The 63,628-nt window shown below is 39.8% G+C and overlaps 2 protein-coding genes and 1 non-coding gene across 4 annotated transcripts; 2 read left to right on the forward strand and 1 right to left on the reverse strand.

The window, feature by feature from the left end:
- Positions 1 to 7,218: 7,218 nt before the first annotated feature.
- On the reverse strand, positions 7,219 to 40,014 carry LOC141949066 (transmembrane 9 superfamily member 2-like). Its single transcript, XM_074882242.1, has 17 exons — positions 39,769 to 40,014; positions 39,169 to 39,236; positions 37,769 to 37,862; positions 35,931 to 36,058; positions 35,580 to 35,709; positions 33,168 to 33,295; positions 30,300 to 30,411; positions 27,808 to 27,887; positions 26,769 to 26,877; positions 22,341 to 22,473; positions 20,687 to 20,806; positions 20,455 to 20,512; positions 17,765 to 17,924; positions 17,028 to 17,179; positions 15,442 to 15,553; positions 14,852 to 15,023; positions 7,219 to 7,838 (listed from the first exon to the last, which is right to left on the reverse strand). Exons 1-17 carry the CDS (start codon positions 39,883 to 39,885, stop codon positions 7,771 to 7,773), a joined length of 1,941 nt encoding a protein of 646 aa, XP_074738343.1. The 5' UTR covers positions 39,886 to 40,014; the 3' UTR covers positions 7,219 to 7,770.
- A 6,741-nt stretch (positions 40,015 to 46,755) lies between these two features.
- On the forward strand, positions 46,756 to 57,551 carry RBMX (RNA binding motif protein X-linked). 2 transcript variants are annotated; one of them, XM_074882693.1, is made up of 9 exons: positions 46,756 to 46,972; positions 48,419 to 48,545; positions 48,736 to 48,842; positions 54,225 to 54,396; positions 55,491 to 55,607; positions 55,967 to 56,081; positions 56,192 to 56,317; positions 56,394 to 56,497; positions 56,996 to 57,551. In XM_074882693.1, the coding sequence occupies exons 2-9, from the start codon at positions 48,437 to 48,439 to the stop codon at positions 57,301 to 57,303; spliced, it is 1,158 nt and encodes a 385-aa protein (XP_074738794.1). In that variant the 5' UTR covers positions 46,756 to 46,972; positions 48,419 to 48,436; the 3' UTR covers positions 57,304 to 57,551. The 2 variants fall into 2 exon arrangements, with proteins under 2 accessions (XP_074738794.1, XP_074738795.1); XM_074882694.1 differs by having other exon boundaries at positions 56,409 to 56,497.
- On the forward strand, positions 48,593 to 48,665 carry LOC141949515 (small nucleolar RNA SNORD61). Its single transcript, XR_012630796.1, has one exon. It is a non-coding gene; the product is annotated as a small nucleolar RNA SNORD61 (small nucleolar RNA).
- Positions 57,552 to 63,628: the final 6,077 nt, after the last annotated feature.

The following is a 63,628-nucleotide window of genomic DNA, read 5'->3' on the forward strand; positions in this document are numbered from 1 at the left end:
GACAGGAGCTAAGCATAACACATGCAGACACATGAGGACCTCTCCTTTCCAACGCAAGGCTGATGCCATGTGCAATATCTAGCCACCCACAGAAGGGATATGCCTGTCCTGCCACCACTGAGGGCCAAGAACCTTCTCCCATTGCCACTGCAAGACAAGTATTATCCTTCTGGTTTTACACCCCTAGGCACAGAAACACCCCAGCTAACAGACCAAGCTCACAGGCTTTCATTCCCTGCTTTAAGTTTCCCAATTTGGACACTTTACCATGAAGCCATTCAGTCTCAGTTAAGCCCAGGACAATACTTTCCTCCATCTCAAGGTCCTGCAGCACCAGGGTCCTGTTGCTTTCCAGAAAGCACGTTTGCCAGCTCCTGGGGAGGTACACAGTCTGGGGGCCCCCAAGCTTGCTGTGACAGTGACATCAGCCTGGGTACACCCTGCTGGGACATACCATGGCACAACCACCCTTCTGCTTGGAAACACTCCCTGCTCCAAGGGAGCCTCAGAAACCAGCTCTCACCTCCCAGATGACCACACAGCCCACCTCTGCCCAGGAAACCCCCATACCAAGGCAACATCATCATAATTACAACCACAAACACCCCTTTTCCCCCCACCCCCTGCAGAGAGGGAAAGTTCAACAACTGTGGTTTAACTCACATCTCATCCTGTTGCTTGGAGTACAGGACCAGCAGAAGCTTTAGCCAACAAACCAACACTCACATTCTTCCCAGCTCCCCTCCTCACCACACCTGAAATCCCTAACAACTTCAGAAACTCACAGGGTCTTATGAGCTTTGCTAACTAACCACCCTCAGCTGCACAATTAATGTCAGTTGACTGCTTTCCTTCTTTGATGCTGGAGCTAGCTCAGCTCCACCAGCCTGCCCTGCATGAAGCTGTTCACACAACCCCCCCAAGACACACACTAAACATTTTGCCTGCTTTTCTTCTACCTCTGCTCCGGCTTCCCTAATTCCCATGGCACCTCTTCCTGCAGCATAAGCTCACCCTGCAATGCGTGAAGGATGATGGGCAGTTGTTTCAGCTAAAGTATCTGCCTTTTTTTTTTCCTCCCTCTTAACCAAAGCTTCCCTGCTGATGCAACCTCCAAAGGAGGTGTTTGGAGAGGAGAGACAGGAGAAAGCTGGAAGCCAGCTGAGCCTGTGTAGAGCCTGAGGGCTTGCAGCCCTGCTTCCCCCAATCCGGCTGGGAGCTCCCTGCTGCCACCCCATCCACACCCCTCCCAGAGGGATGCCTGGCTGGGGGCAGCTGTTTCAACCTGCTTGAACAGCATGGGACCCACCAGATGCTAACAACATTTCTCCTGCTCACAAACCAACACCGCTGAGAAACCTGGAGGGTCTCTCCTGCTGCTGCTTGGGAGCATCAGAGAACATCTCCTCAATGGACCCCATGCAGCCATGGCAAAGAGAAGACCAGCCAACAAAGACCAAAAGCTGAGTAGCTATAGCAGACAGGATGGGGATCATCTTCAGATGCCCAGTGCCAGCATCAGTAGGAAATTTGTTGGAAAAAGTGCCCCATGCTAACCCACAGGGGAACCTACACCTTGGCCCCTGCCAATCTGATGGATTCTCTCTTAATCCTGATTAAGTTTAACCCCAAGCACATGTGCAGGCTGTACAAAGCAAGGACCCAGGAATGTAAAGGCGTGAGCAGCATCTGCCGGCAGAGCCGAGCCAAACGCTGCTTGGTCAAAGCACCTCCAAGGTGACAGGGTTTCCCTGCAAGCCCTCCTAAAACACCCAGACACTACTCACATCAGTACTGCAGAAACCCCCCTAAGGAAGAGGCAGGGCTGTTGCAGCCACACTGATCTCAGGACAGCAGTGGGAGAAGCTCTCCAGGCAGAGTGCCTTGTTAAGCCAGTACAGCCAGGACAGCCGGCCACAGGCTGCCCTCACCAGCCCTGCTCCACCGGCCGGGCTGCCGCAGGGCCCGGCCCTCTGCCCAGAATGTAGCGTTACCGTGTCGCTTTTGGCCTGCAGCTGTCATCGTGGGGATGAGCGTTCCCAAGGTGATGACATCGCATTGGTAGCTCCAGTGCAGTCCAGGAGCAGCATCTCTTGATCCACCCAACCGCACTACTGGGATTTGCTATATTGCCCTTCTGCGGGAGAAGTTACGGCCTCATTGAGTGCTCGGTTGCTTATGTCACTTTTTTGTACTAATGGTAACTCAAGAGGGAGATAAACATCCTCTGGATGTACAAATATAATCCTCATCCTGTAGAGTCCAAAAGACTTTTGCCAGGGCTCCCACACCTTTTCATCTACCACAGAGCCTGTCAAGGAGCAGCACAGGAGGGAAACGAAACCAGAAAATATGGGAGACACATGTGCACATCTGATTAACCCGATTTTTTATGATAAACAAAGCAGCTCAAGAGCCCTGTTCTCTCTGCCTCTGTAATAAATCTCCCAGTTTTACTGTTTTATGATGTCAAACATCTAAGAGTTCTCCTCGAGTTGCAAATAGAACATAAATTACCTTGGGTAAACTCTGCAGACGCTAATGTTATCTATAAAAATTCTGGCGCTAATAACTTCACAGAAAGTCTAAGGGCTTCCCAGTTTGTATGAGCAGAGATAATTAGTGTGTGCAGCCTGTAACTAAGAGGCATCTAGATTAGGAAGATAAAGTACCATGCTGTGAACTTCATAACTGTAGTTACTTTCGATATCAAAATAGATGGTGACCCTGACCTGAAGTTTTGGGTACGGGCTTGCAGCATCTCCACAGAACATGAAAGACACCCATCCTGCTTTTATCCCAGCAAAGCCAAAGACATCCCACCTGGGTGCAAAGAAACCGTACTAAGAAGGATGCACCATGTCTCCAGGAGATCACTGGTTATTATCCTATCCTAAGGGAAAGCCTGGGCTGTTGTGAAGCCCTTTCCCACCCACTCTTTGCCATAAGAGAGTCTGTTCTCCACAAGCGAATCACACTGCGGTCAAGTCATGACTTTGGCCTTAACGAAGAAGCTAAAACAGTTTGGTCCTGTACACGGGCCCTCAGGCGCCTGCTGCGAGGGCTGTGCCCTCCAGGACCCCCTCCTGCTCTCCGTCACTTGCAGGAGTGCACTGGGAAGCCCTGGGAAATAGAGTCAGACCCTCCTTTTTGCACTTCTCTGACAGGAGGAGTTCAGCTCAGGGCAAAATGGAGTCCCCAGGCATGAAAAAGAAAGGGAAAAATCAAGGCCACGTAAGCCAAAGTCACCCACACGGCTCTGTGCGCCTTTTCTAAAAATAATGGTTAGTGCACATAGTTCATATTTAATAAAAATAGGAATATTGAAGTAACTCAGGTCCATGACAAGAGTTTAGCAGACACTGCTTTTAAGACAGATACAAGTTTAGTTGAATTAAACAAGTCAGAGTTGCAGGTGAAGAGCACAGCAGCCTCATCTTCCTATTAAGCCTGGAAACACCAGCAGCTGTTCAGTTGAAACGCAGTGATTTCATTCCTGCTTGCAAGTGAAAATGCAAAGTACCATGAGTGGTCAGAGAAACAGTGCCACCTGTGCTGAACTTCATTACTTTATTTCCATTAGCTTTGGTGATACAGCTCATGGGAATGGAACTGGACACCTGAGGTGAAGCTATGGAGGACAGCTCTCCATCAGGAAATCATATGTCTTAAGAACCCTCCTTTCCTTACAGTTTCTGACCAGCATGACCTAAGCTTCTTCCATCCACTTCAGCAGCCATTTGCCTTAGCCCTAATTCTTATGATGAAAAACACCCAATATTCTTTCTTTTATGTGTGATTTTCACAGCTGGATCTTCATGTGGTGATTGCTGTTAAAGATCTCACCCACAGGTTCCAGAAGAGATCCCATGTACACATTAGCAGGCAGAGTTTGGTTTATATTTTCTCTCCCCCAGACCTTTGCAACGGATCTCTGTAACACTCGAGCTACTGGCAGAGCAAACTTTAAGACAAACTTTAAATGTGAACTTAGGAATGTGTTATCAAACACAAAAACACAACTGGTATAAGGAACATTAAGCAAGCCACTGAAGACAAGTTTATTGCTGTTCATTAAACATCCTTCCTGAATACTCCATGTGTTGCCAGCTCCCCCCCAGAAGCACCATTTATAGTCCTCAAGGAGTTTTACACAGGTATCGGCATAAATCCCATAAATACACTGCACCCAGCTCCCACCCTTGCTGTACATCAGCATGGCCTTGTTCTTGGCATTTACATCCAGGAATGAAGATGAGGCTGTATCTGTTCAACACTGTTCAAGCAAGTGGAATGAAATGTAAAACACCAGCACTGAAATCCCTCCTTCCTTTGAGGTTCTGTTGTAACTTGTCAAGTTTTACTTAAAATATGACAAATATGACATTCTACAAAGTCTGCTGGATTGGGGTGGTTATTACAAGAGTCTTACACAGGACATGCTTTACTTTGTCTGCTGCATGTCCATTATTGGGAACATCACCAAAATGCAATGTAGATGCCTTACACGCACTTCAGAAAAGCTAAAACTTAGCCTAATGTTTTTCTTTTTTAAAGAGGGCAGGAAGGCTTGAGTATCTGCAACAGGATAGGGAGTGCTTTATTAAGCCCATTGTTCTAATGATAGTAGATGAGTAACAGTTATTTCCACATGACAGCTATTATTCATAAATGAATATAAAATGGATTAGAGATCAGACACCAGTTACTGGTAATCTAAGTACTTAAAACATCCATGTCCCCATACTGACCGTTTCATCTTCAAAACCTATGTCTGATTGAACACAGAGTGGACAAGATCTTCACCCATCATTTAAAAACTGCCAAAGAGCACTGAGAGTCACTGGAAAACCACATTATTACAGCCCATTCTGCACTCAATAAAATTAAAACTAAGAAGTTTGTCTACTTCCTGGCTAGGGCTTACACCACCTTTAAATTGATACATGCTTATAACTATTTGTATTTAACTTACAGCCTGGTGGCTTTCTCTAGAACTGCAAAGTCAAAAGACAACTTGCAGCTTTTCCTTGGTCAAAAAAAAAGACGCCAGAATATTCTGAGGGTTTATATCCAGATTATCTGCAAACAGCACAAATAGATTTGGGGCCAGAAAAACTATTTAGATGTAGAGGACTTCAAGAGACAACAGGGGTAGTTGTCTCTGACAGGGGGAACGCAGCAACAAATCTCACAAGTGTCCACAGATGGGAAAATAACAGTGGACAAACTATTTGAAAACACACCACCACTCAGCTATTAGTCAGACAGGATAGTGCCTGCCCCAGCTCATCCCTGTAGCTTGTAAATAGAGAGCATCCTTAAAATTCACTTTAATTATACTCAAATGTACAGCCCATGACAGACCATTACAGCAGAATAATTGTCTTTGCCAAGACTGTATCCATCTATTTTGAAGAAACGAGACCAAAACTCGTCATTTTCTGATTGTTTTAGATACACCCTATTGCTCCACAACATTTTGTCTCTGTCACAAAGACTGTCGAATTATGAATTATGCCAGATTTGCAGAATGGGGCCTATTACAAAAATAAACCAAGTTCTCTGATGATAACTGCATGAGAAAAACCAATTTTACTTTTATGGCTTCAGCTCTAGACTACCAGCAAGCTTCAGAAACTTGCTTAACCCAGTTTCTACTTTTTAGCTCAGTAGTAGTCACACTAAAAGCAAAGGCGGCTCCATAAATACAATTTTACAACTCATTTTACTTTGCCTCTTGTGAAATGCATATTTATTAATCTGGCAAATTTTCCTGCTGGGATTTTATGCCAATTGTAGCTCCAAATTCTCTCATGAATTTATTTCCCTTTGAACATATAAAATTCAAAAGCAGCTTCAGCCAACAATTTTTTTTTTTTTTTTTTTTAAAGTATCCAGTAACACTCCCCTCCCCAACTTTAAATATAAGATTTAATAGGAAGGACCTTTTTAAACAGAGCAGCATCAATTTCAAGAGCATGAAATTTTTAATAGAGTGAATGGTGCTCTTGAACCAGCAGATAACAGCAAGCTGATTTCTCCAATGGCAGCTCTGCAGTTTTCCACCTCTGGAAGGAAACAGAAGGGGAACAGGGATTTTGGTGGAAGGAGGGAAAACATTTGGAAGGCTGAGTTGCCATCAAGAGCATACCTGAACCTCACTTGAAACAATCTTTACTGTAGCCAGCTCCTCCTGGTACACTAATGCTTGGCTCTTTTTATTAAGATGTCTAAAGCCTCATTTTTATGCAATAGGCACTGTTCAAAAGATGTAGCCTGGTACTCATCCCAGCTTAGCCTGGTGATCTGTCCTACACTTCAGTAACCTGGAAGGAACAACTACACATAGAGGTGAGCGTTGAAATCCTCATACAAAAGATTACACTTTGGAAAGGATATTAAACATTAACTACAATTACCTGGTATTTGTATGACTTATGAAAAGATAGGGAGTCATTTTGGGTCTTGTTAAATTGCCAGCTTAGACATTGAAAAGCAGTTTCTAGCAATGAATGTTTCCATATGCCAGTTAATAAGCTTTGAGTATTTCACCCATTAATCTGAGTGAACATCCCCTTACTCATCTCCAACAGGGTCAGTAACACAGCCATTTTAATTACATGTCTGCAGTGACTCTCTGCTCAGCTTCAAGTGCAATTCAAGATTTTGGGGAGCCTCTTTAAAGTCTTGACATTCCTGAGAGACGAATGTCTGCAATCTTGTAACTGAAGAGGCTATTAAGATACTCATCTCATGTAATCCAGCATTTAAGCACAAGCTCTGCAGGACAGGAAGAAAGGCTTCACCTTTAAGAATCACCCATTCCCAAGCCCACTAGATTCACAGCTAAACTTCCCAACAAGCTGCACACAGTCTTCACAAAACGAAGTGTTTCGGAGAGCTAAAAGAAGGAAAAGGTCTTCACCCTTTGGTAGAAAATAATGGTTTGCCCAGCAAAAAATATCTTGTGGAAGGTTAGAATAAGTGAGACTGAGGCACAGGTAATAGCAGCAGCAGCTTCAGAAGCCCCTGCCCATCCTAGAGCCATGGATTCAAGTGACCTACCAGTCCTGCTTGCACGGACAAGCTGCAGCCAAAGTCACAGCCAAACTGCTTATAAACAACATAAAACTCAAAAGCTGTCAACTGGTCAAACTAATGTGATCTGTGTCCAAGTAGCAAAAGCCTAATTAACAAGAAAGGAAACAAGTCAGCTAGAGTTGTGCAGTTTTATTTGAACAAAAACCAGTGTCGATCTTTTTAATAAAGTCTACATTACACTAAATGCATGTACATTTGTAAGAAGGTATCTAGTTGTAAAGAAGGTGCAGGGTAATATGTACAATCATAGTTAAGTTAAAAAAATTCACATTTTACATAGATTTACTTGACAGTTCTATGTTTTCATGGTATATAAATGGTAACCAAGAGGTAAACAAAAAAAAAAAAAAAATCACAAGGAATTTCAGCTGGAGGACTGTTTAATGCACTCATTTTCCAGATAAAGTAGTTCACAGAATTTTTATTTGTCCTAAATCAAATTCTGGATATACTTTTTAGAATTATTAGAATTAACATATTCAATGAGTACACTGATGTAACCTTTTTTCCAATGGTGCCATTTCCTTCCATAAAAATCTGTATTTTATGTTGTAGTCTGCTCTTCAGCTTTTACAAATTAGAGTAATTACACAGGATGTTTTTCAGTACATGGTAAAAATTATCAAACAGCAAGGGAGATATGTTCAAAAGACACTTTGAAGCTTTTCAGTCCACTTTCACAACACTGTAAATCTTACTTACAAACCAGAAGCAGGCAAAAAATCCAATAGTCCCTAAAATGAGAAAGTGAAAATGGTTAGTTTATCTTCCAGTTTGCTCTGAGAGAAAAATCTAACAAGTACTTCCCAGCAGGACAGAATATAACATTGTAATCCAGCTAACTATCCAGAATAACAGCACTTGTTAAATTTAACAACACACATTCATCCCTAGGCTAAATTATTGATTTATATCAAAGGTGGCTTTTAGGTCCAGGCTGTTTGACGTACATTTAAACGACTGAAGGTGATGCTACTATCACCACTAGCAGGCACACAGCACCATTTAAGAAAGTGACTTTTACACACACACAAGGTCAACACCTACCTGGGTTTTTTAGGTCTACAGTAGTTCACAGTCACCTATGAATTATGACACAAAACAAGGCCTTGGGAAAAATCACCTGGCCCGGTTCTCTGTTCATTGTGCTCTATTTATACTCAAGAACAGGGAACTTCTTACTCTGTATATCCTGTTACTTCCTTTTGCTAAAGCAATGCTCTGAGGTCTATAGCAGTTGGGAGCAAGCATCAAACGGAACAAGCAGTGACATAAACCAAAATACATAGTTTTGTGCAACACGTATTCAAGCCACGGATTTTCTTGTCACAGGTCAGTATCGATAATAAAACCATACACTAGTCCGGGCGACCAAACAAGTTCATGAACAATGAAATCCAAAGGCTATTAATTACAGAGACACCATTTCAAATGCTAAAAAAAAAAAAAAGCCCTTGAGCCACAGCTGATGGGAGACCAGAAGAAAGTACCAGTATAAGCTTGTCCTGTTCTCACACCCCTTCCCGGGAGTACTGCTGTTAGGGTGCTCGGGTAGCAGACCTATGGTCCGGTTTGGTACAGCCTTCCTTGATTTCCGGTTCTTTAGTGATCCAACCCAACAGTAGGAGAAAAAAACCCCACAACTACCTCCTGGAGAGACTTTGGGCCACGTGTCAAGTTCTGTGGCTCGAGTTCGCACAGTGCAGAGTAAGGTGATGGAAAGAGGAGATGACACTGAATGAGATTAGTCTATAACAATTTTCTGGTTTTAAGCTGAAGAACAAGTCTGTAATTTGCACCGCACAGTCACTATTATGGGGCAACTGCAAAGACACTGTCCATCACATTTATTTTTAAATTACTTTAAGAACTTAATATGCAAGGAGACATTAAGTCTTAAGCCTCTAAGGGAAGCGACGCATTGTTCCTCATGTTTTTACCCAGGGGTAAACTGCCACACAGATGTTAAGCCTAAAAAAAGGGAAGGTCTCCGTATCAGCTGAATTCGCTCTCAAAGACACAGCTACCTGCAGCCCTGTGACAGCCCTTACCTGCTACCCTACGGGGACTTGCAAGATCATGCACTCAGCTCCTCCAGTTTTACATTCATCCTTTTCTGTTTGTACAGCCCGTGTTTAACATCAGCTCCAATTTCAATATTTCAGTGTGACTGGTTTACTAATGAGGAGGTTCTTTATTAAGCACTTGTCTTTTCCACATTCGTTACATTTCTGTCTTTCAGACCACATCTACGCATTTGCTAAGTGAGGAACCTGTCTTTGGATGCTTATTATCTATATGCCAATTCTTGTATTCTTTGTGCTACCATGTATATTTGCAGTTAAAGGCTTTTTTGACAGCCTACCATTATATGCCACAGATTACCCCTTCCCTCCAAGTTTGCAGTTATCATCCTCTGAAACAGTAGGAGACAGCAGATTTACTGCTGTTGATAGGAGATCAGACACCAACCACAGAAGGAATTTAATTCCTTTGTAGGCTGTGACATCACTAAGTCTTTGCAGTTTATGGTCAATTCTCACCCCTTCCTACTGTGTCCAATACTCCAATATCAGCATCGTTACTCTAAGCCTTACTCTCATGGTTTTTTCCTAATAATGGTTCTCAGCATATGCTTTCTAGTTGTTTTTATAATATAGCCCACTTTAAGCCTTTTATGGCTTTGAAAGCAATGTTTCTTCCAAATGTTTAACAGATGAGATACCTTAAAAATCTATCTGCTGTTCTAGAACAAAATTGTAACATCATAACAAAAATGTGTAACTAACACAAGAATGAGATTTTTCACACAGTTTTCTGAGCATGCCATAACTTAATATGAGAACACACTCTAAATCCATAGTATTTTCCTCCAATCCTTGTCACTCTGAATCTTTCTGATACACCAGCTTTCTATAAAACACAGCTTCATTTGTAGCAGAATCTGAAGACTTCATTCTGTGAACAAGAATTTCATCTATAAACAGACTTTCACAGGTTTCGGCAACATTGATTTTCAACTTCACTCCAAAAAAAAAGTCTGTTTAGCAACTCAAAGACCAAGTAACCCCTGCTCCATTTTTAAACTTTTATCAGAAATTTTGCCAGTGTAGTGGAACTAGAGTAAGACTATGTTTCCTAACATGAGCAGTAAGTGGTAATGTTTGTCAGACACCAGATCTGAACCATAAAATCAGTATTAATAGACAGAAATTAAAGTAAGTTAAGGAAACATTACTTATAAGCTGCTTTAAGCTGTACAGCTGCTTTACCGACAGTACTGCTTATGGTAGTGCAGCAAAAAGCTTAACTTTTTTTTGAAGAACATAAGCAGTACAGTACCTGGTTCCACTGAAACTCAGTGGTTTTTCCACCTCAGACCTGAGGGGGTGCTTGTGATTCCACCAACCACTAAGAGGTCCACAAAAGGTGATTCAGTCAAAAAGCTTCCAATTTTCTATACAGGAGTAAATATCCCAATCAGAAAAAGGGATCTGCAAATGAATAATGACTGGGGAAGAAAATAACTCTGAACTAGTTTGGCTTGTTTGAAAATTCTAGCTAGAATACATTTTCTACATTTTAGCCCATTTCACAAGTTTGCCACTTGTTCCAAATTTTAGCACTTTATAGAAAAGTATCAACATACTGGATCTTTAGGCCAATGCTGACTAGTGTAACAGGTTCTCAGATTCCCCTTTTAACTACTCTGATTAAGGCCAATCTTAAAATACAGATAAGTGCATGATTGGTTTCCCACAACTGTAGCTCTACCCAGTAAAATTGCCATTATTTCTTGCACTAGTTAAAATACAACCTTGCTATCTCAAGTAGCATGGCTTGAAAAGTATTTTCTTGAAATGCATACTCAGCTCTTAAATCTTCAGCATTTTTCTAAGCACATCTTGCACCAAAATTAGAATCATCCCCTACTTAAAATGTGCCTCTCATTAGAAGAGTAGGACTATTTAGGTAAGCTTTAGATAAGACCACCCCAGGATCTTTGCTTGTATTTGTTTATTTCAAAACACATTCAAACTGAAAATAAAGTTTTGAAGCACTATCAACAAGGAGCATACCTCTAGAGCTTACTGCTTCACTGACAGACATCAATGAACACTACATGACAGAATACAGATACCCAAAGGGGTTTTTTTTTAAGCCGTTAAAAAAAATTCTAACAGTAAGTACTTAAAAAAAAGAACAAACAAACAAACAAGCCACCCCCCAAACCTCCACACAAATAGACAAAAAAACCCACCAGTTGAAAGAGTTGAGACCTCTCACATTATTTTCTGATTGGTCTAAACTCCTTTCCATTGTAAGGTTTTTACAGCTTTAATATGCACATCTCTGTCAAAGTCACAGCACAGAGATACCAAGCCTGACACCAATTCCTCCACTGCAGCCTGCTGTATACATCACTGATTATCCTAGGGAGGTACAGCTAAAAGATAATTTTTGCAGGAGCTATTTAAAATTCAAAAACCCACTTGTGAAGATGTCTCAAGTCATTTCTCTCGCCAAGAAGAGAGTTCTGTCCAATACATCCATTTATACTTACTAGGGAAACACTGACACCTCGGTAGTTTTTGATCTTTTTGTCCTCTGGTTTATATACTGTTGAATACTCTGGTCTGCAATATACATACTACCACTACAGCAACAGCTTTCTTACACACAGAAAGATCTCATCCACAGAAAGCTAGCATCTAACTGGGTAAGGGAAAGTTATTAGTAAACTAGTTTAAATTCAAAATTAGAAACAAGGACTATTGCACAGAGTAATGCCAAAATACATTAAGCAGACTGTTCTGCTCTATTCTTCTTCTAGCTTTATTGTTTAATGAAGAAAAAAGAATTCAAAGCACGAACAGATTGTAAGAAAGCAAATAGAAAAGCACTCTGCACTTGGCTGATACTTCTTATGTACCTTAAAAGCTCTCTGTATCATACTGGTTTCAATCACTGCTCAGTGGTGGGTGCTTCAGAATCTCGGATTCTAAACACAATCTACCCAGAAGATCAAAACTCAATTTTGAAAATGGCATTAACTCACAAGTGAAAATGATGTTCAAAAATAGAGGTCACTGTAAAGCAACATGCTTTGACTATGTTCAGCATTTTTTCGCCTTCTAGCATAAAATGCATGTAATCATGTAGCTATCCCCATTCAACCACACTTATTTCTTGAAAGATTAGCCACACTTTGTACATTAAAATAAAATTGTCTTGTTTGGGTGTGCACATTAATTGTTAGATTTCACCAGTCAGCTTATATTATTGTTGTTGCCATCCAAACATTCAGTTCCTATTTACTTATTCGTTATGATCTCTTTTGTAACATCCACAGTAGCACAACACACCGCCAAGCAGGAGGTATTAACACTACCCTTTGTATTTCTGTCACAGTTCCTGAGGCCTAATAGGCAAGAATAGAGAAAACCAAAATACCTAGTGCTAACTTAAGTGGAACAGATCAAGGTCCCATTTTGGGAACATACACACAGGAAGAACGCTATTAATGCAAACTGTGTGTAAAGCTACATTAGCAAACTCCCTCACCTCCATAATCTCATGAAGGACTGAACCCGTATTTTCCAAAGCAAGTGCTATTAAGGAATATTTTACAAAACAAAGCAAAGTTAGGTATCTTCTGCTTGAGTCACCTGTCTAGAATAGCTTACATATCAGGCCAAAAATCAATCATCAAAACGTGGGAAGGAAATTTATCACAGCATTTTACATTAGCAAGGTTTTATTACACACTCCATATACCTATTATACCCATTACCTTTCTAGTGACTAGCTATTCTGTGTAAAAAAATAAAAAGAGGGACCGTGTAGTAGCTGTCCTCTTGACCTATAAATGTAGCCTAGCCATCACCACTGTGGTTCTATTTAAAAAAAACAAACAAAAAACCACTGCAAAAGTGACAGCAGCACAATTTATTATTGTACTTTTGGGGCCTCACTGGCCTCCACATTATGAACTCCAGGATCAGCACATCTGAAGCTTTTAATACCATTTCAGCAGCTGCCATGACAGTTTCAATTATCATTTTATGTATGAAAGGGATATTTTTAATTCTACCAATTTGCATCTTGTAAGTGAAATTAAAACGGGCAGGATAGCAACTAACCTATGCTAAAATCCAAACACATACTAACATATTGCTTTAGTTTAAAAGTAATTAAAACATTTTAGACTATAGCTTGGGGTTTTTTAAAATATAGATAGATAGATATTATAGAGGACATCTGGACCTGGTCTGTTTCACCAGGATTTAAGCTGGCGTTTAACTGGCAATATGCCAACCTCTATGTTTGCCTTTTAATTCTTCTAATTTTTAATTATTAGATCATTTTTTTTTCCTCCCTACTTTTTAATATTTTTTTTTTACTTTCTTTTGAAGAGACACAGGTCTAAATAACAAACAACAATAAAAATCTAGCAGTAAGTGCCAGTTAATGTTATTAAATTTCTACAGAGTAATTGCTTTGTTCAGAGTGATTTTCTTCAGTGTTTTATTATGAACGATGCTTTTTTTGCCTCATATCAATCAGTATTAGAGGCAATAAAGATGAAAGAGGTCCTCACTGCTGAACTGACAAACTTGAAGTCTGATGCTAAGACTTACTTTCATTACTTGTTTTAGCCATTTTTTTTTAACTGCATCAAGGGAGTTAAGTGATGCATTTCATAAAGCCAACACAAAGTAATTACAGCAGGTTTCAATAATCGGGCGGAAAATATTAAGTAGTAACAATCCGAACCATCATGCCATCCACAGAGAGATCCTCTATTACAAATCTTAAGAATGAATGTAAAGGTTGGTTTTATGAACAACCCATTATATATGAACTAGCATTTTGTCTAGATCTACCACTGCAGTACTTCATGATGCTAAGCACAGTGATACATAAAAGATCTGACTTCATGTGTTAGAACTACACACACACAAACAGCAGCAGTATGATGAACACCAATATAAAATGCTCTTGGCTATTTTTAAGGGCCAGTACCCTTCAAAGAGCTTCTAATTTCATCTAGCACATGCTAAATCTGGCACAGATTTCACATCAAATCAACCTTGAAATTATAGTTCGAGCCAAGTGATTATGAACATTAGAGTAATTCTGTAGAAGACATTTAGTCTGCATGAGTAACATCAGAAAAGCTGGACTAATAAAAACGGAGAGCCATATTCCAAATAGGTTCCTCCAATTAAGGTACAATCCTGTCATTAAGAAGTGGTGCTTAATAAGCAGGTAAGACCACCTCTAACAGTACCAGAACTATCAATTGTCAACATTCACTTTTTTCCCAGCACCAACCTGCTTCATTTGCTAATAGTGAAAGCAGAAAACATCTTCTATTTTCCATTTGCAGAGTGCAATATCTCTAACCATAGAGCTTCTAGAACCAATTATGAAATCCAGAATCAAGTTAAACACCCCTGATATCAAAGTGAACAAGAACAGCACTTTGAAAATATAATGGTTCAAACTCACTGCTAATATGCAATAAAGGAAAATTAATTATACTATAATATAATTTCAAGTCAGAAAAAAAGACTTAAAGAATATCATCCTGTGATGTGTGGTGTCATAAACCATAGAAGTAACACTTCCAAAAGAGTCATTAATTGTATTTAATGTTTTGGATAGTCTAGATTTCACCTAATGTTTCTCATTTCAAAAATGGAAACCCCTGCATTCATTTTAGTTTGAACTATGTACTTACCTGTGAAAAGGAAAAAAATCAAGACCATGATCATTGTGTAACCGAAGTATAAAATGGTGCTAGCAGTTCCTGTTATCTGGAGTTTAGAGAAGAAGTAATGAACTGCATAGATAAAAAGATAAACTGCTGTAAAGCTGCTTGTCAAGAATGATCGCCACCACCAATGATAATCCTGAAAGAAACAATAAACCGTTCAGTAAGAGATATCACATAGAAGACACAATATAAGCAAGCTGGTTAAAAAATAACATTGTCTTATGAAATACATCTAATTCTTCAAAATTCATCTCAAAAAAAGAAAAATTCCAACATAGCATGTAGCTACTTTTTTCTTTCTCAAAGTCCCCTGTATTGCTTCCACTACAAACATGAAATTACTCTGAGATCAAGGCTGTTCATTTTTGCTTATCTGCTACAAACGGTGGATTTTGAAGCAAAAGGCACGTTTCAGAAGAGTGGCTAAGATAGGCACGTCAAGGGCTGACAATACAATCCATTCACAGCATCCAACACATCACAGGACACGTGAAAACCTCAACTCTAACATCTTCCAGCTACAAGTGGTATCTACATCAAAACTGTACTTTTACCTCTGCACACAGATGGAAGTAACACAGCAAAACTGTAGCCTCAGAACACGTAATTAGAAGAATTATGAAAACTAGGAACAGGAAGCCAAACATGTAGTACATCTGATGAGACCTAAAATAACAAATAAAAACAAGAGTCTAATTTTTGGTTGAAGTTCTCCAAGTTAATTTACAGTGTTACCTGGCCAGATGCTAAGCTAATAAAAAGAAAAAAAAGTATCCACTGGCATAACTTTGTCTATACCACTATTGGCTGATTCATAAAAAGTTTTTTCTCTCTATTTGAATGTACTCTGTAAATAAAACTACTGCTTTACAGAGCTCAAAGACCTCAATTATACTTCCCTTGAAATGAGCTTCAATCAGTTTTCACAGAGAACAGTTATGGGCGGTTTCCAGAAATGTTTATCACTTCAGGTCTCCTTTAGCTTCCCTAACACTTGCATCACCTGTACTCTTCCCCAGTTACAAAACCCACTTCCTTCCTACTACTGCAGCTAAGTGTTCCAAGTGCCTCTGCATCTCCTCACCACATCCAATCAGATGCTCCTCCACTTCCAGTCTATCCCCAGACTAAGTCTGACTCCAATACAAAGGCTAACCAAACACCAAAACACTCAAACTCAAGGGAACTATGCTTGTTTACTTTCAATCTGGTGTCTTCCAGATAAGGGAAGTAACCAAATCAACTTTACTGAGTGATGGTGACAATTACTGCAGTGCAAGATTTGACAGAGGGAGTGGAAGTTGCCCGTTCCCTCCATGCTTCCCTTCTGTAGGATAAATAATGAGAAACAATTTGGGAATTCAGTAATTTCAACTACAAAAGCCCAGAGTGTACCTGTTTGTCAGCTGATCACATTTTCTAGCATAGCTATATTACACAGTTTCTACTTTTGTTGAGGACTAAAGTGAAAGGCTAGCATATCTAATATATTTGCATTTAAGAACTGATTTAGAAAACTGTTCAGTAAGAAATCTCAACGTAAACAGATGACACCTTAAAAACTTGGCACCTTCAGGTTAATATTTTCCATTGAACAATAATATATTAAACATTTCATATTTACATTGTGAAAGTTATGAAAGATTGCATTGGTTTAATTTTCCATGCACCTGCTTGACTAGGTTTTGACAAGATTTAGGAGTGATGTGGATGTTTCACAGGGCATGGAGTCTGTTTTGCAGAACATGCAATCCCAAATTCTTCACCTGATTCTAATATGATCTAGCAGTCTCTGCTGTTAAATCAGTTTCATAAATCATAATATAGTTACACAACAGATTAGGCTCCACCTAACCACAACAGCATGAAACCATGTTTGTGCTGTGCGGAGCCAGAAAGATAAAACAAAGAAACAGTACTCAAATTTCAAACTTTGCAGTTGTCAATAAGAATAACTAGTTTTATAATTTCTAAGCACAGCAATAAATATGCAGATTCTGGAAATTCCACAAAAATCTGCAAGAAGATCAAAAATTTTAAGAATTGTTATATTACTCATACTCATTTGCTTGGGATGTTCAAACTCAACTGTATGTTTATTATCAAAGTAGCGTAACTAGAAAAAAAAAGTGATACTCACCAAATGCTATTCAGAATGAAAAAAAGTTGAATAAAAATGCAGCCAAAGGGCAAGATACCACCCATTATGATACCAGGCAATGGCTTTGTGAAAAAAGACTGTTCTGGAATTTGGCGAGGAATCTGGTTTGTACGGACTGGATGTTCAATAGGCTTCAAAAGAAATAAAGATAAATTGTTACATCATAAATAAGATTGCTTCTCCCTAATACTAGGGATCTAAAGATTTAATAAACATAACTTAACTTTATTTTCATCCATAAGCCACCACAAGTTATTAAACCAAGAAAACTACAAACTTGATATCCATCATTAGGAAAACACATACGCTTTAGATATTCCAACTATTGGTTAGTAAGCAAGTTGTAACAAAAGGAAAGAAATCTGTTTGGTCCTTAATAAAAAACCCGTTTTCTTAATTGTCTGGCATTATCTCTAACTAGTGAAGTACTTCTGAAATACTACAAAAATGAAACTGCTGAGGTATTACTGAAGTACAAAAGGCAAGCAAGACCTCCAAGAGCACTATTAAAAGTGGATTCTAATGAATGGACAGAAAAAAAGTTTAGCATGACATTACAAGCATATACTGTTTCAAAATCATGACAACATGAAACATCATGTTACAGTTGTAGGGCCATAGATGTTTCAATCCAATCAGATCTTGTATGCTTAGGGATTCAATGGCTCAACTGCAGAAGACAGGTATATTTCAAAACTGTATTCAAAGAGCTCTACCTTCTCTTTGAAGCCAAAATATGCACCAACAAAGGTCAGTGGGACTGAAATTCCAAACCACATAGCTAGGATAGCAACCAAAGTGCCAAAAGGGATGGCAGCTGAGGATCCTTTCACCCACAGAATGAGATTCATAATGAAGAAATCAGCAAAGACAATCCTGAAAAAAGATCAGAAAAAATATTAAAATATTCAGTAAAGAATAAATATCAGTTAATATTAAAAAACATAAACCAGTTAAGTCTTCTTCATCAGAAAAATGTAGTTTCTTGCAATCTTTCACTCCCTAACAGTTCTAGTTACTTTCAGCAATAGTGCGGTTAATGTAAAAATGCTTGCAACACCCAATGCCTATAATGCAGGTATCTGTGATAAAGCCACTATTTAAATAAAGACTCTGCACATAAACCCAAAAAGTAACAGAAAGATTCAACTGTGAAAATCTATACAAGGAATGCTAAAGGATAAATAAAACCCCTCCTGAGTCACCTTTCCTATTATTGCCAGTCATTTAATTCCTTTATTTAGGTCCTTTCTAACCAGTAAATTCCCTCTGAAAAAAAACAGTGATAGCAAAACCTCTTATTTAGGAAGCCACACGTCACTCTCACAACAAATGTGTACCCTGCTGCAGCATGTATCACAGCAACGTGCTGGCAGAAGGGTGGATTAAAGAGGGCTCCTCCCTACAAGAATCTTTGTACTAACACCTCTTGCCGTTACAGCTAAGTAACCTGCACCTTTTGAGAAATAATTAAAGACTGTATCAGTCATGACATCTCTCCAGACCTGTTCTTCCCTCCCCAGTTAAGTGCGTTTGCTTCATTTTCCAAACATCCTGGGAAAACACTAGAAAACAAGACATATGATGAAGATTTCAAACCCATCCCATTCTGAAAGCAAAGCAAAATGTACTGCAAGGGAACCCCACATAGAAGCCTGCTTGAATTTCCATTATTCATGGATTCAAAGATGTATCACAGAAAATTCACCCCAGGAAGGGCCCCTTCGAAGTGCACCATTGTCTGGGTTTTGTTAAAAAAGTGTTCCTGAGGCAGAATTTAAACTGCCCTGAAGTGAATATGCAGCCTCCACCGTATTTAATTTAAAAAGGAAGGAAGGAGGAATAGAGCAATAGGCAGGCTTCTTTTTTCCTAGGAGAGGCCTTACGCTTGCCAAAACTGTTTGGGGAAATGGACTTGTTAAATAAGCACACCCAAGCAACCCCTGGTGTAAGCATTTGTTGAACAAAAAATAAAAAATCAAATCCATTTTAGAAGTCTTGCTAATCTTTATTATCAGCCCAAGCTCATAGCACAGGTGCCACTTACCCCCTTCCAAAGTTAGAAAAAAATACTGCAAATATGAACTCACATCAGTGTACTGAGACTGTAATGGCCTTAGGCTGTTTATGATATTATGCAAATTTACTGAACTAGCATAGCATAATCAAGACATCTGTTCATATTCTACCATCCCCAATCATTTTACTTCCTCTGTGAAACTTAATTTATTTGGGAGTTTAAACGATCAGCACAGTATTTCTTCCACTGATAAATATTTTCTTCTCTCTCAAGATAATATCTAAATGACAGCAGGGAGACTGAAGCACATTTTGTTTAGAAATAAATTTCCTCATAGAAATACTACACTCAGTTGTTATTGAATGCATTACATTTCATTTGATGAAATTCTACTATACTCAAAACCAAATCATGTTTTATTCATTCTAGGCTTTTTTGGGGGAGAGATACCTTAAGAAATTATTCATAACCTTTTCCTCAACTTTTGCCAAGGACATTTGTCAAAGGGTAGTTTCATGTACCCAAAGTTGCAACCAAGAAATACTTTCTTCACTGACCTATTTCTCACAGAAGGCCTTGAGAGCTATGAGAAAACAAAAGGTAGGAGAGCCATCACCCTTCCCAAGCATGACAGCATTGGCCATAGTATGATACACACTACAGTCATATCCAAAACTGGACACTACCTACACTTATATAAAAAATTATAACCCATTTAAGAGAATCTCTGCATCGTTCTCACCTGGACGCATAGTAAACATCTACTGTTTAGTATAGCAGTATATAGCTATTTACTTAAAAAAATAAACCTAAATTATGTATCCTGGGTCTTTTCCAATAACATGGTTACAAGAAAACACTGATACTGTATCTAAGGTAACAAGAGTTTCTGCCTAAAGGGCTGTCCCTATTTAAAGAAGAGCACTACAGACACTCCAAAGTTACCACAAAACCTCGTACTTCCTAACAAAGTGACCATATCTATGTCCATATCCATAAGTGACCATATCCAGTTAAGGCAGGATTAGCTGGAACACACCAAGTGCTGTGGTATCAAGTTGGAATTACCTCCCCACTATGCCTAATGCTCTGGTGCACTGATTCTCCAAGGCTGTGACCTTGCAAGAGAGTCATCCTACCCCCACGGCTGATTACAAAACAAGATGCTAAGCTGCTGTCTTCTAAAGTACTAGGCTCCAGCTCCTCAGAATTCACTTTTCTTTATGTTCACAGATAGGCAATATGCAAGAGGAACAGCAACTTGGAAAACAACAAAGAAAATTATCACACAAACAAACATCACAATTTACTTTTTTCCCGTCCTTCCCACCTCAGATTCAGTTATTCTTAAGAATAAAGGAAAGAATGAGAGGAAACAATACTAACCCAGGGCAAAGCAGAGCTGTAAGCAAAACATTTGTCTTCCACTTCTCGCCTCTAAATGCTGAGGGAAAAAGTAAAAACAATTTCAAGTTCAGAACTTTTCCCAACTGTTTTGCAGTATGACAGCAAGAAGCAGATTTGTTGTCTGAGACACCAGGTCCAGTCTGCGGTTTATGTTAAGCTGAGCAATTCCAAATTTAGCCTGTTGTTTCATATTAAACAAACACGTACTTACTCTTGTACATTCTAGCAGACACGTAACCAGCTGGAGTTCCCAGTAAGACCCACAATACAACTGCACAGGTCATCAAAGCACCGCGGTTGGCAGGAGACAGAAAACCAAGGCAAGCTAGGACTAAAGAGACAAAATTCCCCTGTAACACATATCACTGTACAGGTTTATCCTTTTCACTACCAGATATTTAAATGAAGGCTATGTGCATAACCTCTCCTATATCCGCATCACAGTGACATTAGGGGTGTGGTCATGTTTTGTTCATAATAAAGCATTATTTCCACCTCATCTTTTAAATAGAAAATTTGTTGTAGCCAAAAGACTGAAAAATAAAATGCCACACAGAGATGATCAATGAACCTGAACCAAACTCCAGCTTGAAAAAGTCTGCTTCCAAAATCCTACAGTCCTCCTGTAAATATCCATGATCAATACTTACGCACGCTAAGTAACAAGAAAAGTTCAATATGTGGCATGAAGAGCATCTGAGAACAGTAGGTCTGGAGAAGCCAAAAACTTCAACAGAGCTAAGGGGTTTTTTTGTTGGGAGGGGAAGTTATTGGGCTTTTTTTAGGTTTTAGTTTGGTTTGTTTTTTGTTTTGCTTTTTTAAGGTAAAAATAAGTATGAAGACAGAAGATCTCAGAGGTATGGAGTCACTTGCTTGAAATCCCACAAAAGACTCTCAGCCACCATGACGGACAACACTTTACTCAAGAATGCACTATCTTGAAAATAAACCTCTCTACTAAAAGAAGGCTGCCTGTGTCTGAACTAATTGTAGAGGCCAGCCCAGAAATATTCTCAGAAAAGGAGTTTGTCAGTGATCTCTAGTGGGAAGTTTTGTTTTAAACAGAAAAAGGATTCCCCCCCACAATTTCTTTCTATACTATACAGGTTGCACAGTAAACTATCACAGTTAAGTTAAAGAGTTGTGTTCAACACCAAAAGACAAGCCCATCAAGAAAATTCTATTAATCTTATAGCATCATGTAATGAATAGAAAAAAAAAGCAGCTCCTCTATGAAAGGCCAAAAAATCTAATTAAAACCTGGAGAGCAGAATTTGAAAAATTCTTTTGTAATAAATACCAGTATACTTCCCAATTCTACTGTGCAGTAATAAAAGGAATGGTCATATGTTGATAACATACAATAAAACAACTTGTGACAGGTTACATCATCACATGTATATATGACTATTTATGGTAGGCTCTCATATTATCTCAATGCTGTCTCTGCATTATTCCATTGGCGTGCATTTGTGCTCTTATTTCTGCATGGCTGCAGGCTGTTGTGTCAAATGTATTAGACAAAGTGTTCCAAGAACATTAAAGCTTTGATTACATGTCTTTGAACTTGCATTACTGGATCCTTGGATAATTTACACCGCGACAAACTGTTTTTGTTTTCTAAAAAGAAACTTGTAACAAGGAATCTTCATTTCTGCAATCATGAAGAATCTGAATTAGCCCAGATATCACAACATTTTGAATGACACCACTTAAAACAGTGTTACTGAAGTCGTCTAGATTATTGTTATGAAACAGCATTAATATTTTACTAAAGGAAAGACTTTATTTCCAAAAGAAGGCTTCTATCAATTGTTTCTTACACTATTACACTAAAAACACATCGCCTTAATAAAGTTACTTACATAAAGTAATAAATGTCATAATGAAAATTTGCGTTCCTTGGCCCAAAAAGACAGACAGTAACATTCCCTTTCTTGGGGGTCTAAACACATCTCCGTGAACCAGCTTCCATCCAAATTCCTCTTGGGCATCTTCCTGTATAAAATCAACAATATCTTTAGCAAAGATACATAATGCAGTAGTGAATTAATACAAACAAGATGCAAAATACATATTTAAAGTTGGATCTAAACTGCAAGTTCATCAAAAGACAGACTAATTGCATGTGATTCATCACTCATTGATTTTATAACCCTCTAATGGTTCAGTGAAAGAAAAAGGCAGGATTTATCAAGAAAATACTCACCTCTTAAAGCAAGAAGAAACAAAATGTAATTAGCCAAACCATATAACATCATTCTAAATTTAAAACTAAACCAAAGCATTCCATTTAATTTAACTTAGATTATAACATTCCAATCTAGTTCAAGCATTTATCTTTTTTTGCTTTCATTACAAAACACTCGGTCTCAATGACAATACTGGAAAAGAATGAAGTGGTCCCAGTACTCCAGAAGAAAGTTTGCTCCCTAGAATCACTAGGGGCAAGTACTCTTTGTCCCACTGCCAGAGGTGAACGGATGGATGGCACAAGAGGGATGCTCAGTCCAGTGGCTCTAAGGAACCACTGCTGAAGAATAAAACTTTTCAGTGAAGTCACTTAAAACAAACACCTCCCCTCACAAAAAAGCCCAAACCCACAGGACCACAAATAACCAACATCTCAAGAGACCACTCTCTTCCTCACAAAATGAAAAGCTACAGGTTTCATTCAACCTACGAGTACTGAGTTTAGTTCAAGGGACTGTTTACCACCAGCACACAAAAAAACAGGGTAGAAAGAATACAGACCAAACTGGCAAATGATATAGAGCATCTTAACTTGCAACAGATTATGTCTTTTTTTTTTTTTTTTACCCTGGAAGATTATCTTTGCCTTCCCCATACTGATACCTCTGCTTGTGTTTGTTGGATAGAAATGACTCTCAGAAATGTGGAATACAAAAATTGAAAGCTATTAAACACAAGATAACTCTTTATAAAAAAACCAAACAACTACACCTGCAAATAAAATGATACAAGGTATCTAGAATTCCAACACATCAGTAAAGAAAGGTTTGTTTGGTTAAAGAAGCATAAAGACCATGCTTTCCTGTAAGTCTGAACTTGAACTAATTGTGATGATGATGATGAGAAAGTTGAGGTAAGACAGAAGAAAGACTTCTCCCAAGTAGTTGTAAGGAATGAAAGAACTTAAGAGGTTAGCATCTGAAGGAAATCTTTATCTGTTTTCAGAATGGTGAACACTAAGCAGAAATAAATGTTTAGTACTTTAGTTCCTGACAGAACAAGGAAAATGTATATCTTTGCAATGGCTGGTATTAGATTTCTTATCGACACCTGATCTGGCCAATGCACTCAAAAGACACCCTCTGGTTCAATTATGAACTTTACAACACATAGCTACATGGTAAGTACCTTGGTTTAAGAAAAATAAAGAGAAATCAAGCTTGGCAGATTGAAACCCCTGAGTGATCTTGTATGGGCCTATAGGCCAGAATGTGCATCTCAAAGCTGGATTTTTAATAAAATTCTTTCATTACAGGCCAATTAGCTATGAGTCAGCATTTTCCACACTTTTCTTTAAAGAATTCAGCACTATTTTATATTGCTAACCTTTACCGTTCAAAGATGAGGATAAGAATTGTACAACTAATCCAAGAAGAAAGCTACACTTCATAGTTACAAATAAATTTTTGAGGCACATCTAAAAAGATAGTTTTGAATCTTGGCCAATATGCTAAAAATTACACTAAATTAAAAATTTGCAGCATTCCTCATGTTATCCATTAATTTAGCTTAGTTCTCAGAATATTCTAACAAAGATTTAAGTCTCCTACACTCAAGTAGTCACGATCAAAGAGGACAACAGTTACCTCTCACTGTTGAAAAGATATTGACATGAATTCTCTTAAATTCAGTTCAGGAATCTATTTCTAAACACTTCATTAATGTATGTCTCACTAAATCTACATCACACTAAAAACCAGTTGGTATTAGCTGAATGTTAAATGTGCATACTAAGACCACAATCAGTGGCTTGTGCATCGATCTCTTTTCAAGTAGAACCACCAATATTCCCTAAGCATGAGATACTAATTTGCTTCACTGCAGCTTCCTCAGGTCCTCTTTTGCACAATCATTTCACACCTTTTTAAATCAGTTCCTTGAAATTTAACAGATCTTTAAGTCTCTTACAACTGGCAAGAAAATAAAAAAGTGTGGGTTTTTGAAAGTCACACCTATCCCTGCTGTTATCCATAAAAACTAATCAAGCTTCTACAAGCCTTGCTCTATCACATTAAGAACAACCAACTAATAAAGACAACACTGTATAAGATATTGAACATAATTTAATTGAGAGATCAAACAAGAGCTTCACAAAAACTATCAGTTAAAGGATGTGGAAAATTCTTCCACTTTAATTACTGTCTGGATTTGCATTAACAAAAGATATTAAATATCAAAACCACAAAGAAGAATAAAAGTACTTTCAGATGTTTTAGTTCCAATATGAAACATTTTTGTGCATTTTAAAGTATTTCTTTATCCAGATACACAGCAGTAACAGTGAAAATTCAAACCTTTGTAGTATCTGACATTATTTCTCACCTTTGGCTTGCAGATACCACTTTTACCAATGAGAAAGAGTAATTTTTACTCAGCCTTTCACTCACCATCAGTTATATTCTCTTCCATCATGGTAGCAAGCCACTACAGGGACCTGCCCCTTTCCCTTTTTAAGGAGTACATATTTCAAAAGAACTCGCAACGGGTTCAGTTGGATGGCAATAAGCTTCAGTCGTTATATTAAGTCAGATAAACCAGCTTTACTTTGACACAGTGATCACCAGGAGAATTGTATTTAAACAACAAAAAATCATTTATATACACACCAAGTAGTTCTAGCAGTTAGAAATCAGAAGTCGTGTTGCACATGAATGGCAGTATTACGATCTCCTAACTGGAGACAGAGTACGTGATTCCACCACACTTTCTAGCCACAGACAAAAGGCACCATCAATTTGTATTAGTCTATGTAGATCAGAATCTCTTCCATAACATTTAGCAAGACAACTACTGAATCTCACACTAATTTCACTCCATTATTAGCTGTTGATTTAATTTTTGACCATTTCTGCAATAGTTACCTGATACAGGTTGTGTTTGTGGGTTTTTTTTTTTTTAAATACATCACTTTATGAAGTTGTATAGCATCATACTTCTCATGAAATTTAGAACACAAACTTTCCAAATTTCACAAGTCACATGCTAGCAGGCTTGCTTACTATAAAGAAATACCATGTTGGAAATGGGAAAATTACAGCAGCCGAGCTTCCTAATGCAGCTTCATTACAAATGGGGACAATAGCTCACTGCAGTAGTTTTATCCCTGATGTCCTGAAGAGGGGGAAAAGAGTCATCAATAAAAATAACTGTTCTCTTCACAAGTTTGGTTGTTCAGACTATAAAACACATTTTTAGGTAGAAAATATGCTAACGTGGGTAGCAAAGTCTTTGCTTCTGTGCTACAAATGTCTCTGCAACAGATACAAGCACAGGTCCTGTGCTAAGGCCACATAACGTGACTCAAAACAGGGCTGCATTGACGCAGAATCTTACATACAAATCCAGGTTGCCAGAGTCACAGAATCACTCAACAGCTGATGCAGGAAGGGACCTCTGGAGGTCGTCTTGTCCAACCTCCCTGCTCAAGCAGGGCCACCTAAAGCAGGTTACCCAGAACCATGTCCAGATGGCTTGAGTATCTCCAAGGATGGAGATTTCATAAATAACACACTGACTGCTTAGGTCAGTGTCATACCACCAGCTACATGTCCAGACTGACTCCATAATGCAACAACAGGACTCAGGAGCAATGGCCACATCTTGATGGTGAACCAACATCAGAACACTTTTCAATGTCTGCACTATGTCTTGTGGCTGTTGGTATACTGTGGAAGTACTTATTAAAAAAATAAAAGAGGTTTTCCTTGGAATAAAGCAACTTATATTTCAAATACGAGTTTCTTCACTACCAAAAAGTTTCTGTGATTCATTCCACATACTTCTAAAACCTGAAGTTTGTCCTTACATACTGCAAGTTCACTGCAATGACACTAGAAAAGCAAAACTCTCACATCTGTCCACGTATTGCTGCTGTTAGAAAAGATGAAACAGCAATGAAGCTATTTTTAACTCCCAGATATATTAGTACATATCAAATTCTTGGTAGTTATATATCTCTTTAGATTGTATTCAAAACTAATCGATAGAAACGACTATCACCAGAAAAATGTGCTCACGTAAAAGCTGTAAATCTTACTCACAGAAGAGTCAATCTGGTTGTATCTTGCAATGTCTTTATGAAGAGTCCTCAGAATGATCATAGCCACCATGCCAGATAAGAAGAGAACAATTACCAGGGAATTCATTATACTGTAGATAAAGAAAAAGTCAAACTTTCAATCCACTTACTCAGGTTTCAGGACATGCACTCCAATTCATACCACATGTACAGCTCAAGTCTGAGGAACAGCCTTAGATATTCCAACTTTAAGTCATTCAGACCTTTTAGTATTTTCCCACCCAGAGAAGATAAACTGTTTTAAATTGTGTACCCTTATGATTTCTTAGGGGACAGAAGTGAGAATAGTATTTTATGATATATGCTTAATTCTCAAGATAGTTACATATTGCTTTTATTTTCCTCCTCATATAGCTCAGAAGTTATTTCCCTAGTGAAACACCTACAGCTCTTAAAGCAGACTTTGTCAAGGTTTTATATCTATCAACCAATGAAACCTGCATCATGCCATTTAATATTTTGTAGATAAGCCTTTTCAAACACTTTATATTGCAAAACGCTAACATTTCAACATAAATTATATACTTCACATCATTTGCGTGGTAGAGGGAAATAAGTAAGAGCTTTTCATATACATCTTTTACTCGTTAAAAAAAGCCCTTCTTTTTACTGTAAGCAGCTGCTGAGTACAAAACACGCAGTACACATATGTACCTCTTACTTGGCGTTACAGAAAGCCAGACAGTAACAGTAAGAACACTGCAGAGCAGCAATGTCTCAAAAGTTCTGTAGAAGGGAGATGCTAAAGTAAAACGATGGAAGCTGCTTTCCTTTTGGACACTAATGGTGCATTCCTTTGCTGAAATGCAATACTACAGTTGCTCCCAAGAGATGGAAGACTGATAAAAGTTACTTCACATATAAAACCAAGAAAGTTTCTTGCCTGAAAACTAACAGACTTTGTTCTACCACAGCAGAAGTTATATATCCCTAGAAGCACAAATAAGAAATCTTTGTGCTCCCCTGCAAGGTTAATTCACTGACAAAACACAATTTCTTACCTAAACCACTGGATGTTTGTATGTGGCATGGACTCCAAAATGTAGTCCCATCTGGAAGCCCACTTAATATTATTCTTTTCCTATGAAGAAATTAAATACCAATTAATAGAAACAAGTACAAGTTTGTTGCAGTCTCTGAGAAGGAATAAGCACATCAAATCTCTTCCACAAACCTTCCATTCAGCACTAATATCTAAACTTTGAGCCTCTCAGAGAGTATCTTGTTTATTGAAATCCCCTATCCACATCATCTACCTCCAAGTGAGGCTTCACCAAGCCTCATCTTTCCATGATTCAGTATATAGCTGCTGGCAGCTCCCAAATGCATGCTGAAAAACAACCATGCCATCACTACAACATACTCCCAGCATAGCACACTGATCTTGAAACTTCAACTGTGTTTAACATACTCCACCAGTATGCTTCTAGTTTCCCCTGGATTTTTTCTCTCTTGTCATTTTTTATGTATTTAGCAGAGGCTTCCTCACTCTCTGCCACAATGCTGTCTCATACAGGCTATTTTCCACTCTAATTCCTGACAGACAACTTTCAGTTCCGGATATCCCCATGAAGGATTTAAGAAGAAACCATTCAGCAACTTTCATCTTCGAAAGACACTTTTATTCTCCCTTGTCTCCTACTCTAAACCATGTATTGCTGCAAGAGCTGTACAACTGATGATTCTTTCTGACACCCAAGCCTTGTCCTCCACAGCTTGTCTCATGGACTGTACACCTGCCGTCCTGCTACCAAATTCTATCTCCTGACTGCCATGAAGTTCTGCTGAACTTCTCTGTTTATTCACCAGCTAGTAAGTTTGTAGTTAATTTGCAAAATTTAGACTATGTCTCCAGCCTAGAATTTTTACGTTCTGTTTCTTGCTCTGGATTGAGAACATGTAATAGTGAAGAACTGCACCAACACAACAAGGTGGCTGAAGTTGCCAGAAGTTATTCTTTATCAGCCCAGTGAGTAGTTGATGAGTAATTCACAACTAGTTGGGACAGTTTCAGAAGTGCAGGTCTAAAGTTTGTTACTGGAGTACCAAACTGCTCACATGCTTACATTTTCCTACGCTTGTGTACTAAACATTAGCCACAGGATGCATATCCTTTTCACATACACAGAACTGAATACCTTGCCCATTTCAATGAATTAAAGCAGACACCATTGCTCCCTCAGCAGAAGTCAGCTGCCATGTTAGAAAGGGCCGTAATATATTCAGGCTTACTGAAACGAATGTTCCTCTATTTAAAAATACTTTTCACTGATAAATACTTCCCTTTTAAGTTATTTTGAAACTACTAATAAAAAGTAAAACACATCAGGTATTATTTAAACCAAGGCTAACAGATAATGGAGAAAACAAGCAGTTTTGCAGGGCCCAGCGATTGAGACGTGCCGAGTGCCATCTGCTGGAAGCGCCTAAACCCAGAGCAGCTGAGCCTCGCCTGCTCCACGCCCGAGAAAAGGGGAGTAGGTAGCCCAAATGCCTAACACATAGCGTGAATAACCAGACAAAGCTCATACCGCAATTCTAAATTGCAATTTATCATCAAGATTTAAACATAAATGTTAATAGACAGGAGGCTCATTCATGTGGCAAAATTAGAGAGTCTAAGGAGGATGGCGTGTCTCCAGGGAAAAGTAACAGGATATAGAGCCTTGCACCTCAAGGTCATTGGTTCAAATCAAATTCAATTTGGTGGAATGAAAGCTGTTATCATATGACGGTTGCTTGACTGCCCATACAAAATAAGCTGGTGGTCTCAAGCCAAATCCTGCAAGATTGGTGTCTTACATGAGGAAACAACCATGCTTTTGGGACAGACTGGAACCAGGGTACCAAGGTTAGAAGGAGCTTGAATCAAATTGTTCTCACCCCCACAGGAGGCTCACTTTCCATGCTTGGGTAAAGACTCAGTTGCAAGAAAGCCTAATTTCCTCCTGTCTAAGTCGTAACAGGCTGAATAAAGCATTAGTAAACATGAGAGTATTAACTCTAAAAATAAATGGCCACCTATGCAAAAAAAAGCTATTGAATAAAAGCAATACAAAATGAGACAAAACCTGCAATTTCACCAAAAAAAAAAGAAATCAGCTTTACAATAAGCTAAAAATCAACATTTAACACAAAGTGTCTCCAAATACAATATAAACATTTCTTCAACGTGAGACTCTCAGTATTCTGCCTGAACTCTGAAAACAGAGCACACTCAAGGAAGACAACTCTTGCAGTTTTTCAATCTACTACCTTTCTGTTAGTAATAAAACAGGGAAAGAAAAAAGTCTTTATTAACATTCCAAGTGTCACTTAAACTACAGTAACAGAAAAGTAACAGGTTTTGGGAAAACTGCTTCACAAGAAGACCACAATATCTTATGGTATTTACACTGCTTTAATCCAGTTATGGCTATTAGCAAATTAGCCAGTTGTTTTGATTTCATTCTTTAGGGGAATTACATATTCATGTAACAGATTCAATACTTACTTCAAATGTCACAGAGTAAGTGTAGATCAAATTCAGTTTATTGGTGAATTCTCCAGGAATCTCCATAGGTGGACCTTCACAACTTAAGTTGTTCTCATCTGTATGTTTGTAGCTAAGGGGAAGAAAAAAAGTTAAATAAAAGTGCATATGCTCTACAGGATGATTTTTTACAAATTCTTTTCTAAGGTAATTAAACAAATTTTTATTCAAAAAAACAAAACAAAAACAAAACCAAGGAGAGCTGTGTATATCATTTTGTACCAGCTATTCAACTTCTTTGAGGACTTGCTTTTCTGTTCTTCCACCAACAAAGGTCAAAGACCTTAAAATGTATGTTATTAATACTCATGCCTGTAGCTAGAGATAACATGAGAAAAATAAAATCATGTTTTTAATTAGGTATCATTATTCAGAATTTCTGTAACAGCCTTAAAGGCACACCAGAACTGAGTATTAGTTCTCAGGAGCATTTGCGGTGAGAGCTAAAAACCCCACAGGAAACCCCCTAGGGATTTGGGTCTTGGATCACTATCCTACATTCAGTTAGTATCTGTTCACACTTCAGGCATTGCATTTGAGAACATTACAGGTAAAGCTGTTTGCTAAGCATGTGGGAGATGAGAACTGCAGATCTCTAAAGGTTATGGGATGTCATTTCACCTAGCCACTTTTCTGCTATGATCAGAATGAAGTCCTAGTCCTAAACTAAAACGGTGCTTGGTTAACCAGGCTGCGAAGTCTGGAGATCTTTACCTGCTAAGATGGTAAGTTTTAACACAAAATACCCCTCCTCTGCCTTCATACCTCCCTTCTACATTTTAACAAGACTGCATTAGTGGTGAGGGACTTAACCTCAGTGTGTGCTTGTCAGTAAGGAAAACAGAGAACTTCTTAGCAATCTCCCACAGGTTCTTCACCTGCCCTCAAGTTTCATTGGGGGAAGGGTGTTTATTTTATTTTGGTGGATTTGGGAGGTGGTTTTTTTTTTAATTACTTTTTTTTTTTTTTAAACACTGGGGCAAAAGAAATCCCCCTCTACTCTCATGAGACCTCCCTTGCAGTGCTGTGTCCAGCTCTGCGGCCTCCAACATCAGAAGGACATGGACCCACTTGAGAGGGTCTGGAGGCCATGAAGATGATTGGGGGCTGGAGCACCTCCCCTGTGAGGACAGGCTGAGAGACTTGGGGTTGTTTAGCCTGGAGAAGAGAAGGCTCCAGGGAGACCTTACAGCAGCCTGCCAGTACTTCAGGCAGGCTACAGAAAAGATGGGGAGTAGGGTTGGAACTAGATGGATCTTTAAGGTCCCTTCCAACCCACACCATCCAACGATGATGATGATTCTATTATGAAATGACTGTGGGAACCCTTCCATTCCTATACAAGTTGTCTAATTTCACCTCTCATCAGTCTTGTGTACTCTGAAAAATATAGAACAACTCAGAACACTCTACATTCTAAAATTCAAATACGCATACCCTTCTCTGCAGTACCTTAGAAGTGCTGCAGCTATAGAAGCACAAAGTCCAAGCAAACCTTAAGGTTTCTTTAATTCATTCCTGTGAACCTCCTCCAACACTGGAAAATAGCTTCCCTCTCATACTGTCTTGGGCAACTTGTATTTACCTAATTTAGATAAACAATTCTACCCTACATACATTATTATATGTCAACAACTAAGTGAAGCCACAAGATAATAAAAACTTTCATGAAAGGCCTAGGTTGCTCCAACCACAAATCAGTAGAACTTCAAGGTTGAAGCAAAACACCAAGCAAAACACCAGATCAGAGAGTGACAAAATTAACATTATGCGCAACCGACCTGTGCCCCCTTGTGGTCTGCGCTACTGGTGAAAAGACAAATTCTCATTTTTCAACCATTCAGGATGCAACTTATAAATGGAGAAGGTTGGTAAAAACTTCCTGTTACCACCTCAGAGCACATGTAAATGGAAGGAATAAACTTGCATAGCAAGTATAACTCCCTAAAAACACACTATACCATTGCCACAGAAAAAACAAGTATATCTGAGTCATGCTGCACCATACATGTCTACGACTTGAGAAAATGTGGTAGCGTAATTTAAGAATGTACTTAATCTCTGTAGAAAAGAGGGAAGAGCTTAGCTAAAAAAAAAGCAACCTACTTTGAAATCTTATAAATGGGACTGCAGTTTTCAAATATAGGTAAATACGAATTGTGCATGAACAGACTGACGAGAGGCCAAAGTAGTCGCTTCAGTCTGTTTCTGACCTCTGAACTGTTGCGTCTCCTCTCTGGTCAACACAGAAACTAAGAAGCTACTGTTTAAGAAAATAAGTTAGTCTTCTTAGGAAATCAGTCATCATCTGTTGTTCTGAATACCAGTATTAACTTGATATTTACTTATACCTCCATATCCAAACCAACACAGAAGAAAGTACACCTGCACAAATACTATGTATTCAGACAAAGTATATTTGGGAGGCAATGCAGCACTAATAAGAGAGAAGACATGGGAAACCATCACACAGTTAAAGGATGTTTCTCAGAGTATCTGAAAACATGTCTTTTAAAAGAAAGTAATGCACACCCAGCTGCAAATCAATAAAAACATGAGAAAGTTTCTATTGTTTGTGTCAGGTTCTAGAAGTCTGCATAAGCAGTTTATCCATCAGGAGGGACTTTGGGGAACATTTTGAAAGCAAAGCTAAATGACATTTAGAGTCATGGAACTGCTCTTTGTTCCAGCCATGAACCTGTATACTGAAAGCTTTACCAGAAGTCAGAATAACCAGTTCCTCAGAAATTACTAACACCATTTCTAAGTTTGCAGCTACTGTTAGAGGACTCCCTAGTAGTAGAACTGGCTGCTTTAATGCATAATTACCTTTGCGGTCTCAGTCTCGCCATCACCAGTCTTGCACCAGGCCAGTTTTCATCCTTCCCACTATGGTACATGATTGTTATGTCAACGTGGTTGAAGAGGTAGAAAGTGTTCTTCTTGTTAAACTCTGACTACAAGAGATCATGAAGAGATTGAGAAATTTCTCCAACAGGAGAGGGCGCAAGCAGTCAAGAACTTTAAAATGAGACAACTGTCCAATGAAGGAGCGAGGAAAAAAGGGAAATACTTCAACATTCACCTTTTTTTAATATACCTATACAAAATATTTATTTTCTTCTCTATATTCTATTATACAAATAGAAACCAACTAAAGTATCACATCTGTGTTACTAGTAAAATTTAAATGTATTCGACACCATTTTTGTATTTAGCACAAAAGGCTGCCAAAACAGGTTCAAAGATGTAGTTATTCAAAGTACAAGTAATTCAGATTCACGATTTCCCCCACCACCACAGTCTTCTTGGTAGACGCTCCAGCTACCACAGCTTACAAACCAGGTTCTGCTTCAAAAAACTACCTTTAACCTTCAGTAGTTATTCTGCTTTGTCATCACTATCCTTTCAGACTTTGAAATTATGAGGAATTATATAAAGCTCAGACGATACCAGAGTCAATTAAGTTGACATGGATTTTCTTTTCTCCTCAACATTGTCATTGTTTAAAAAACTTTAAATTTAATTAGTGGACCAGGGTGACAGACTGCTAGTTGAGTTTCCAAGTAAAAAAAAAAAAAAACCGAAAAAAAACCCCAAAAAAACAACCAACCTTTATTTTTTGTATATATTAGCCAATTTCCAATTGCCATACAACTTCCACCCCTTGCCTGCTCCCAGCAAAATATGAAGGTATCTTGCGTTAAACTTATCTGGATTCCTCTTCTTTCACTATGATCAAGATTCCCATCGGGAGAAGACCAGAATCATACCTGTGTCATACTATAAACCCATCTTTAGGTACCTGTTTCCTCCATTCCAAAGCAGCAGTTAAAGTGACAATATAGCTCACCAGTTGCATAAATGCAAGGACAAACTGTAGTTATTCATGATAACAACCCCTTTCCTGCACTCATTTCCAAAGAGGTAATTATGTCTGCTGGAATAGATATTTGGCTATACTTCTAAAAGAGGATGACATTCCTCAGCTCAGCCCAGAGATTACAGTCATATCCACAGTGCTACATCCTTATTTACCCATGTAACAACCATCCCTCCAGCGTTACACTATGCAACATTCTCATCACGATTAGCATTCACAGACTAAAATTGATGCAGGGTATGACAACTATGCTGGCAGAGTACACACCACAGCTAGCACACACGATCTGCACAGCACTTCATGGGTACACAGTACAGGTTCCCTAAACAATCACTAGGAAATTCAATCATCGATGCCTATGTATGAAAGCCTCCTCATAAAAAAAACAACTTTTCATCCAAGTTGCTGACTTTGCTACAACCATTTTCTGTGTACCAGATAGCTTCCAACACAACATACACCAATAAAAACAACGTCACATACAAAGTAATAAAGTTGAACACCTAACTGGGACAGGTTATTCAATTCACAGACCATTCTGAATAGTCTAGGGAGCCTGAGGAGTAACCGAGTTGGAAGGTGACTGTAGACAGAGTAAACTGAACGTGCACAGTAAGTGCATCGCTTCCAAGAAGCATCAGACCTGCTGAATACAAATAAATTGACTGCACTGCATACAAGCAGTATGTCATACGGCAGAGCAGAGTCACAACAGACAGCATCTCAGTGAGGGGAGTGTGGTCCCTCACCCCAGGAGAGATAAAACTGTGTCACTATTATCTGTAACTGTACTAGTTCAACATGAAACTCCCAGGATGACTGACACATTTTAAACTGTTGTCAATATAATTCTTTCCCTATCACAGCTGTGTTTGTTATCTTCCAGCCATCTGGGAAAACCCTGACACATATAACTTGTAAACTGTGCTAGACATAACTTTTGCAACTAGAACACAGTGCTCATTTCTAGGTCTTCACTAGAAAGCTTCTATCTGATATTGATAAATGAAGGTCTTGCACACAAATACAACATGGGTGAAGAATTGATAGGTACAAGGATGGATACACCTGAAGTTTCAGAGCAAAAACTCAATTTTCTAAGGCTTTTAAACACCAATACTGTTGTTTTATAGCTTTATCTATATTGATCAAAAGACATATATGAACTTTTTTTTTGGACAATTGTATCAGTGAGACGCTCCACACAGAAGCAGCATTCTGCTTTGTCAATGCCTACATTCTGAACATTAAACATGTTTACAAGGGTATCTGTTCTTTCTCAGGAAAAGAAAGCTTAAAAATAAAACTGTAAATGAAATTACATCTGCTATACTAACGAAAAAATTTCCACCGCTTACATTTATAACACAAGCATCTTTAACTCTACCATCTGGAGTAACAAAACATCCTATCGGAAATCCTGGATTACAGTATTTTTGTCCATCTTCCACATCATAGCACCACGTCACAGGCATGTTATCGATAATCCTAGACAGAAATCAAAGAATATGTCCTCAGAAAGGGATGCACCTTATTTTACATTGACATTTAACATTCACGTAATGCACATAGTTTTCAGTAGCACCCACAAGATGCACAGTAGAGGACAACTATCACATAGAAAGAAAAAAGCAACCACTTATAACATAGATAACAATGTGAAAAAAGCAGAAAAAAACCCCCAACCTCAAGCACATATCTCAGCTTACCAGTGATGCTGATAATTCAACTGCATTCCTTTCTTCAAAAAAGACAGTTTGGATTTATCAGCACTATTTCCTGGGTCATACGATCTTGTACAAACCTTCTTGCATGTTTCTTGTTTTTTAAAAGTGAACTGTTAAAAAAGCACATAAAAAGAGTAATTTCAGTTTTTCTTCAAAAAAATCTAATTTTAGAGTCTTTTTTTTTTCAGGTACAGCTGACATTTTTGAGATGCTTCGCTTTCTTGCTATAAGAGTTTCTAAAACCAGAATTTCCTGTACAACAGCTTTAACCTAAATGTCAAGATTTATGTATTAGCAGCACCAACAATCCCTTTCACATTGCTAAAAATCTCTTCAGTAGCCCAGATAAGCTACCTCCAGATAAACCCTGAGGACTGAAATCTGAAAATTAGTAGAAAAGGTATTGCTTTTCTCTTTTACCAGTCTGGTTTATTTTGGTAATTTCATCATCTGCTAAAACAGGTTCTTAACTACACCCTTTCTGAATGTTTCATGTTAATTTTAGCTGTGTTTCCCCATGAGGACTAAGTTATTAGACAAGGCTGCCAAAAATGCAACAAGTTGCACAACATAAAAGCTTCAAGTGCAGATACCTCCTAAAACAAATATGCTCACATTTGTGTATCAAACTTCTATTCTGACCCAGTTAGTATTTACCTGTTAGTGAGCTAACACATTCAAAACATGACTGAAAATTCTAACTTTATCAAGGCCTAAGTGCTAACAAATCACAGCATTTTCTAATTACTGTAGCATGCAGCCATTTCAAACAAGTAATTGTTATAATACTTAAATCTATTCAGTGGGTATCCACCCCAAATGACCCATTATGCTACATATTTAAAAGCTTCTTGTGGCCAGAAGTCAGAAGACTTAAAATTACACTAGTTCAGAGTCAAAAGAGACTTCTAGAAGCAGTTTACACGAGGGAGGAGGCATCACCTCCTTAACAGTACTATGAAAAGATGTGACTAGGTCCCTAATGACCGAGCAGCAGCAGACTGGGAAACTCTGCTGCCTCTTTTGCTCACAGGGATTTGGATTATCTAGCAACCTTCACACACAAACATAGTCCAGTTTTCAGTTTCACCAGCAAATCCCATCTGGAAACTGCACTTGAACAGTACACAGCTTTCAAGCATTAAGAGCCAGTGTTTGACCGTATCTCGACTGCTAATAATTTTCCCAAGTTGATTGTACACCTTTTTAGCAATGACCAAATGTAGCATGTCTAACACAGGGCAGGAGACAGAAAAATATTACATACTTAGTCTATAAAATACCTCCATATATTTATTTTACAGAAGGTTTCAAGTGACATGCATCAACAATGAAAAATTTGGTTTTAGACAACAGATGTTAAGTCTGTACAAGCAAGGAAAAGCAGGAAGTGAGCCCCAACTGGACTTCCCCTTCCCACTCTGGAAGTTGCCCAATACTACAAGTATATGAAACAGTTCCTGAACCACCAGTTCCAATACTACATTTAAAAAAATAATGATTTCAGATCACCTAACACACTATACACCCAGCTGCTAAAGAACTGCTTAAGATACAGTTTCTGGACTTGTCTACCACAGAGGAACAGGAAAGAAGAGTGATGACTGGATCAGCTGTCTAACTTTAATTAGCCACCCTAAGATGCCTTTGGGGTGGGAGTGGTTTTGGTTTTAATACATACACACTATAAAGCTTGCATTTAAAAAAATAAATAAAAATAATCACACAATCATCAAATCTTCAGCTACATCTGCGTATTACAGCCATCAGAACAACAGCTATGAAATTTAAACAGGTTCAACTTCAAGGGATAAAATAACCTTATATGGAGATGATGCTATTCTCTCCCCAAACAGCACTTGCCCAAGATTTTCTGATGGTCTTTTCTCCTCCATATCTTGACAGAAGTCAAAACTAGAAAAAAGTGGAAAATATTACCTTTAATTTTTAATTGACATAGAACTGTAAACAAACTGTAAGTTATGTCCTTAATATGACAGTTTTCATATTTCTTTTGGTGGGTCAGTCACTATTAGTAAAAATTTGATTACCTTTGCAAAAAAATCTGACATATATTATATAGAAATATTTCTATTTTGATATCAATTTCAACCAAGATATAGCAAATCTGAAATATCTTTAACAAAATGCACGATGCTTAGTCCAAGAACACTTTTCAAATTTAAAGAAACAATGGAATGTTTCATGTTAAGAAAAAAGAGACTATGCTATGGACTGCCCATTTTTCTTGAAAAAAAAAAAAGTTTCAGAAAAACAACTAGACCCCTTTCTTAAAGGAGTCTTTACAAATAGTATTTAACATGAAACATGTTCCAAAGAAGGGAAGTGCTTTTAATATTAATGTGCCACACTGCCAAATGCCATTCACCAATTCTTTTCAACTACATACAGGCTGAAACAGCTGAATATGGGAGAGAGAACGTAACCATTCTGGATCTTTGTTATTTGAACATGGGTAGCAGTATGTTATGGAGAAAAAAAAAAAATCATTTATCTTCAAAGAATAAGTACTTTTCCTCAATAAGTGATCCTAAATTCAATGGCTTCCATAAAGTTTAATGCAAATAGAGACACCATGAGCTTTTCAAGCTAGTCTCTAGTCTTGCTGCTACTGTTCTACTGCACAGAGTAAGACCTAAAACACCTGCAAGTTTCTCTTTTCTGTATGCCCAACAGCAAGGCTGCAAACCGTAATGTGTACCACTGCTTTGTAGGCCTATAAATATCCGCAAAAGCAGGTAATAATTTTCACAGACTAGAATCAAAGTAAAAAAATGAGAATCAGATACAGAGCTTTGGTGGGAAAAGGAAAAATACCAATGACTTCTTCCAATTTCTTTTAGTTGCCAGGAACAAGGAAGCTCCCGTCTTCCTAGACTTGACTAACAGGAAGAACTTTCAAACGTATCAGTCAATGCTAAATCTAGTACTCAGTTCAAAAAAATGCGCCCCGTTGAAACGCAGCAACCTTCTCTTTAACCATAACAGAGGACGGTCAGGAGGCACAGGTGTGACCTTCATCACTTCCACCTTCTCGTATTTCATTCCTGCCGCTGAGCACTGGATTTATTCTTCCATCCCTACATTCCAAATACTGCTTACAAGAAACACACATACTGTATCAGGAGTTGCAGCGCTGCACTGAGAACAGAAAACAGGCTTTCCAAATGCTTCTGAAAGCCTGTTGCGATGTACTTACGCATCATACTCATACGGCAGAACCGATTCTACTGAGTCCAATCTGTTCACGAAGAGCTCGATTAGTGACTGAAACAGGGAAGGGCAGGAGGAGAAAAAGTATGAAAATACAGACTTGCAAAAACAGATGTGCGGCCAACACGAATCGCATCGCTAGCTGGCAAGAGCTGTTACAAGTTTCGGAGCTCACTATCCCACGGCGGAGTTACCACAGACTTCTGACAGGCCCCGACCGCCGCCGCGGACTGGGCCACGCCAGAGCCGCCCCCCCCCGGCAGCGCCGCCGCCACAGGAGGCTGCACCAAGGAACGAAGCACCGGCGAAGGACCCTCCCGCCGCCGGCTGAAAAGTTCAGCGGGAAAAGGGGAGGGTTTCACCGTAAAAAAACCACCGGGTGCACCAAGGGAAAGGGAGCGCGGGGTGGTTAGCTTCCCGGAGCAAAGGTTGTCGCCTGAGGGAGAACGGCCGGAGCCCGCACGCAGCGGGGCGGGGAGTACTCAGCGGTCTCCCCCCTCGCCGCTGAAACCCTTCCCCCGCTCGGGGTTTCCGCGGCGCGGGGGGGACGGACGCCCGTGTCGGGCCCTCCCGGGAGGGCTCTCACCTTGCAGCCCTCGCTCTCCTCGCCCTCCTCACAGAAGCTGACGGGCGCCAAGCCGGGCAGGTAGAAGGCGGCGCAGAGGGGTGCCACCAGCAAGAGTCCGACCGCCAGCAGCCTCATCTTCCAGCCTGAAGGGGCGAAGGCACCATGAGCCGAGGCTGCAGCCCCGACTCCCCGGCCAGCGCCTTGCAGAGGCGGCCTCAGCCGAGGCGGAGGCCGGTGGCGGCGGCGTCACAAGCGCGTTGGGGCCGCGGCGCCTGCGCGGTGAGGAGGTGAAGCTCTGGGCGCCATCTTGAGGGAGGGCACCCTGAGGCGGGCGGCTCTGCTCCTACCGGAGGCCGCTCTTGGCTGCGGGACGTTTAGCCGGGGTGTCGCCTCTCTCTCGGTGCGGAGGTGGTTTCCTTTCTTGTTGCCTTCCACGCTCAACTCAGCCTTTTTTCCCCAAAGTCCCCTGTGGTGACTCGTACCGGAACGTTTTTTAAGGTGTTAGCCCCCAAAATAGCATTGAAAGACTTAAACTGGATCTTACCAGCTCAGAAATTAGGGGTAGAAATCGAAGATTTTGTATTACAACCTTCATCTGTGACTTTTAAGAATTACACTTGATGATTTTTTTGATGTCTGGTCTAGCAGTTTGTGATGTTTGCAGCCAATGGCAGTGGGATGCACACCAGCTTGTGGTGTCCCGTGGCTCCTTGCTACAACGCGGCCACAGAGGTGCCACGAACGTGATGCCAAGCTCCAGGCTGGCTCGTTCAGGTGGCAATGGCAGGAGCAGCGCTCGGGGACAGCTGCAAAACCTGTCTGAGAAGCAGGATAAGTACGGTGATGGCTGCAAGCCAAGCTCCGTGCTACCATGGCGAGACAGATATGCACTGCTGTCCAAGATAATTGTGCTAAAGGCATTGCTGTTGATACTGGGTAGACAACACCTCCGTCTTCCTCTCTGTATTTCCTATTTAGGGAAGCTGTTGCCACTCTGGTTTCCAACCTGTGACACTACATTTGCATTACCCCTGCAAAACCTCCAACAACTTTACCAAACTCATCGATCAGCAGTGAGTTGCCCTTACCGTAGGATGGCACCAGGCAAAAGGAGGAAGAATAAAGGGTGCATAGTAATTGCTTATCTTGTGTCTTTTCCGCTGAGCCTGGAAAATTTGAGTTGTCATTTCAGGCAGCTCCAGCTATGTCTTAGGAACCTGTGATCCACCTGGTATTGCTAAACTGAAAGGGGCCACAATTATATCCCAAACAGGTGATTTGGGAGAAGCATGTTAGGGAGTTCCAGTTCAGAAATGGTTGACAAAGTCAGTTCCAGAAACAATTATTTTGTGCTGTTCTCATCCACTCTAGTCCGAGTTCTACAGAGGAAAAATGCTGAATTTCTACAAATACCTATCAACTGACAGCTGCCTAGAAAATTGCTCTTTGTCATGAGAGTATTAAATGGATCTTTTCAGTTATTAGTTTTTGACCATATATCTAGAGGGAATTACATTCCCTTTTTTATTCATTCTGAATGAGACTTATGTGATCAGATTATTTATGTATTCATTAGTCCTCATTCCCCAGCTCTCCTGAACCCTTTATCCAGTTTAAACCCAAAGTATAATGAACTTGGTAAAAGGCCAGTATGTTTGATGAATATACACAGCATGGTACAAGGGAGATCCAAAGTACTGCCCTCTGTATGAACAAGTTTGTAGTGTAAATTCAACTACATTGTTAAACATCATAGGATTCATTGAAGAGAGTGACATTTTAGGTGAAAGCTACCATAAAAATTCATAAAATATTACCCTCATGGAATGTTGTCCACCTCTCCCATCTAGTGGCCTCATTTTTGTGGTTATCAGTGAAAAGGCATGAAGGGATCAGCTTATATGTATGTGGGTGTTTTGCTGATTAAGGATACCAATTAAACTCAGACACCAGAGTGAAAAGAGTAGGCTATTTTACTAGTGATAACTAAATAATGCAACAGTAATACAGAAAACATGCAGTAAGAAAAAGACAGAATAATGCACTTAAAGCAAACAAATAGGAAAATACAGGGTAATGCATCAAATCATTACTACACGAGAGAGAGAATAGTGATTAAGAAAGATCCATCACCACTTGCATACGTTACCATCATCCAGATCCGCAGACGCTGGGGAGCCCCGGTTACAGTGAGGATTTGGAGAGCCTGTCCCGGCAAGTGGGAAGTCCTATGCGGTGTGTCCACCCGTAGGTGAGGCATCCAAAGTCGCTGCAAGCGGGTCCAGCCTTATATACCAAAAATCGGCAAGCCAGAATAACTGGCACCTTTGTTTTGAGCGGAAAATATCTGATTTCATTCTCCTATTGGATTCCACCCAAAGCCTGGCCAGGGCTCGGGGGTGAGAACCAAGGGAGTTTCTAACAAGGCCAAATACTTGGGTTCTCAGCCTTGAACAAGGCTGAGAAAGGAAAGTTGTATACATTCTCTTGGCCTTTCTCCTCACTGCTGATTATATTCTGTCTAAGCTGCATCTTTCACTAGTGAGCTTACATATTTTGTTAATGACTACATGCTAAGTTAGCAGCTTTGGCTCAGGGCCTGTTGTTCAGGCTTCAGTATTTCAACGCTTTAGCACTTTTTACATCAGCATAAGTGGGTTGTTATAACCTAGTACAATACCTACTAGCACAATGGTTATCAGTTATAAAATATACAGGATTCATCTATAGGTCAACTCTGGCTTGGGCCTGCTGTCCAAGCCTTAGCACTTCAGTGCATTTATAAATAACATACTTAATTGCATTTCTTCTACTTTTAAAAATGTAAGGAAAATTTTCTAAGCTGTGATAATGCAAGAATGACTCTATCTATGCTAGTTAGATAGCAACTGTCTTCTGTGTAAAGGTTGGTAGAGTTTTTCTGGTCTCTGTTTGCCCAGTTATCCCATCTAAGTCTGTTTCCTATTCTGTAGGAGCCAGTATTAGGACCACTCATTACTATCTTCATTTCCTATCAGAAAATTCAAAGTTGGGAGGTCATTTGCAAAGGAAACTATCATGGCTCTTCAGCCTTGAACTTCTTACTGAATGAAACATATTCAGACTGCTGTTTGTTTTCCGAAGATTTCTGTAGTTTTTCTACAAAAATTCAAACTTACAAAAAAGAAAAAGAAAAAAAAGAAGGAGAGAACAGGGAAAAATAGAAAGATTTATATATCTTGTAATCTTCTAGGAAAAAGATCTGTCTTACTGAACTTGGAGCAAGACCATGCGTAAACTATGTAGTGGAATACAGTAAAATACTGTTCCAGTTTGCAGTGCAGATGGAACTAAGGTTTTGATGAAAAGCCTGATGAAGGTATCTTTTAGGTCAAAGGCCAGAAGAATTTGGCCCTAATACAATTACAGCAGTTACATTCAAATGCTGTTTCAAGTGTAATTATGTTCATCCAATCCCATCTAGCTACATGTACAGTATATGTTAATAAAATGAATCCTGGAGTTACCAATGAAATATTTTACTTTTTAATCAGAGGAGAAAAAAGAGACTTTAGTTTGCATTCACTTATCTGCCAATTACTTGGGAGAAGTCAGCAAATACACTACTGTAGGTCATAGATGCACACTGAGACTCCAGATATAGATGGAGAATATTTTTAGCATGTTTCTTACCAGACTAACAATTCGCTGTAATTTTCACTATCCATTGCAGGGAGGATCTGAGATTTAAATTCTTTTGTATTGAAACTAGAATTTGAACCTTTTTTCATATGATAATTGGATGAGTATCTAGCTATGCCGTTCTTCAGCAACTGCATTGTTATCACGTGCAGTGCCCTCCCACTTCGTTACAGGTCATCTTTCCCTTTTCCCATGCACAGTAACAGCATCCAGAAACTCTTAGCATCTATGCGGGAAAGGTGATCATCTTTAAGTACGTACTACAGTCTAGAGAAGTGTTTGAGAGCTACCTTCTTTTGTATTCTCAGCAGGTCTATGAGGTAGTCTGAAGCAATGTTGTCTTCTGCTTTCCCTAACACAAAGAGCAGTTGAATATCAGTATCTGAGCAGAGGAGACTGAAAAGCTGAAAATCAGAACAGAGTCTGATGTTCTTTTATCAGGATGCAACAATTATGCAGCTCCGCAACTGTAGCAGCACTGGGCAGTACCAGTAGAGTCTATGGACTCTGTGGCACCTCTCAGAAATAAAGGTCTATGGAATACCACAGGGGAGAAGTCCCAGAGAAGTTGAGCAATGTCCATCCCACATGTTAAGAAAGTGGATAAGGTAATATGCTGGTGGACCATATTCTTTGTCTCCTATGACTCTTACAGGCCAACGCAGCCTTAGGAGACTACACCACTGTTTCTGGCTGCTTCAACCCCACCCACCCCCTCCTACTGCTCCATGCAGCACAGGAAGGGGTCGGGAGGGCAGTAGATACAGGTGGGAAAGGCAGCATTTTGTTCCTTTTAGCTCTGTCCTGATCCAATGTTGGAGAAGGTTTCAATATGATCCCAAAAGCAAGATTAAGTCACAGACAAGGTCAAATGCCATACACCCAAAACAGTTTTTATTATTAAAAGTGAAGAGTGGTAATGATAGGCTAGAATGGAGGGAAAAGAAAGAAATCAAGCAAGCATCCAGAATAGAGTTGCAAGAATAATCACCACCATGGATCCAGCAGAGTCCTGTTGGTCTTCAGTTCTTCAGTGGTGGGTGTACAAACAGCAAAGTTCTCTGTCACATTTTAAGCTCATCTTATCAGCTGATTTGCATACTAGACAAAGAGAGGCAGGTATTCCGCGAAATCATTTCCATGAGAGACGAGAAAAAAGGTGGAGCATGGGTTCTGCACATATAAAGAGGGGGAATGGGGTGCACCACCCATTGTCCAGTTGAGAAGTGGTTGTGCTCGCCCTGCCCACTTTTGGTTTTGTCTCAATTCCCACAGATTTGCTGACTTTATGCTTCTTGAGCAATCATCTGGCTTCTGGGGCAAAAATGATCACCTCTTATCAGTTCTTATCACCTCCTCACTGGTGAAGTGGCAAAGCCGTTTGCGAGGCATGCATGGCATCTGGCGTACACAATAGAGCCACAAAGTATCGGGTTTACACAGTGGAGCCAGTGATCAGCAGTCCTTGTGCTTGATGGGAAACACTCGGTTTCATTCAGTCCACGTTTCCCCCTCTTTGAGGCTTATCTAAGGAGTTTGTCAATACAACTGAAAGGGAGTGAGAGGGTGCATCCTTCCATATACTCCTGCTTCCTTGGGTGTTCCTTAGACTAATTACAAAGGCCACAGCTGGTCCTCGATGAATGTTGGAGGCATTACTTACACCACCCCGTGGCTCAAAGCACACACACAAGCAGGCTTTGAGACAATCATTTGACATTTCAGTCTCTCACAAGCTCCCACCAGGTTCGTTGTAGAGCGCAGCCAGCCCTAGGAACTTCTCAATGAAGGCATGCTGTGGTGTCTGTAAGGAAAGGGATTATTGCTGTGTACAAGCAAGAGACCCACTGCCTACTGTGCAGCATGGATACCCTCTGAAAAGCCCTAGGAAAACCCCCCCGGTGCCCTGCCACAACTGATGCAGGTGCTGCACTCTGGAGACCAGCTCCTCAGACCTGCCAGGCATCCCTCCACACCACAGATCCCCAGGAATGCGCAGGGACCGGCCGTTGGCATCCAGTTATCAAACCGGGGACTGTCACCAAAATCGGGAATAAAACTCCTTAATGCTGGGTTTCACATTAATGAGCAGACATTACTTTATTTGGCTGGGGACATGAAGGAATCATTCCACCCATGTCCACCGTATGTTGCTTCAGCCAAACCGTACATCACTGTTACATACTTCTACGTAAAATTTCCCGGAACTAATTATCATATCTACATAGTCATTAAGCGTGCGGCTGTGGGGCTCTGAGGGGCTTCCATAGGGTCTTTGGCAGTCTTAGCTCTGTTTGTTACAGTCCTTGATTACTTACCTAGTTTTGACTAGTTTTCTTAAGTACATTCTGAGATAAAATGGTGTAAACTGTCCTTGCTGATTAAATTAGTAACTATCTTACAACAGGATCAGGGGATTCACTTAAGGTTCTAAATCCCCTGGTTAATCCTAGGGGGATTTCAGCATGGGAACCAAGTGTATTAAGTAATTTACCTGTGATATTGTTCCCTCACTGCACAAGGATGAGTCAGGAGCTATACGAAATCCTAAAACGTTCAAGGAACCTGCAATTCCTTAGCTTTTGCACCTTGTAGAAATCAACTCTAAGGTCCTTCTTCAAGGCGTAGGAGTGGGTGTTATTTACAGGTCCTGGCTGCCAGTTTTTGGTGACCAAGTTCACCGTGCTTCTGGAATTTTTATAAAAAGTAACAAATGGAGATAGACTTGCAAAATAGTTGTCCTGATTAAAAGCCACACAGAATACACAATCAGACAACTTCCGTTTTGGTTTTGTCACTTAGATTTTAAGAACGTAACGGAAAAATCCATTTTTGTTTTTAAATCTAAAGACTGCATGGTGATTAGACTGGGTGACTCTAATAGAACTTGTTGACAGATTAATACTGGTTTAGATAATCCACAGATTCAAATTATGAAAATTTAGCCAATTTATGTATGCAAAAACTTCCTCCTAACTTTTCAGCTATCAGGTTTTAGCCAGCAAAATAAAATAGCCACAACTGAACTTCAGGTATAATTAAAAAATAGTTAAACCGGTGCACAACTTTGTGCTATCAGCAACATATTTTAAACCACACTTCTTCCAGTTTACTGTAAGTCTCGAAGGAAGGGGTATTGACAGACACACATATTAATTAAACTAACTAAAAATGCCTTTAAGGCCGTTTTAGCAGCACGGGGTGAACCTCCCGCACAGACACTTCCCCACACCTAAACTGACCCTCCTGGGAGTGATTTTGCTTCCAAAGTAGTGATGCAACCGGTCCTCCGGCCGGTGCACGCCCCGTCTCCAGGCGGGCCGGGGTGCCCCGGGGACCGCCGGCGGGCGGCTCCCCGTGGCCCCGGGAGAACTGAGGCGGCCCCGGGGGACCCCCGCGCCGGGCGGGCTGCGGCCTCCCCCTGCCGGGCTCGCCGCCGCATGCATCCGGGGCTGCAGCCGGCCGGTGACGTCAGCGGTATAAAGGCCTGCAGCGCCTTTGTTCGTTCTCATTGCGCAGTTGCGGTTCGGTGGGAGCGGAGGTGAGTGCTGCCGGGCTGAGCGGAGCAGGCCCGGGCGGCTCGGGGGAAGGGGAGAGCGGGCCCTACGGGGCGGGAGCGGGCCGCGGAAAGTGACGGCGAGGCGAAAGGCTCGGCCCGCGGTTGAGGGAGCTGGGTCTCGCACGCCCGCTGCTGCGGGCCCGCGGCGCGGCGGAGCCAGGCCTGTCCGCCTGGCCCTGTGTGGGGCGGAGGGAGCAGCGCGGCTGTGGCGGGGTGAGAGGAGGGGGTGTCCCGCAGCCGCGTGAGGCGGGGTGGCCGCCATTTTAGGTGCGGGGGCTTCTGCTCGAGGTCCCGCCGGGTGGGCCTCCACATCCCCGAGGAGGACGAAGGGAGGGCGGCGGCCGCGCCTGGAGGGCCGGGCGGACAGCTCAAAACGGGTTGATGAGCGGTCGGGTTAGCACCGAGGTGGTCGTTCGGCGCCGGGAGGGAGAAGAGTCCCTGCCTAAGGTGTCCGCCATTTTGTGGAGGTGCCTGAAGACCGCGGAGGGTCTGACGCTCCCCCCACCCCTCCCCCGCTCCCCCAGTTTCCCGGCCCGGTGCGCTCCGTCGCGGGCTAGAGAAGGGGGGCTGCCACGGGCGCGCCGTGGCCTCCGGGGCGGCCCGGTCCCCGCCGGTGTCCTGCGGCCCGGGGGCTGCTTTGTCCCTGTGCTCCCGGTGTGCTGGGGGAGCTGCGCAGGCCCTCCTTGCACGCTGCTGCGGGCTTTCCCGCCATTGGGCTGGAGGCATGCGGGGAACGTTTATCCACAGGCGCCAGGCGTTTTGCCAGGCACTTTGAGGTTTTGCTTTGTCTTCGGCTTTTCTTTTTTTTGTTTGTTTTTTTTTTTTTTTGTTTTAGCCTTCCCGCCCCCGTCTTGCCTTAGTTGTGGCCTTGTTATGTAGAACTGCAGGGATAGTCTGGTTTTCTTTAAGGCTGACATGTTGTGCAGGCCAGGACTTTGGCGTAGTCTCGATGTACTTTAAATAATTTGAAGAATGAGCTTAATTTGGAATCTTGGCCAAAGCTGACCTTAAAGTTAATATTTTGGTATTACTTTGACATATTAAGTAAATTTCTTGAAACATATATGACAGGATTTAGACGGACAGAGTTCTTGGATTACCATTGAGGACAAAAAGTAACTCTGAAAGACTTTCACATTCATCAATATCACTTCATCTTAAGAGAGTTCTTATCAGTGCTTTGTTCCGCTTTATAGTGCTTCACATTATACAGTATTTCAAATAGATTAACCGAAGGCAGTACTACTTATAGTTTCTTTAGTCTGAAAATTCTTATTTTTAATGTTCTTTATACCTCATATCTCTTAATTGACATCTTGCTCAAGAAAATTTGCTTGTACTTTTGAGGAATGAAGTCATTTATGAGTGGTATGGAAGTGTCTGTTGCAGTCTGATGTTTTGTTAATAACAACCTTATGCTTTTACTAGGTCATTTGCAGAATCAAAATGGTTGAAGCAGATCGTCCTGGGAAACTGTTCATTGGGGGCCTGAACACAGAGACAAATGAAAAAGCCCTCGAGGCTGTATTTGGCAAATATGGACGCATCGTGGAAGGTAAAAAATTTTCTATTTTAAGATAACAAAAAATAAGCAACAACATAGCTGTGATGACGTTTTTGGCATTGATCATCTGAAATGATGGTGCTTTCATGTCCTCTAAGAAGTTCTGAGCTTAAAAGGTTAAATAAAGGTTAAGTGTTGCTACTTAATTACAAGAAATGGTAACTTGGCTTTATTTTTGCAGTCCTTTTGATGAAAGATCGTGAAACCAACAAGTCCAGAGGATTTGCGTTTGTCACATTTGAGAGTCCAGCAGATGCAAAAGATGCTGCCAGAGATATGAATGGAAAGGTAGGAATTAAGACCAGTTATATATTGCTGTTGCTACTGACCAACAGTATTGATTTTTGAGGTAAATTAACTAGTAATAAAATTTAGGAAGACAGAGGGTTAGAAGACCCTGGAGACAAGTCATAACTTTAAATTTGGCAAAATGTCTTTGTCTCCATGAAGCTAGAATCACTTTCTCCTGATTATGGATTTGACAGTAGAAAGTGAAGACTGGCTGGCAGACAGTTATACTCTCCTTTTTATTTAATGGATGATGGAGGGCTTTTTAGTAGTCATCTCTTTGTTCTTGCATGTCTCCTATAACGTTTTTGTTTTATCATGTTTGAATGCAGTACTGTGTAAGTGATGCTTCAGGGAAGTGGCTTACCTGACAACTATTAATGGTTCCCTTAACATGGGTTTAATGGACTTCCCTACTGTGCTAAGTGTTGATGTACTATCTGGTAATCTGTAGATAACCTCCTACATTTGTGAGTTGCATCAGCAATCTACTTGGCATGTATGAGGACTGTCTTGCCAGTTAATGTGAAATAACTTTGCAGTGAGCCAGCAATTGAATTTGCTTGTTTACACCCAACAATGCAATGATAGGACTTAAAGAGGAAATAAAAATTTAATGCATATGTAATGTCTTTAAAAAGAAAAACCTAGGACTTTGAAGCAAAAGTTAAGTTCCAAGATAAATACCAGGATAGTTAAATAATTGTAGGCTATTGTGATCTGAGTCTGGTCTGGCATGTGTTTGAAAAGCTAGGTGCAAGTTTGCAAGCAACTTAATGGTCAGCAGCTGCTCATCTTCATAGAGGTGCTGTCTCTTTAGGCAGAGAAAACAGTCTTCTCGGTTAACTTGACTTTCAGACTCTGCTCTTTCATGCATAATCTGAACGGTTGTGTTAAGGTCACACTGCATTGGCCTTTTTTTAAGCAGTGTCTCTGAGATGCCATTCATGTAAGGTGAAGAAGCCTCTACTGATTCTGATTGATTCATGCTTGGGATTTTGATAGCTGTTTGTCTTGTTAGTGTAAGACATTGAAGTGGAAGAGAAGTCATTGCAGTCAGTAAATCATAATAAGTACTTGCACTTTGGGAGTAAGAAAAGGAGCTTGCAGTAGTGTTCACAGTGAACACAAATAGTCATACTTGCTTGTTTTGTGTTTATAGCAGGCTTTCTGATGTGTGTACTTAGGTTCTGGGTGCTTCAGGACAACCTCATGACATGTAGTGTTACTTTCTTTGGAGATTTGTTTCCTTTTTAAACAAGTTGGTAGTTTTTGTCAAGGCAGGGAGTGACAAGTCAGATAATGTCCTTTCTGTACCAGCCTAAACATCGTTAGAGGTGCTCCTTTTATTGAACTTATTCATTGTGTAGTTTGCTACAGTTCTGAAGAATTGTTCACTGCAGTTCCTAAATGTTGATTTCCTCTGAAGTAGTCATTACACTGCACCCTCATAAGGTAACTTCAAGCACCAATGACTAGTTGTCAGACTGAAAGTTCAGTCACTAATCCAAAGTGTTTGTGGAGTGCAGCTTTCAAATGAAAATACCTCTGAAAATAATCACCAGCTGTTGTAAATCTTGAATGTTGTGGCATGTGTTTGGTCACATTGGAAACGTTCAGGAAAGTAATGGTTAGTGAGATAGCTAAGTGAGATTGAATGTGGCTGAGGTAATGTCTGCATGTTCTGGAATGCAGTGTCTGCATCACTGTCAAGAAATGCTAGAAAGTACTGCCTTGTGGATCATCATTCTCAAGGTTTCTGTCTTCAGCACTACAAATCTGAAAGTATATTCATCTGCTTTGAAATTTAAACAGCAAATAGCGTATGAAAAGAACATCCTCACTTTGGATTTGGCCTAGAATGACCTCCTTAATACAAACCTTTGGGTGCTACTGTGTATAGTTCCAGTTCTGTACTGGTCTGGCTTGATTGGACCATGGATATGAAAGATGTGGAAGAGGTTCATGAGGTAGTCTCTCATCCTCATCTTCAGAAAACCTTCTGGACAAGAAGTACTGCTTGTACCTCAAAGACTGCATTCTAGATCTGAGGAGGAGTGATGCTTGAGCCATCCTGTGGGAAGAAGAGATCATTGTAATAAACCAGAACTCGGAGTTTTTCTGTCCATTTGGAAATGATGAATTGGAATGCTTATGAGAGTTTCAGGCACTTAAGAAGCATCAGCAGAAGCACTGTGCAGCCAGACAATAGTTCAGTCTGTAAGGAGTTGACCTCTAGTCAGGGGGAAGAGTTCTGCATCACCAGTGGGTTGAATTTCTTCAGAAGGACAGAATAAGCAAGTTGCAGCCAGTAGAAGAGGCTGACTTAGATTCTGCAAGAGTGAATTTGTATTTGATTTTTTGCTTTGCAAATGTTGATGAAAACTTCTTATCCAGCGTCTCATTTCTTTCTGTTTGGGAAGAAAGAGGGTTAATTATACTTCATTCTAAAACGGGACAAGCATAGACTAGTCTTACCTTGCTTGTTGAAGATTAATTTCAGTCCTGCAGAAAGAGGTCAGCAGATGATGATTTTGGAGTGGGAGTGGAGACTTTTCACTTAAATTACTTTCTCTGCAGAATTGGATCAATGTTAGCATGTCTGAGCAAGCACAGAAGAAATGTTAGAAGGTACTTTAGCATAGCAAATTACTAACCTTTAAGAGCAGCCTTAATTCATGGTAGTCAAGCCTACATCCTGGTGTCATGAAATGCACGTGCTTATCTGGACACAAGTGTGAATACTCCAGTAAAGGTCATCCTGTTGCAGTAGACCGTTCTCGTGATCTTTTGATTTTAAGTCCTGAAGACAAAATGGATAATTAAAGAGAGGATATGACCTTAGAAGAAACATCCAGGACAAGCCAAAGATTTAATTCCAGTGTAGACATGCCAAGCCAGCTGGACTGTGTTAAGAGGTTGCAAGCAAATACTACAATCCAAACAACAGTCTAAACTGTACTCAGCGCTACAGAAGGTTGTCTTCCTCTAATCAACAGGAAGTGTTTCCAGTTCTTTTGGTGAAGAAGGAATACAATATGTAGAAGCTCAGCCTGATAATAAATGATTTTCAGTTCTTGAATTTATTGGGTGAAAGGAGGCCCAATTGATGTGTCATCAAGGAACGTGCAGAAATGGTGGAATCACTAACAGCATCAACAGTAAAATGATCCATTGGAGAGGAAAGCCCTGTGTGGTGTTTGGCTGCAGTTTCATGCAAGTTTCTGTAATGGTTTCTTTGGAATATCTGATTTCTGCCCCACTTGCAAAACTTCCCAAATTTCATTCATCTTTTCTGTTGGAATGTTGTACAGTTTGCAGGACAATTCTCTAATTCTGTTTGGTCAAGGTTCCCTTTCTCACTTTACAAAGCTGTATAGATTGTTCATTCCATATATAGGAATGTTTATGATCGCCAATCTATTATCCTTAAATGACTCATATCTTAAATTACTTTCCTGCTTTTTAGCACCAAGGTGACTCCACTTTATGGTGCCCATATCATACTAAAAATGCTACTGTAACACTCTGAATCAAGGTTACAAACACCAACTGTGACAGCTGGTGCTTTGGGCTTGTTGAGAAAAAAAAGTTCCTTATGCTGAGATGCCTTGTGTGTTTTATCTGTTCAGTGAGATGAGACTTTCTTCTTTGAGCTAAGAACCTATAAAATGGAGTTGTCCCCTCTGCTTTAAAATAGAACAAACTTTGACAAATACCTTCTTGCTAACAAGAAAAATAATCTTCCTGGACCTAAATGAAAGGTCTTTTTGGATCCTAGGCATAGCTTTTTAAGACTGCTTGCATAAAGCGGTTTCGAAAGAAACCTATCTTTTGCCTAGGTAAGATGCATAAGTGCAAGGAAATAGGAGGAGAAATTATAAAGAAAACTGTACCTCCTATATAAAAAAGGAAAGAACTTGGATCTAGCATCCAGGTTTTCAGAACCCATGCTAGCAGATGGGGATGATGTTTGGTTTCCAAACTTCAAACTGTCAAAAATCTGCCATGAATTTGAGGGCAGCAGTGGTCATGATGGCAAAGCTTAAGGCTTCAAGACCACTGTTCCTGTTTTGAGAAGGATGACTGAGACAGATGAATGATGATGGCAAAAGAATACAATACAAACTGAGAAGTTCCAGTGATTAGAGGTACTGACACTCGCCCCTGGAATGTTTCAGCTTGTGACACCAAAGGGCTTTTTGAGAAACCTTCCATAAGTAAAATATTTTTACTAAGTCAAAGTCAAGACCAATATGATTTTGCTAGTACTTTAAAGGTTTTTTTTCCTCACAATGGATCAAGTTGGACCTGTGGATATACTGTCAGCAGCTCAGAGTAAGACATTACTAGCAGTCATATTCTTGTTCATTTATTGCTGCAAAGAAGTGTAATAAACAACACTTCCTGCCTGTATAATTAATGAGTTGTCATATCAGAGTTAAATATTTAACTGCTAAAAAAGGCAACTTAAACCATGTTTGCCAGGAGAGGTGTGCAGTAACCTAACTTCAGCAGAGCTTGTGATCTTGGCTCTGCTACAATTACCAGAAGTGTGATGTCTGAAAGATTACACAGAAATTTGATTAATTAGTTGAGTTACTCAATATGTCTTACCACCTGCTCATGTTTGAGGTATAATAGTTGGCTGCAGAGTTCCTGTTATTGCAGGTCTATAGTCTAGAAAAAGCTTCCACTTTTTTCTACAAAAAAACCACCAACCCACACAACAAAACCCCCAAACAAACAAAACCCAAACCACAAAGCACGTCCACTCTGGAAAAGCAAGTAATAGAGTAAATTGTGACAGTCACCTTTTTTGAAAACCCAACTTGAAACAGTAGAAAAGAGGGGTGAATTATCATACTTGGTCTGCTTTGTAGATGCTGAAATTACTTCTAAATACTTCAGTGATCACCGTTTTATCAGGACATCAAGAAAATGTACTAAACGGCCTCCCCATTGCCAGAAATCCCAACTGAAGCTAAGATACCTTCAGCTTAATCCTGTAACTACTGGTGCAGTCCTAGTTTGGTACAAAAGTCCGTGGCAATTGAAAGTAAATTGGAGATCATAAATCATGTTTCATTTACAGAATAAATGACATGGGGCTGCCGTAATCATTGGACACTTATGTTTTCACTGAAAGTCCTTTCTGATGCTGCTCTGTATTTTTTTTCATCAATACCACAAGAATGAAGTACTGTAGAAATTAGGCCCAACGTGCTGCTGAGTACATGGGGACTAATACTGAAGACTGAAATCAGTTCTAGAGTTGCTCTAACTTTATAAAATGGAAGCCCTGTAATAGTGAAGCAAGAGGGGCTTAATTTAAGAAATACAAACATGACTGAGCAGTAAGTAAAGCAGCTTCTTCTTTAGTCATTAGATGGGAAGGCAATTAAAGTGGAACAAGCAACCAAGCCATCCTTTGAAAGTGGTGGTAGGCGTGGGCCGCCACCCCCTCCACGAAGCAGAGGTCCTCCCAGGGGCCTTAGAGGTGCAAGAGGCGGAAGTGGCGCGAGAGGACCACCTTCAAGAGGGAGTCACTTGGGTATGTATTTACCTCTCTCATTATATACTTGGACAACATACAAGAATCCCATTGGAAGATGACAGTAATCCTACTGGAAAAAAAAAAGTCAAACAGCTGAATAGTGCACTCCTTGTTCTTTATTAAAATGATGAAATATGATCTCAGCAGTTTAGTCAAATTTTTGATTAGGCAAGTACACCTTAAGAAAAGGCTTTCAAATATGAAGATTCCCTTCTTCAACTAACACTCCACTTGACTTTTGGCTATGAAAGAAAAGCAAAACTCCTGCCCTGCACGTGAGAAAGGAAGCTTTCTGGTATTCAAGTTGAAAAAGCGATTCTCTTACACCAGGGAAAGGGAACTGCCTTTCATTCTTACTAGCAAGTGGTCTAAGCTTACTAAATTCTGGATCCTTCCAGGTCATAGTGGGAGTTAGGAAAGCTGAGCCTTATTTGTTGTTACAAAATAGTAGTGTGTTGAGTTGAAGCTTTCTGAAGTAGAAGGATAGTACATTACTTGATACTGGATATTCTTTAACTTAAGATACAGCTATTTATTCAGAGACTTTTCAGTATCAAAACTGTTGCTTAAATGAAAAAGCAAGTAGCACCTGAGGTAAAACAGTAAAAGTTGTAATGCCAAAAAACCCCTGGAAATAGTGAAAACTCCTGTCTTGAAGAGTCTGTAGTAGGTTCTACAGACTCTGTAGTGCCTCTGTTCCCTCTCTGTGTAGTATCTTCTCTAGTACATCTTCCCAGGTGGTTCTTGTCTTCTGAGAACAGTAACTTGTTGAGCATTTAAGCTGTGACTGATTACAGATATCAGCTCTCTTTTGCCCTTGTGTCACCACACTCTGTGGCTTTTGGATAAGTTCTAAAAGACAGTTCTTGACAGGAATTTAGGCTGTCTAAAGCTAACTTGGGCTCACAGTTCTACCAGTAGCATCTAATAGTGGCCAAAACACAAGAGAAGGCTTTGAGGTCTAATTTCAGAGGTTTACTGTTGATCACATAGCAGTAATAACAGTGCCTAGGTTATTGTAGTTCAGGCTTTAGGGGCATACCAGTGAATATCACAGAAATAATAAGTTGGTTCATGGCTTATCCTTCTAGGGTCTTCTCGAGGGCCACTTCCCATGAAGAGAGGTCCACCTCCACGAAGTGGAGGCCCTCCACCTAAAAGATCTGCACCTTCAGGACCAGTGCGTAGCAGCAGTATGGGAGGAAGAGGTAAGGACTTCCTGAATTTGTTGCTTGGTCAGCTCTGTAGCACCTTACTCTTTCTTCAGGAATTGTTGCCGATCATTAATTATAACTTAGATCTGCTGTGGCATGGTGTGTTGTCTTTCTAATCTGTTGGTTCTCTCCATACCAATATCATTTTGTAGCCGTTTGGAACAATTTGGTGTGATTTGATGAGTATGTTCCTTCTAGTGCTGCTTTAAAACTCTACAAGCAGAAATGTAAAGTAGTATAAATGTAGGCTACAGAGATAATTTTAAATTGCTATAAAGAGTCTGTTAATACTTGCCTTGGAGTCTTCTGTGTGGCTGAATGCTAATTAAAAAATTTGGGCTGTTTCTCTTAAGCTCCTGTGTCACGTGGAAGAGACAGTTACGGTGGTCCTCCACGCAGAGAACCAATGCCATCACGAAGAGATGTCTACATGTCTCCAAGAGATGATGGCTATAGCACTAAAGACGGGTAAATTCTTTTACTAATTTAATTTGGCTTATTTGTTCAGAGAGGGATTTTGATCCCTGATCTTTTGAGGTGTGACATATGGCTAACATCTCAATTCTTGTTCTCTGTAGTTACTCAAGCAGAGATTATCCCAGTTCCAGGGATACACGGGACTATGCACCACCTCCACGAGACTACGCATATCGTGATTATGGTCATTCCAGTTCACGTGATGAATACCCCTCTAGGGGATATAGGTACCTACTGTTGGATTTTTCTCCCTGTCATTTTATTGTTGCTGTGATCTCACTGATTTGTACTAAGTCTTAGTAGTCTTTCCTCCTATAGTGATCGTGATGGATACGGTGGCGGACGTGACAGAGACTACTCGGATCATCCAAGTGGAGGCTCCTACAGAGATTCATATGAGAGTTATGGTAAGAATCCATTTTGAGGATCATGTAGTAATCTGTACAAGTGTCATAAAATCTGACTTTTACTAGGTTGCTCATGTTTTAGGGGGAAGTGGCACACTTTTTTCCCCCTACAGTGAATGTGCAGTTGTTATCATTTGATCATCTTGTTAAATAAGCTATAAGCTAAAGAAGCAAAGTCTACAGTTCAGAATTGCAACTATCTCTGGAAAATATGGCTGAGTTTCTTCTCTAAAATAACAAGCTGTTCTGGAATACCCAGTAAAGAGCCTGCCTGAATAAACACCGTCTTCATCCCTTCAGAGTCTTTAAATCCACTCACTGCCTGATATGCAATCCCCACTTTAAATACCATTAATGTGGCAGATTATATTAAGAACATCTCAATACATACAAAAGAGTAGCAGTAAACATTTAAATACAGCAATTCTGTAAATTCAGATTGAAATTGTTATATATAACTTATGGTGTTGCCATATTACCTGACCATTGACCCTGCAGGTAACTCACGTAGTGCTCCACCTGCACGAGGGCCCCCGCCATCTTATGGTGGAAGCAGTCGATATGATGATTACGGCAGCACACGAGATGGATATGGAAGCCGAGAAAGTTACTCAAGCAGCAGAAGTGATGTCTACTCAAGTGGCCGTGATCGTGTTGGAAGACAAGACAGGGGTCTTCCCCCATCCATGGAAAGGGGCTATCCACCTCCTCGTGATTCTTACAGTAGTTCAAGCCGCGGAGCCCCCAGAGGTGGTGGCCGTGGTGGAAGCAGATCCGATAGAGGTGGAGGCAGAAGCAGATACTAAAAACACTCTTAAACTTTTGGACCAAGACAGATTACTTCTCAAAACAGAAAAGTGGAAGTTGTTCTATCTTTACTACCAGAGGACTACTAAAAGGAAAAGTTGTTTTTACCTTTTTTATTGTTGCCTGTTAAGTTTTCTCCTCCATGACTTTTATGCTTTTGTGAGGAAAAGTTAAACCAATGTTTAATTTCATTTCAAAATTGTTAACATTTCTTTCAAAAAGCAGATGTTAAATGTATAAAACTTGAGCTGTGTACTAGTGTTGTAATTTTCAAAGTAAAGTTTCCCTGAAATGCCACACTTCCCATCTGATTTTCCTCATGAATGGAACAAGCAGTTCTTAAGATCTTCCACACAACATCCAACCATCTAACATGGAGATGGATTGTTCTACATGTTGAGCATCTCATTCTTAAACAAAGTATTGCTTGTGATTTGGAGGGTGGTGGGGATATTCCACACAAAGTTTCAGTTGTGCCTAAAATTTGAAGTCACTGTTTCCAGTACAAAATGCCATCCGATCCTTGTGTAAAGAAAAATACAGGATATCATTCACTTAACCCGAAAAAGCAAGTGGATAATACTATTTTCTGCCTTCCTACTGTTTCATGGGGAGTTTGAAAAGATCTCCCCTCCAAATAAATCATGTACATGTAAGTCAGCTACAGAATACTGTAAAAAAAAAAAAAAAAATAAAAAAAATTGACCAATTCCATCAAAGAAGCTGCAAAACGATGCTTACTCATACTGTTTCAAATTTTTGCAACTCTGTAGTGTTTCACTTTTAAAGGAACATCTTTGATTCCAAAGGAGAAAATAAGATAAGCAAAGAAGTCTTTCTCTCCAACTTCTCAAAGGCTTATGGCTTCATAAAAACAAGTGAATCTTTCAGCATTCCACAGCTGATTTAAAGCATCAAATGCCTGTGAAACAGCAAAGATGGTAAGCAAAGCAAACTAGTTTTTCAGTCTAAGTCAAAATTGAACCAAGTTATCTTCCTCTAGTACAGTAAGACAAGCTGCACGTCATGGCAATGGAAGTGCTGTCTAGATATTTAAAAAAAAAGGAAAAGAAATACTGCAATACATTAGAAGTTCTCCAAATTCAACATTTCTTCTTGGATAAAAGCATTTATGGCACCAATTTTGAAACTAAAGACATAATGCAGCTCACTGTAGACAGATTATTGCCAAGTAGGGTTGGGAGGGGGTGTTTTGTGCCCAGTATCTCAGTGAAGATGCTTAAAGAGGCTGCATATATAATATTTTAACAAAATTAAAGCCTTGTGAAATCAGGAATTGGTTTAGATTGACAAATATCAGCTCGGCTATTGAGAGTTTGAAGCAAGCCATTGCAAACTTGACGTTTAGTTGGATGCCTGACTCTGTTTAGTTTGACACTGCGTTACAGGGATATCTAGTACATGTGGCAGAACCTGTGGCAAGTTGCTATGACTCAGGTAAAGCCATGAAGTTCAAAAGATGCTCTTGAATATAGTAGACATGAAGACCTCCAACTAAAAAAAAAAACCAAACCACAAACCCAAAAGTTTTGTGCTACTGTTTAGTCCTCAGTAAATTTTGTCGTCCAACTTATGGATTTAACATGGCAGTGCACCATTGAAAAGGAATGAGAATCCATAAGCCATGCAACCTATCACTAAGCCATTCCAGTCCATTCCAAGCCAGTGAATCCTCCACCACTTAAAAAAGAAGTAGTAAAACTTGCAACAGAATAATCTGCAAACCCAAGCTTGCGACTTTTTTGAAATGGGGGGAAGCACTGTAGGTTGACTCATGCTGTAAAATGTACTTTTCTCAATTTGTTGTATGTTCTCTTGATTGCAGGATGATCGCTTCTAGAAGATAACCACTGAAGTAATGCTGGTTCATCTGTGTTGATGGCAGAGATGAGTGGTGCCTGTACCAATACATAAGGTAAATACTATGTTAGTATAATAGCTCTAAGGAAGATTCTGGTGGTTCTGTGTTTATAGATTTGGAGGGACATTCTTTACGGCTAAATGATATTTTCAACTTCTGCCTGAATTTTGAAGGAGGGGGTTTAAGTAGACTTTTTAAGCCTACCAAGTTAGGAATGACAGTGAGAGACTTCTCATCTGCAGAAATTGGTCCAGTTTGGGTATGGCTGCACATAAAATATGATTATAAATGCACTTTAAATTCTGCTGCAGAGAGTACTTGGTCTAAGAATCTTTATAAGACTGGACCGTAAAAATCTGAATTGGAATAATAAATGTCAGTACAGACATTTAATCAGTCTTGTTAAATGTGTGGAACGTGCAATTTAATGATTATACTGAGTATAATCTTTAATTAGGAATTAATCTCTGCAGAGGTCTTTGAATTAAATTGTACACTTCCAGGCATCTTCAGAATTGTTTAAAACTTTATAGGTCAGCTGTGTTTCATGACTTTGAAGCCTATCCTATTAAAATTATTTTTCAAGTAGATGTAGAAGTAACTGTCTTCAGACTTTACGTGGAAGAGTGACTGTGTCTTCTGTTTCTCTGATAATTCACCAGGAAAAAAAAGAAAATGGTAGTGGCTGTCATGCTAATACAGCTCTTCAGAAAACTTTTCTACTAAATAATTATTATTTTTGTTAAAAAAGGAAAATAACTTTTAATGTGTGCAAAATGTGTTAAAATCTGGTATAGAGTGAAGGGTAAGGACATCCCTTTTCCAGGGGAAGTAATTATGTAAGAAGCATGTGTACTTTTAATGTAATTTTAAAAATAGTTTTCAAAGTACTCTGTAAACGTAAGAACATATTTTGCTGTTAGTTTAAAATGCTGCTTTTGAGAACTAGTTTTGAAATGGTGAAAAGAAAAAGCTGTAGTTGGTACAGTGTTGTTCATCTGACACACGGTCACTGATTTCAGGGAGTTTCCATCTTGTGTGAAGTGTAGTTCTGTTGTATACTGCGTGATGTTTGTAGTCTCGGTTGGATCACAATTTACTCTTTTTAGAGTCTCAGCAACAGCAACTAAATAGCTGTGCAGTGCCTTTGCCAGAATATGCCAGTAATGCTTTGTAAATACCTCTGATAAATTGCTGCTGTTACCTTGATAAAGAAGAAAAAATACGCTTTTATTTCAGGGTACTGGATTGTATTTCAGATCAAACGCAGAAGCATCATGAGTATTTTCTGTTCTGAGTAAAAGGAAGCATATAGTTAAAGAAAGCTGCTACCTGACCAACTTCTTACTTTTCTGTCACATGATAAAATTTCAACCAACAGGAAGTGTTCTTTTCCTTACTTTTGTGTTCCTCTTAAGCATGACTGTTGAAATACTGAAATCATAAATCCTGCTGGAAAGGACACTGTTTGAACTATAGGTGTCTCTTTAAAGATTAAAAAACCTTTTTTCTTTCAAAAATCACTGATGTCAGTAGTATGGCACCAAAGTGGATTAGGGAAATATGTCTAAAAGTAAGTTCTTCTCCCTCGCGCCACACCAACCTGCAAAAAATTAGGAGTCAATTCTTAAATTTATAGTTTGATGCTGTCCAGATCATGAATCCTCTAATATTAGAGGTGGGATACAGTCTTTAATATGCAGCATCCTAGGCAACATTAAAAGGTTTTGCCAAATCATTGTATAGGTTGTGTCAGAATGTTTTCAAATTTTTTATATGTGTGTGCTTCAAGTCACTGTATTAGTTAGGAAGCTGAAGGCTAATTACTTCTGGCAAGCGAAAAAACTTCTCTCTTTTGGAAAAATTAAATGCTTTTTTCTCAGTTTACTGGATCTGTTTTGTCACTTCCTGGTGGTAGTGGGCCGTGTTGTAATTAATAAAGCTACTAAAGCTAAAAGCACACTTTCTCAGCCTACTCTGCAGCTTATAAACATTTCCAAATTCTTAACAGGCACGGTGCCAGTGTTAGTTTAGGGAGCAGTAAATGGAACTTAACTCATGGCAGGAAAGGTAATACTAACTCTGTAAAAAGTACGGATGTAATTCTAATTAAGCAAGCTGTTCACCTCCCAAGTTTTGTATAATTTATAGCATATGATTATTTAAAGATTAATACTACTGTGTGTACCAGTTTCTTACAGGACTCCTGAGTATCATGCTTGGGATGGTCAAGAGCTAGTGGGATTTTGGGGTAGGCAAAGTTTGGAGGGGGATATGCACAGGAATTACAGAGGCTTTACTTAGTACTTGCTCCAAAGACAGTGTTGTACAAGAAGTGTGCATTAATCCAGGTAGTCCTTGGATCGTTTTGATTATTGTGGTTAGCTATTGATGTATTTTCATACTGTTGGGACAAATCGAATACAATCCAAATGTATGCATTGTGCATGTAAACATGGCCAACTCAAAGGTGATTTAGCTTTTTTGTCTCTTGTTTTCTGAGACTGTACTAACTTGCATTTCCTTTTTTCAGTTATGGTGACTAGAAGAAGGCAGTGCAGCAGTGGATATGCATTGGAAAATCGAAGGATAACAAAATGCAACTGAAAAAGCTTGGCTTTTGAGTGTGGGGTTACCCACTTTGTTTAAGAGGGTTGTGTTATTCAGGAGTTGCCTTTGAAAGTAGCACTACTAATCTGTTGATAGTCAATTGCCATAGCTAACATCTTCCAAGAGTCAAGAGCGAGCCCTTTTTCAGTCGGTATACTTGCATCAGTAGATTGTGCAACAGAAAAATACTCGGGGGTTGCCCTTTACATAGGGTGCTCTCTGTGCTGAGAAAAAGAACACATTATGTAGAATTGAGGTTTGGTCCTCTAAAATAGAGAGGACGAAATTGTTACAAATTCTTCTTCACTGAGAAACCATGAAAAGTTTTAGTACATTCTTACATTAACGGTTTTGTAATTGTCCAGGCCTTCTGGATAAGCGGAAGAAAGTGTTGATGTACTGAGATGATATTGGTGATAAATCCCCAGAATAATTAGTGTTCTTGTATGTACTATCTTTCTGCAAAATTCCAGACAAACAATGCATCTCTTGCAACAAGATGCTTCTTTCAAAACTTTACCTTGGTTTTGATGCATTTTTATCTTACATGTATGTTGATGTGCCAGTGTATGTGCCAGGAATCCTCAGGCACCAGTATTCCATGTAGAAAACTAACCTCAGATTGACTGAAGTATTTAAACAGTCATGGCTAATATGGCTAATAAAGTTCACACTGACTTCTCTGGTAGACATAAACTGATCTCATTTAAACAATTAGCACTCAGTTTATAACAAGTAGCTAAAGAAGAAGAAGCATGCATACCTTGTCTAGGAACTTAAAACTTCCTTTGAGTTTTGGGGTAAGAATATCACTTTAAACTTCAGTTACAAAGTGCAGGTTGTAGGAATAAGTTTGCCTTTGTGTAGCAGATGGGTAGAATTGCAGTATTTCCCAGGTCTAATAAATTTACTGTTAAACAAAAGCATTATGGGTTTGGGTTTGTTTTTTTTTAATTAAAATACGTGTTACTCAGTGATACTTGCATGATGGAAAAGATTACTAGTGTTACAACCTGTGGAGGTTTATTGTTACAAAGTGATCTCGGAGAGTGTATCTTCTGCAAGACAGAATAATATTCTGTAATATTAAGAGACTCCGTTTTCAGCAGTAGCTTATAGTCTGGGCACTGCTGTTCAGGCTGAATGAGATTGTCCTAACTAAAACGTAATGCCAGCATATGAGCTATCATACAAAAAAAGATTGATACCTGCCTAAAATGCTAAATAATGAGAATCTACTACCAGTGTAAATTAGCTCACGTGCTGACTCAAACTTCATCGCTGGAAGTAACTAGTTCAATGTCAGGCATCAGTAGATTCTGCAGCTGAAAAATACTCCAGCATTGTTCTTTGTACTGGGTGTTTTCTCTTTCTGCTGAAAAAAAGCAAGTTACTTAAAAGTAACTTTGAGAAGCACTCTAGAATGTTTTCTGAACATCTGAATGCTATTCCTAACTTGCTCCTGTTACCATGCTGTTACTGATGTATCAGACTCCTTTGATAATTGGGCATAGACCACCCCCCACCTCCCTTTGTTTTTTAAATAATACTGTGCTATATAGCCATCACTGGTGTAAATTAGGCTACAAATAAAAGTGTATTTGTAAGTTGGGGGTGGAGGTTTACTCTGCAAGAGATGATTGGCAATTAATTTGATATGTCCCTTTTCCAAAGACCAGACCAAAAACTGTTCCTTGCTTGGTGGCTCTACCTTCATACCCTGGCTTTGCCACAGAATTAAAATTTTTAGTGCAGGGGCAGGTGAACAAGCTGGAACGTTTTTAGATGGGTCTTTTCTGAAAGGTTGGCCTTCAGGTGGCTAATCAGGAATG

This window comes from Strix uralensis, chromosome 13 (genome assembly GCF_047716275.1).
Source record: "Strix uralensis isolate ZFMK-TIS-50842 chromosome 13, bStrUra1, whole genome shotgun sequence".
NCBI lineage: Eukaryota > Metazoa > Chordata > Aves > Strigiformes > Strigidae > Strix > Strix uralensis.

Excerpts from the sequence above, each read along its gene's own strand:
- LOC141949066 (XM_074882242.1), bottom strand. The coding sequence starts at position 39,885 with ATGAGGCTGCTGGCGGTCGGACTCTTGCTGGTGGCACCCCTCTGCGCC. Across the intron at positions 27,888-30,299 it reads CTTACTCTGTGACATTTGAA|GAAAAGAATAATATTAAGTG; the intron begins GTAAGTATTGAA and ends ATTTCTTCATAG. Across the intron at positions 15,554-17,027 it reads TTCATTCTGAATAGCATTTG|GTCTCATCAGATGTACTACA; the intron begins GTGAGTATCACT and ends TTGTTATTTTAG.
- RBMX (XM_074882693.1), top strand. The coding sequence starts at position 48,437 with ATGGTTGAAGCAGATCGTCCTGGGAAACTGTTCATTGGGGGCCTGAAC. Across the intron at positions 48,546-48,735 it reads ATATGGACGCATCGTGGAAG|TCCTTTTGATGAAAGATCGT; the intron begins GTAAAAAATTTT and ends TTATTTTTGCAG. Across the intron at positions 56,082-56,191 it reads GGCTATAGCACTAAAGACGG|TTACTCAAGCAGAGATTATC; the intron begins GTAAATTCTTTT and ends TGTTCTCTGTAG.